Source organism: Chamaea fasciata, unplaced genomic scaffold (assembly GCF_029207755.1).
Source record: "Chamaea fasciata isolate MVZ Bird 193981 ecotype frontalis unplaced genomic scaffold, bChaFas1.0.hap1 SCAF_16, whole genome shotgun sequence".
Taxonomy (NCBI): domain Eukaryota; kingdom Metazoa; phylum Chordata; class Aves; order Passeriformes; family Sylviidae; genus Chamaea; species Chamaea fasciata.
The window spans coordinates 15832414-15902255 of record NW_027094101.1 but is presented as its reverse complement, the minus strand read 5'-3'; the positions used below and the strand labels follow the sequence as shown (position 1 = coordinate 15902255).

General features: G+C 55.1%; 1 protein-coding gene and 1 long non-coding RNA gene across 5 annotated transcripts; both read right to left on the bottom strand.

Annotated features, from left to right (window-relative positions):
• Window positions 1-1769: 1769 nt before the first annotated feature.
• LOC136298064 (uncharacterized) lies at window positions 1770-5250 on the bottom strand. The gene is made up of 3 exons (XR_010723260.1): window positions 5168-5250; window positions 4473-4615; window positions 1770-2592 (listed from the first exon to the last, which is right to left on the bottom strand). It is a non-coding gene; the product is annotated as an uncharacterized lncRNA (long non-coding RNA).
• A 12565-nt stretch (window positions 5251-17815) lies between these two features.
• NTN3 (netrin 3) lies at window positions 17816-51316 on the bottom strand. 4 transcript variants are annotated; one of them, XM_066198253.1, is made up of 8 exons: window positions 51239-51316; window positions 50315-50426; window positions 40456-41451; window positions 33970-34158; window positions 27518-27667; window positions 26527-26580; window positions 19655-19729; window positions 17816-19393 (listed from the first exon to the last, which is right to left on the bottom strand). In XM_066198253.1, the coding sequence occupies exons 3-8, from the start codon at window positions 41420-41422 to the stop codon at window positions 19065-19067; spliced, it is 1764 nt and encodes a 587-aa protein (XP_066054350.1). In that variant the 5' UTR covers window positions 41423-41451; window positions 50315-50426; window positions 51239-51316; the 3' UTR covers window positions 17816-19064. The 4 variants fall into 4 exon arrangements, with proteins under 4 accessions (XP_066054350.1, XP_066054351.1, XP_066054348.1 ...); XM_066198254.1 differs by lacking the exon at window positions 51239-51316 and adding an exon at window positions 51063-51084; XM_066198251.1 differs by lacking the exon at window positions 51239-51316 and adding an exon at window positions 50842-51002.
• Window positions 51317-69842: the final 18526 nt, after the last annotated feature.

The following is a 69842-nucleotide window of genomic DNA, read 5'->3' as shown; positions in this document are numbered from 1 at the left end:
TAGTGAAAACAGGGCTGAGGATGCTGCATCTCCCACCCTTCCTAGAGAATGCATGGGGATGGAGTAACACTGAACTCTCCATCCCTCCACTGACTCCAGCTGAAATTGGTGGCTTCAACAGTTATAGAGCTGGACACAGAGACATGCACACATACCACGAGTGCAGAAACTTTGAGTGCTTTAGAAACCACTGCCAAAAAGAAAGGAAAAAATGAAAAAGAAAAGGATGAAGCAGAGTGGGATCAAGCCATTCATGTGCAGTGGGAGCAGTTTGGACGAAAAGCCCAGCACAGGTTTAATGAGATCATTTCACACCTCTCATTAAATAGGTGCAACTCTCTGCAAGGAGGAGGCTTTGGGCCCTGGGGTACCCCAGGGGTTAGCAGGATGGAGAAGTCAGGGATGGAGGAGAGAGGCTATTTTTCATGGATGCATTTGCTGGCTCTGGCTCTGGGGAACGGAGCCATCACTGAGTGCATGGAAGTAACCCCAGAGGGGTTGTTTGTGTGTGGAGAACTGTCACATCCTATTGCGATGCTGGCATGCCACAGGGATGGACATCCCCAGATCCCCAAGGGGATGCTGGTGGCACCCTGCTGAGGCTGGACTGGGACAGGTTCCCCCCTGCCAAGCCTCAGTTTCCCCAGCTGTGATGTGCAGGCAGGACACTTGAGATGCACTGCGAGGAGCTGAAATCCAACTGTGTGGGGGATCTGGCTCTTCTCACAACCTGTCCCTCCCTGCCCCCCCAGCTGGGACATGGCTTTCCCTGGGGTCCCTAAAGGTTCTGCTTCCCCACCTCACAAGTGGTAATTTGGTGCCATCCCACTGACAGCTGCAGCAGCGATGGATGTGTCCTGTGGTTACCGCACCCAGCCCAGAGCCCAGGATGGGCACTGGGATCTCATCCCTAGGGGTGATGTCCTGCACCAGGGCCCAGCCCCAGCCTGTGCCCACCCCTTGCAGGGTTGGATGTGAATGAGGACACAGCTGGATCTTGAGGCAGCAGCATGCTGGGGGGTGCCTGTGTTTGGGAAGGCTCCTGGAGCCTCCAGCAACCCTCCCTCTGTCTCCAGAGCAGAGGGGCTTTGGTGCAGCTCCTGAGCCTGCAGCTGCTGCAGGTGGATGCATCCACTGCTCTGCTCTGGCCCTGCTCGCAGCACAGGGGGAAGGCAGAGTCCTCTGGGGATAGGCGTGGGAGGGGAAGAATGGGATCAAGGACAGCTAAGCCTTAAGCTTCACACGCCTGATTGTACAACTTTTGGCTTCACCTCGCCTCCCCTCCCTGCCTGGCAGCTGGGATCTGCATGGACCAATGCCAGCAAAAACCAAATGCCCTTCCAGCCCCTCATGGGGGGCAGTGAGGCATGAGGGTGGGGAGCAAGGCTTGGGGGCTGTGCTGGAGAGGAGCAGCCCTCACTATGGAACAGGAGAGGACTCCCCTCTGCCTCCTGAAGCAGATCTCTGGGTCATGAGGGAGCTAAAGCCCCCCCTTCCCACTCACTGCACCCTAATGACGTGCACACTGGGCCCCTCTTCCTCCATCCTCCTTTTACAGGAGCAGGAGTGGCAGGAAGTGGTGATCTGCCTTGGCAGCAGCATTGTGATGGCATTGCAGAGTGGCATCGCATGGTTCCATCCATGCTGTAGTCCAATGGGAACTGTGGCAGAGCTGGGGTGGAGCTCTGCAGCAAGGGACAACCAGCACAGACCCTGCCACAGAGCTGTGCTGTGCTGTCCACTTCCACTTCAGGACCCAGTGAGGGGACAAGCAGCCTCATAATCCCCCATCCCACTCCTGGAGGGGAATGTCCAGGCTGTGTAAGGCAACCTGGGTTGGTGCCACTTCCAGACACTCTCTGTGCTCTTCAGATGTCCAAAACAGAGCTTGCAAGGACTGTCCCCAAGCATGAAGGATCTGTGCCAGAGAGCTGCAGGCAGCTGGACATCTGCCTTTATCGCCTCCCGCCAGGCAAGGTCTGGGGTGTGCTTCCAGCCTGGAAGTTATTTTAGTACCCAAGTCTCTTTCTGAGGCTGTGCAGCTCCTGGTTTTTCAGTACATCCTTCCTGGCCAGGGGCCTGGCATGTTCCTAACCCCTGCCCCTTGTCCCCACAGTGGGAAGAGAGCCAGTTCCCTGTCCCCTGCCAGCTCTCCCCTGGGACAACACACTGCAGCTGTCCTGTGCCAGGAGTGACACAATCCCTCTACAGCCCCCACCTGGCATGGGCAAACACATAGAAATATGTCTCCAAAGCCAATGTGCCAGCTCCATCCTGGAAACACCCGCTCAGATCCTGTGAGCGTGGCACATGTATGAGCCGGCCCCTCCAGACCCCTCATGACCTGGCTGGCAGCTTCTGGCAGGCAGACTCTGTGGCAAAGCTGACACTGCCCTTCCTAAAGCTGTCCCTTTCTCTCCCTCTGCCTCCAGTGATAAAGGAAAGTCTCTGGGAGAGGCTGTGGAGCCTAGCAGCTGCTGGAGCAGTTTGAAGCTGAGTTCAAAGTTTGGCTGATTTTCCACTGAGATGGTTCTTTAGCAGCTCATGTGTCCCTGCTCCGCAGCGAGGCCCTTTGGCTCAGCACGATGGAGTCTGGAGTGAAAACAACAGATTTGGTTAAAACATCCCTCCTCTGAAACCTCAGCACTGCTAACAGCTTGGCATAGCCCCTCGTGGTGCCACTGGTTGCTCTGCATGGCTTCTGCCCAGCTCCCATGTGACGAGCTGTGCCCTTCCCTAAGGTTATTGCTTTGGGATGCTGCACTCAGCCCTGCTCCAACGACCTCATTGCTGGCCACCATGGGCTTCCTCCACACCATCCTGCTCCTGTTGCTGCCTGCATCCTGCCTGGACCCTGCCTGTGGCCTGGCACAATGTTCTTCCTCTCAGTCCCCTCTGATGATGCTGCGCTGGCACAGCCTCACTGCCTGGCACAGCATGGGGAGGTGCTCCTGGCTGGACATGCAGCTCCATGATGTCCTCTGCTTTTCCAGAAGAGCTGTGAGAAGCTTGAGCCCAGAGGAGAACTCAGGAGTGGGGGGAACAGGAGAAGGGGAGGAGGGAGAGTTTTCCTTCCTAATTTCAATAAACTAAATAAAAGGGGTGGAAAATTGGTATTTCATGCAAAACCTGTTGAGGGTTAAACCACTTCCAGATGCTGTCTCAGAAGGTTTTGCTCCAACCTGATCTGTTGCAGATAAAGCTGTAGACGCCCCTGCCAGATATTGTATTACACGCTAGTGGAGTTTCCAAGCAGTGCCATGATCCAGGTGGTATTTTGTGCCATGCTGTCCCTTAAAGGGAACAGAGACCACTCAGACGTGTCCCTCTCAAGGACTGCACTGAGCAGCCCTTGGTGTGGACAAGGTGGGACAGGTAGCTAGGGGGGTGGCACCCCTGTGGGGGACCAGGAAGTGGCAGACGCCAACATGAGGGACCCCTTGCCCCTAGACACGACTCTGGCTTTACCCTCTTGCATAATCCCTTTTCAGCAGAACCATCCCTGGCTTTTCCCTCTGCTCCTAGTCTGACCTGCTTCAACCCCTGTGGGCTCTGCTCACATTGATGGCATCCAGTGTGCAGGTGGAGAAGATATGGGAGGGTGAAGAGTGGCGACAGAGGACTTTCCATCCCAGAACATGTGAAGAGCAGGAGCTCCCTTGGGCATGGCCCTGAGTGAGGTCCAGGGCTGGTAGAGCAAAGCCCTGAAATCCTCAACCCCACAGACACTTTGTGCCCATCCCAGCAACCCCGGGATGGGTCTTTCCACTGCCTGTGACTGATGCACAGGGTGATTTTAAGGTTGGGGAAGCTGAGGCATAGCCAGGCCAAGAATAGAAGATGAGCTGACTGCACCTCTGGGGTTGCTGCTCTGGTCCACGCCTGCCCATGCAGAAGAGATGAAGGTCCCACGGCCAAACTGCAGCTTTGGCTTGGCCAGCAGCAGGTCTAGCAGCAGGTCCAGCCGTGGCTGCAGCACACCTGCCCAGAGCGGGAGCATAGCCAGCATTCCTGCCCCCGGAGCCCCCTTCCTGCCCCCCCGCCAGCTCTGCACCCCCGCTGCCTTTCGGCCTCCGCTTGTTTTCTTAGCAGGCGGGTCCCGAGCTCTCTGAGCCCAACAATTTCCTGCCCAGGCGAACGCATTCCTCTATTCCCCCATCACAGGTCCCTCCTGCCACCTCCCCACCTTGCTGCTGGATGCTGCTGCTCTCCATTGCTCACACCACATTACCCCTCTCCCCTCCGACCCCCTTGCCTCAGTTTCCTCAGCTAGGACCCCCACACTCCTCCTGGGAAGCAGAGCAAAGCCTGGGGATGCAGGATGCTGAAGTTGGCATCCTTCCGCAGTTTTGGAGCTCTAAAGGAGCTGATGTTTTCCCCCGTTTGCCATGTTGGGGGGCTGGCCAAGCACCAGTGGGGAGGTGGTGATTTGGAGTGCAATCGGAGGGGACCCATTCCAACGCCAGCCTTACCATCAGCTCCAAAACACTGCTGGCAGTGCTGAGGGCAGTGGGAATGTCCCCAGGCTCATCGATGACAGCTGATCCTGGAGACCTCCTTGCCCCCCAGGAGCAGGATGTGAAGAGCAAGGTGATCCAGAGCCACTCTGCTGTTCCTGGGGGAAGATCACACAGGTGGATTTCCCTCCTCTGCAAGCCAAGAAAACCAAAAAGGCAGCAGAGAGGTGGTGGGACAGTGATCTGGGATAGGCAGTGACTGCCAGGGATACCCAGCGTGACTCTGGGTGGATGGGAACATAACCTCGGACTGCAGAGTCCAGGACTGATGGAGCTGCTGGGGGTAACAGGGGGGTGAAGCACTGGGCAGAACTGGGCAGGAGCCGTCATGTCCATTTTGGAGACCAACTCTGCATCACCTGGGGGACCACCGAGTACAAGGTGGTGGTCTGAGCCAGAAGGACCCTGTTGCTGGGGTTTGTGCTGCTGGCAGAGGGTCCTGGAGGTGGGTGGGCAGGGGCAGCGAGCCCAGCGCCAGATGTACCCTTCCCAGCTGCCCCCAGCGCCCTGCCAGCACTCCAACGCACCCGTGGCCCAAAAAGAAAGAAAAAACCCCGTCCCGCCCGTCAGGAAACCTCAAATCAGGGCCAATGTTTTTGAAAGGTTTTTTTCTCCTCGCTCCTTTAACACATCTGCCAATATAATCTGACCTTTTCCATATAAATAAAGCCCGCGCGTTCGGGCTTTGATCCCGCGCTCCAAATTTTCTATTTACTTAATTGGCCCATCCAAGGGCTGAGCGACTCGCGGGCCGGCAGCCGCCGCCGCCGCCGCATTCCTGGGGGCTTATCGCCGCCCGCTCACCTGGTTGTCATTACCACGGTCCCGGCCCCACGCCCCCGCTGCGGCCACCTGAGCCCGGCTGCCCGGGCACTGCCCTCCCCTCCCGCCCGCTACCCGGCCCCGCTGCCGTGGGGTGGGGGCACGGGAGTGGGGACACCCCGTGGGGGTTTCACGGGGGATCTTGCTTGTCTGGTTCTCTGTCACCCCGCTCCACACCGCCTTCACCTTTGGAGGGCAGCTTGCTCCAAGGGAGAGGGAACCCCACGTAGCACGGGGCTGGACCCTCTAATCCCATCCTTGTGGAGGGATGGAGGGTCAGAGGCTTTCCCAGGCAGGCTGGGATCCTCCAGAAAGGGGACCAGGGCTTGATTTACTCCTCGGAGTTGCTTCTGTTTCCATACAGATCATATCCTGGTCACCCTTCCATGGATTAAGGACCATAATATTCTCCCCACACAGCAGGAGGGAGCACAAAACTTTGTTGTCACTTGGGGCTGAAGGCTCTGGGCACCTAGAGAAGGTGACCCCTGACCAGCTGCCTTCTGTTCTCCCCCAGACTTTCCCTACTGGTGCACTAGGCCATGTCAAGGACCAAGCCCTCCTGCTGCAGGCCTGTACTGATCAGCTGGGAGATCATCTCCTCAGCATATCCCCACTGTCCTGGCCATGGGGAGCCCAGCCTGGGACCTGCAGGGCTGGAACCAGAAGAGATGAGAGGACTGGGTGTCTTTCTGCAATGCTGCCTGTGCAGAGTAGTGGGGGTTATGGGCCATGAGGAGATGGACAGGTCCCAAGAGTGGATTGTGATTGTGCTCTTGGCCTTCCAGCTATTACTTTTTGGTCCACGAAAAGGAAGCATGTGCAGGGAAGGCTGTAGACAGACCCGGACATGTGCCTTGTTCTGCTGGCTAAGGTGGTACCTTTCCCTACTCTGAAGAGGTGGAAGACGCTCCTTCTACCTGTGGTTATTTAGTTTCTTCAAGTATTAATAAGGGCCTGAGTGGGCTTTGGGACCCTCCAGCTAACAGGAAGTTAGGGAGAGCAGCACCTAAAGTGACCCCTCTCCAAGCAGGAGTGTTTGCGTGCCCATGGGCACTGCCGGTGTGACTCGGAGCCTCTTGTGGGCAGATCCCAACCATCACTGTGCAATGCCTGCTGAGGTGACACATGCAGGCAGAGTTTGGTGATGAGAGGGTTGGATCAGCTGTCCTTTACTTCTCCACCCTCCTTTTCCCTCTCTCCCTGGAAGGGGAGGCAGATCTCTTTTTGACCTGGTTCAGCTCAGGAGGAAGACATTGGTGGTCATCCTGCACCAAGCGTAATCTCTGATGTGTGGGAAGCCCTCCCTGAGCCCTGGAGGGCTCCTCCTGGTACCTGGACAGTGCTGAGCCATGAGGATAGATTCCAGCTTGCAAAACCTCCGTACAATTGGCCATAAACCCTGGGTTCCTGATACCCACTGTAATTAGATGTGGGAGCAGAAAGCCAACTACAAGACCCTAGACAGCACCAGGGTTGGACTGACAGCAGAGTCATAGAATCATAGAATGGTTTAGGTTGAAGTAGTTCATGTAGTTCCACCCCCTGCCATGGGCAGGGACCCCTTTTACTAGATCAGTTTGCTCAGAGCCCCATGCAGCCTGGGCTGAACACTTCCAGGAATGGGGCAGCCACATCTTCTCTTTCCTTATTAATTCTCATGATGGTATGAATGAGGGAGGAGGGTGGTCCTTTGGTCTCGACATGGTGACTGCCCTGGACCAGCAGAGCCCTGGGTTGCAGGATGCTGAAGAGCAGCAGGTTAGAGGAGGCCATGGGTTGGCCCTGAAGTAACAGCACTGGGAGCTGAGGCCAGAGGCTGGGTCAGGCACGGGTGGATGGACCTCAGCCTCTGCAGAACACCCAGCATGGAGAAGGAACTGGCCCAGCATGGCAGGTGCCACCCAGCACTGCTCTTGTCCTGGGGTGAGTGTCCTCCTTCTGAGCAGCCAATGAGGATTTTCCTCTGATCAACTCCCCCTTTTGCTTTTCCACATTGTGGCTCATAATTTACACACCAGTGGCGGGCAGAAGACATATTTAACTCCCAAGTACCCCTGTGTGGTGCTGCTGGATGTGCCAGCTCAAGTGATGGATGGGAACCACAGGGTGGGATTGATGGACTACATCCAGGGTGCTGCAGAGGGGCACCCCCAGGAGCTGAGTGCTCTGGCAGCTGTGCCGGGTCCAGCCAGGAGAGGTGACAGTTCCAGCTATTGCTGTGGTACATGGAGCATGTCTGGCTCAGGATGGATGTCACCCCCTCAGCTACACCACCTCTTGCTGACCCACTTTCCCTGCTCCCCCAGCCAGCCCTGATGCTGGGATAAATCCCCATAATCGTTTGCACTGACGCTGGTGAGTCAGAATGACCAGTGTGTCCGGGATCTTCCCTTTTTTCATGGAAGCAGCTCCATGGCCTCCAGTGTGCCAGTGCCCTCCCTGCCTCGATAGCAGCTCTCTGCTCAGCTGTGCTCACCAAAGGATTGAAAGTCTTTCTTTGCCTCTCTGAGAAAGCTTTGCTGCCAGAGATCCCAGATGTCTTTGCCTGCTGAAGCCCTGTTCTCAGTTCCTTGGAACCCTTCCTCCTCCATTGCCTGACTCTGCCTCATCCAGCGCAAGCAGCACCACTGTAAGATCACCCAGCCTCTCCACAGCCCTCTGCTTGGTGAACCAGTGATTTTCAAGTGACAAGTTGTGTGTGCCTCACGATGTGCCTCACAATGACACCCATCAAGGTCCCAGACAAACTACCCCTTCCTCTGGGTGCCATCCCAGCCGGATGATGTGGGCAGCACAAGGAGAGCAGGACAAGGAAGAGGGAAGGAAGGTAAGGAAGCGGGTGTCGGGTGGGATTTCAACATCTGACACGTTGATGTTTCCCAAGTAGAAGCCAGTCATTCAACATCTGGCCAAGAATATTGCATCTTGCCTAAGAGCAACTCCAGATGTTCCCAAGACCTTTTTTTCATTATTTTATTTCTTTCATTCTTTTCTTCTCTCCGCTTCCTCCTAGGCACTCTTGACTCACTAAATCAAGGAAGACAGGCTTTTAACTCTGTGGAAAGAAACAAATGGCTTAATGGTGATCTGAAACAAATTCTCTGGAGCTATGTGAGCAGATATGTGTAGGGGGAAGGGAAAGGGGGGAGCAAGGTGAGGGAGATCAAGAGAAAGAGAGGGGCATGTCTACATGGGCATCTCTTCATCATGAGGTGCCCCAGCTGGATGCACAGCATGATGGCCAGGGGGACGTGCAGCCTTCACTACACATGTCGGACTGACGAGGACAGGATTTGTGACTGGAGGAAAAAAGGGAAATGGACCAGTTCCTGCTTCTATGGGTTGACTGGTTATCTCCTCTCCAGTGTAATTGGGTCCAGTTCTTACCTCCTGGAAGTGACTCAGAGCCGAGGAGGTCAGAAGGAGGATGAGTCTGGTATGTTGATGACGCTCATCTGTAGAGGTGATTTATCATCCCTGACAGGAGTGGGAGAATGAGCAGCCAAACAGCAAGAAACTTGGGAAAAGAGAAAGTTTGGCAGGAGGAGGGGTGAGGTCAAAGGCGAGAGAGATGAATGAAAGAAAGATGGAGGAGGGTGGTGAGAATGTTAAAGGATGACCCAGATATATGGAAATGTGGTTTCTCTATCAAGTTCCTTGACTCCTGCTAATGTGCTGGTCAGGCCTGTAGCCTCAGTGCCCACTGTGTGCCACACAAGGAAGGGCTTCACGGGCCTCTGCTGGCCTAGAGCTGCCACCTCTGCAATCTCTTGAGATAGAATTGCTAGTGCTGTGCTTATCTCCCATTATCCACACTACCCCCTCCTGAGCCATCACCTCCAGCTCCATCCTTTGGTCAGAGCTGCTTTGTCTGGGTTTGAATGCTCCCAGCCTCTTGCAATCCCACCCTTCCTGTGGTAGAAGGGTGGTTTGTAGACTCTTTAGGTAAAGCCACAGAACTGAAACCATTTGCTTTCTCCTCTTCCTGCATCTCTAATGGCACCAGAAGAAATACGTCACAGGGGTGGCCAAAAAAGTTCATTTTGCTGCTTTCTTTTTCCCCTTCGAGTTAAAGAGCCAATATATCGGATGACCACTGCAGTCAGCCAAGAGAAGAATCTGATCACAACCTGTGCATGGCCACAACAGGCCTGAAAGAGCTCATCTCAGAGAAATGTGCCATTAAGAGGCAGTGAGGACAGTAGAAGGCAGTTCTACATCATTTGACCCACTTGAGAGTCCTGCCACTGGCTCCAGAGCACCTGAGGAGCTGGACACCTCTGCCAGCACTCAGCACAAAGCCCTTTGCGGGACACATGCCGTTATTAGCAGAAGGCCAAAAATTCAACAGGTGAGGTTGATGCTTTCGTCTGGTGAGGTTCAAGCTCCCCAGCCTGGGAAGTGGTTCCAGGTGCCTCCCTTGTGGTGAGATGGAAAGGCTGCCAGCTTTCAGAGATCTGATGCTCAACATCCTCTGATATCTGGGTCTCTGAGAGGTCTGGGCGCTGGGGTGCACACACACCACCTTGCTGACCAGTTTTCGCTGTGCTGTACACACTTGAAGCTCACGAGAAACCCTCAGAGACCTTCTGTCTGGCAGTAAGAGCCCTTCAGAACATGATAGAGGACATCTCGAGAAACCACAAGTACTGTCCCGCTAATGGCTGCTCACATGCTTCTGCAGAGCAGTTCAGCTCATTCAGGAGCAGGAATTCAGTCTGGAGCTTTGGAGCAGGAAAAGATCCCATAGGATGACAGCCCAGGGGCTGCCAAGGAGCAGTAGCCTGGTTTCCACACCAACAGGAAGCATACACCAGTCCCGTGTCTCAGCCATGTTCAGCACCTTGCTTGGTTCTCAAGACCTGGTTAGGAAATCCCCAGTCCAGCTGGTTTTACCCTTTGAAAAAGCCAGTTTGCCTGGGCTGAACCAGCTGATTGTCCCTCTCCTCAGCATCTAGCCCAGTCCCCTGAAGCTGAATCCCTGCATTTGGAAAGCCCTGGGGAGGCTCCAGGTGGGCTCCCAGTCCTGGCTGGGCTGCAGGTGGCCCGCAGCACCTTTGGGCTCCAGCCTGAGCTGTGGCTATGAGAGCATCCAGGCTTCCTGCCCTGGAGCAGCGTCTTGGCTTTTGGTTCCTGGCTCTGCAGAGCAAGGCTGAGAGACTGTGCTGGCTCTCGGGAGGACCTGCACTTCAAAATTTTCCAAACAAATCACTTAGATTATTTATAACTGACATTTTTTTGGAGGGGTTTTCCTCCCGCCGGAAGGGAAGGACCTGATTTATTAATTTTTCAAAAATTTTTCATCCAAACTTTCTGAATGCTCAAATGGCAATGGAGAGAGGGACAATGAGTTTGGGCAGACCAGATGCACCAGCCCTGCCTGAAGCTGGCAGGCACCAGGGACTCTGTGCTGAGGCTCCTGGCTCCTTCTTGCTGTCCTCAGCCTGCAGATGAGTTCCTTCCCTAGGACCCTTCTGAGTGCCCACAGCCACCCCAGTGCCCTGCAGCACCCTGGTACGCTTGGGCTTGGTGATCAGGCTACCATCAGCCCTATGCCCACAACCCACCAGTGGCACTGGCTAGGATGGAGCCACCAGTTCCTCTATGAGTAAAATTCAAATTTTTATCCTTTCGTGTCTCTTACCTTTCCCTTTTTTGCCTTTCCCTTTGACTGGGGGAACTCAGGGGGATTTCCAGGCCATGGGGTTATTGGCCTTGGACAGGGCCCACAACTATGTCCCTGCCCTAAACATGGCACACCACATTCCTCTGCCAAAGTGCAGACTGGTCTGTGCCAGCGCATCACCCAGCTGGGTCAGTACCAAGGAGCAGCAGGCAAAGAGTGGCATGTCTGCAGCCCCTTAGCAACCCCCACCTCCCCAAAATTCCCAACACTGGTAAGAACGATGGGGGTCTGAGCAGTGTGCGAAGAAGGGAAAGATCAGGACCTTGCTGGGAGGAATTGGACTGCTGGAGTCAAAAACTTCCCAGCCTTGCTGTGCCCATTTACCTCCCTGTCCTGGGATGGGTGGCAGAGGAGTGCTTGCACTGGTGATGGGGACAGCTTGGGTGGTCCCTACACATCCCCTACTCTCCCATCATCCTCTCATGGCCTGGTTGTGGAGCGGTTCCCACCGCTTTTCCTGATACTGCCATCACTGCAGGGAAGTGGAGGCACCTGAAAGGCTTCCCCACAGCATTCTTTTGGGGACCTGATGGTGACACCACTTCCATTGACTGCTCTCTCCTGTACCAGCTCCTGCCTATGCCCATGCCAGCAACCCCTGGAGCTCCAGCTACTCTTCCCAGCAGTGGAGAGCAGTGTTTGAGGCTCATTGTCCTCTCCTCCTCCAGGGAACCATAAAATGGTTTGAGTTGGAAGAGACCTTAAAGAACGTCCCTTTCCAACCCCCTGCCATGGACAGGAACACTTTCCACTAGACCAGGTTGGTTGGAGACTGATCCACTCTGGCCTTGGACAGTGGCTATGGGCAGCAGGTCTTCATCCCCACCCCACATCATGGAGTCTCCGAGGTCCTCACCCCCACCATCGAGGTGATGCAGTGGGAGAGGTGGTGGCACTGTGCATCCCAGGGACAGGAGCCATCTGGGCTGGGGGACAATGGAAACAAAGCCCTGAGACACCTGCATCCCTAGGTTAGGTTACAGGGAACAGAGCAGATCTCTCCTCTCCAGAGAGGCTCCAAAATTCAGATGGAAAAAGTATATATTTTCCAACCATTATATTTTGTGAAAGGAGCTGTTCACCCACTTAAAATATAGGTGACAAGTACAAAAGGTATTTGTCATTCTAGTTCAGGCCAAATCTTCAGGAGATCCGAGATATATGGTATGCACCCATGGCCCAGCTTCAATCTGCTCTTACATTGTAAATTCCAATTACATCATGCTGCCTTGTTTAAATACCGTGAAACCTGGCTCATGCCCTAAGTATGTTTTATATATTGCCACATCCATTTGAAATAGATGGGCAATGTGTTTTACGGCACATGTGCAAATATCTCCATATTTTTCCATCTGGGGGTTTATGGGATCTTTCAGAAAATTAATAATGGGGCTCAGAGGAAATGTTCGACTTGGAGGCAGTAGCAGAGATTTATGGCCATCCCACTGGATGCCAGGGAAAAGTCTGAAAGCACCCAGAGCAGACGAAGGCCCCATGACTTCACCAGGTGTTCCCTGAGAGCTAATATTGCATAACAGTCAGGACCAGGAATTTCCCCCTGCAGCCATCAGGCTGACAGGAAGGGATTGCTCAGGAAGTGAGGAGCAAGGGATAGGGATGGGGATGGAGGTGGAGGTGGGGACTAACATCCTGGGGGCTGCTGCCAGTGGTTCAGATTTGGGCTGGGCATAGGAATGACTGAGCCTTGCTGGTGCACAGGCAGCACTGCCCGGCCACTCCAAGGGCCCCCTTTGGCCACCCTGCCTCTCTCCCAGCTCCAGGTACCATCTGGATTTGCTGGAAAAGGAACAGTCTGTATGTGTGTGCTGGCCAAAGCCACCTCATTTCTGCCTCAAGATGCCAGCTAGAGCCTGTTGGGGTCTGCTGGGTTTCCTGATAGATGTGCAAACCCCAGCTGCCCCAGCATGGGGAGCACCGAAGGCTCCCAGGACACTGCCCTGAGCAGCACCAACCCTGTCCTGGGGCCACAGGGATCACAGCATGGGTGGCCAGCAGGGCTGGGAAGGGACACTCAAGAGTCACCACATACCAAAAGCCGCAGACGGCCCTGAGGTCGGGTTAGTGACCCATAGCATAGTGACAGTCCTGGAGCTTTGAGCATTGGAGACGGTTTGCTCCCACTGTCATCTGTCTGGCAGGACACAGGCAGGGGATAGGAGGGGACAGGCAGGATGCAGCACCTGGCTTTAACCACTGCTGCTGCAGAGGTCTCTGTGGGGATGTCAGTGCCAGGGAGAGACCCAACCCAAGCACCTCCAGACTCCTCGAATTGCTGAGCTGGGTTTGCTCTGCCCATCTTCATATCCTCACTCCCTCTGCTGTGAGCAGGACCATGATCCCCACTGTGGCCAACCCGGGGTCAGCTGGTGACTGTGTGTGCCTGGGCTGGCCACTGCCTGATCTCAGACAGGGAATACTCCAGGACCAGCCATCTTCTGGAAGTGCCACCTCTCCCTGCTCCTGCACAGCAATTGTTTCCCATCATGCGGGTGTGCAGGGGAGAAGCAGTGTGTGGTATTTGACAGTGGAGAGGCTGGTTCTCCAAGATTTTGGAATAGAGCAGCTTGTCCAAGATGAAAACATTGTCTGTTTATTGAGTCTCACTGTGGCTGTGTAAATAGAGGACCAGCTTCAATGGATGCTGAGGGTCTGATCCTGCCCCATGCAGAGAAATCATTGATTTCTGCATAAGGATGCTGAGCCCAAGACATGGGGGTACTGGCATGGCTCTGATGGGGCAGCAGCACCCCTGGGCGGGATGTTCTCTTTGTGCCATGACTTCTGTGCCACTGACAAAGCTCCTGGCACACCACCACAGCGATGCCTTGGAGCCAGCCCGGGGCATGTGCAGGTCTGGGGCTGTGGCAGGATCCCCCATCCCCAGGGTGCTGGTGGGGGCCACTCTTCCCTCTTGCCTCATCCTCTCCATTGCCACTGAGGTGGGAAAAACCCAGCAGGAGGGAGCTGACGGGTTTCTCCAGATGGTGCCCCGCTGACCCCAGCTGTTCCCCATCTTCGGCTCTTCCTTAGGAAAACACGGCACTGGCCAGCCCATCGATTAATGGTTTCCTCATGTTCCCCCTGCACAGCCGACCTGGAAAGCTGTCTCCCTGTTCCCCAGGCCCTGCTGAACTGAGGCCCCGGCCTCCCTATGCCCCCAGACCCCACACAGGTGCTGCATATTCCGTGCACAGAGGAAGCATGTGGTTAAACCAGATAATTGTGCCCTTGTAATGATGAGCAAGGAGATAGGTTGGATGAAGGACTACAAGAACAAATAAACAAATGACAGGTGATTAACGCTGATGTAATAAGTGCCCCCAAGGCTGGTAAAAAGACACTAGGTATATTGAGGAACAGCACATTTCTTACAGCTTTGTGAGGACAAGAGGGGCTTGGAGCAACTAAATTCCCCAAACACTTGTTTGACATGATCATGAGTGGGAAAAGTTGCTCTGCTCTGGTCCTACAGCCCTCTGGAAGGAGTCTGAGTGGGTGAAATAGTGCTGGTTGGGTTGGGAGGACAGGAGGAGGGCTGGGAATTCCAGAGCCTGTGCTTTACTTTGGAAGCAAAATTTAGCATGTTAACGAGACTTGTGAGGGTTGTAAAGTGCCGGGTAAAACACCATGCTTGGGTAAGGGGTGATGGACAGAGTGCTGCAGTATGGAGCATGGGACAGGGACGAGAGTATGGGACACAGGGAATGGCACAGGTTGGATGGACAGGATGTGTTTAGTTGGACAGGTGACCACACCTGAGAAGTGGCAGCAGGCCACAGTTGCCTAGTACGATGTCCACAGGTGGCAAAATATGACTTGTCCGTGTTATTAACCACAGAAGACTGGAGAGTATGGGCAGGCAGAGCCACCATCACTGCTCTCTGACAGCTGAAGCTACTACTAAGATCCACTTGGATCTGCATGGTAGCATGGACAGAAGTTGCTCTGTGTACCAAAGAGCTTCAGGAGAGCAAGGAAAGTAAGACCAGGTCAGACTATGACAGGGGTCACTCTAAGTAGGTCTTGCCCCTTAGAGGCTCAGCTCCTCGCCAGGAGGAATATTCCCACATCCCAGCACTGAGCTGTTCCCTGCTGGCCAAGCAAAATGCTCTTTGCTTGATCCTGTTTCACCTAAGGAGCGCGTTTTCCTGTGTGATGCAGTCAATTTTTATTTATGTGGACTTTGGTTACCAAGAGCAAAATGATGGAAAATACTTGACACATAGATCCATTTGTCTGTCCACTCAGGCTGGGGTTCAGCTGTCCAAATTCCCATGATCTCTTGTGAGTGGAGCTGGCTGGACGACACAGAAAAAGAGCATTGAGTTTTCTGTAGTATTCTCATATTTTGTGTCTTTCCTTGGCCAAATTCCGAGTTTTCATGAAAAATGTCCACTGGCGTTTTGAAATGAGAAAAATTTCAACCAGCTGCAAAATTCAGTCCCAAAGCAGGGGGGAAATTGCAAACTTGGCCTCTCTTTCCGCTGCCTTTACGTCTCAAATACTTAGCTCCAGCTGAATACTGGGAAAAGACCTGTTAAATAAAAAACATGGATGGAAATGTGGCGGTGGTTTTGGCCCTTCCCACGTGGGCCGGCATCCACCACCTGCAGCAGCCAGTCCCAGCACAGTGCTTCTCGGCACACTGAGCTCAGCCAGCTGCTGCAGAGGGCGGGGGATCCGTGCTCGAGGAATGGGGAGTGCACCAGAGCACACCAAGGCTTTTCAGATGCTTTTCTGATTTAATACTTTTTTCCTTGAAGAGCTATTTTGGAAAACATATCACTTTGTAGTGCCAAGCAGTTTGCACTGCAGTCTCTCTCTCTTGCCCTTGCAAAGCCCATAGCTGTTGGCTGCAGCCACCAGGACTGTGTGACACACCCTGCTGCCACCTAAGCCCCCTGCCCTGTGTCACCCATGGGCTCTGGCAGCTCTCAGTGGTGTAAAGCACTCCCCACCACCGAAGGGGTGGACAGGGCTGGCTGGGTGCTGGTGGATGTGGACCTGCCCCTGGATTTGCAGCCCTCCACCAAAGGATGCCTGTCCTGGTGTGTGCTCCAAGCCCTGCCCAGTCTATAGGGCAGGAGGAGCAGCACCTCTGAGCAAATCCGTGGTGCCTCCTCCACTGCCCTTGGTGTCCTGGCACCAGCTCAGGGTGACCCAGCTACAGCATCCCAGGTACAGCCAAGCCCATGTACAGTCCCCAGTTCCCAGCTCACCATGCCAGGCAGAGGGAGAGGAATAAGAAAGGTGAATTCTTGCTTTGGACATGGAGGTGACATAAGCAAGGGAAGTCAGGAAAAGTCCTTCAGAGATCAGACTCAGTGAAGGTGCAGAGTGGCTTCCTCCAGTCCTTCAGCCAGGATTTTAGGCCATTCCAAAGGGAATGAGGGAGAGAGGGAGAGAACTCCTCTCCTCAGCACAGACTATGGGGTGGTGGTTCTGCTCTGGCCTCTCTGATCTGCCCCAGCAGAGCACTGAGATGCCAGCTGGGAGCCATCCTTCCTTAACAGTCCCAGATGGCAGAGGTGAAAGAAGAGGGAAGAGCTGCCTGGGAGGATAAATGGAGAACTCCAGTCACCAAATTCCTCAAAGAGTTTTAGGTGCCCCACTTCAGTGGAGGAGAAATCCGGTGCCAAAGGAAACCCTGGAGTTCCCTGCCTGAGAAGGCTGTGCCCAGTGTTTTTGCGGGACACAGACACATTGTGCCTCTCCTTGCTTGGAGAAACCACACGCTGCTGAAGCTCTGCCCTGAGAAGTATCCATGCCCACTGAACAGTGGTGCTGCCCTGCTCCTTCTGGGCTGTGGCTGCTGAGAAGAGAGGTGAAAGGACCCCCACACCCCATGGGGTGATGCTGAGCAGTGTCTGGGACAGAAGGGATGATCCTGATGAAAGTCCTGTCCATGCACACCCAAAACGTGTTCCATCACTGACTTCTATGTGAGGAAACCTGCATTTGTCCAGAGAAGCTGTGGCTGCCCCATCCCTGGAAGTGTCCAAGGCCAGGTTGGATGTGGCTTGGAACAATCTGGTCTAGTGGAAGGTGTCCCTGCCCATGGCAGGACTTGGAAGAAGGTGATCTTTGAGGTCCTTTTCAACCCAAACTATTCTGTGACTGTTGAGTGCATGGGGTTGGAGTGAGCCTGAGCCAAGGGCAAGTTTGGTGAAAGCAGACACGGGAGGAAGAGAAGAACTGGGTGGTCCAACTACATCAAGCACCATCTCATGGCAGAGACCAATACTCTATGACAATCTAAACAAGAGGAGCCAGGGATTGGAGGGTTCCCTCAGTTCAGACATCAGCTTAGGCCCAAGTGGTCCCACATACCCATTACCCCTCAGCTTCTGGCCTCCCCACACCTCTGCCCATGCCATTTGTAGGCACTCAAGTACCCACAGAACCTGAACATTCTAGGCACTGCAGGCCCTCCACAGCTTTGAAAGGTCACTTCCAGCATCTCCAGCAGCTTCACCAATGCACCTGCATGTCCACACAGACATCCCAGGGCCTAGATCCTCACTCCCCAAATTCCCTTGTCCTGAAACCCAACAGTGCTCCACTAGTCTCTTCAGCTGGAAGCTCCAGCACCACCCTGGGATGCTGAAACCTGGAAGCAGCACCATGGAATGGGGAGTCCACACAAGCTTTACTCTTTCCAGTGGGCTGGAAAAAGTTTCATCCTAATGGACTGGAAGACTGTGATGTAGGCTACAACCCCTCACTGAGCAACCCCTCAATAAGCAAGGCAATGTTTTTGTGGAAAGGAATATCTATTGTCAAAGCACCTATTATTTCCATTTGTATTTATTAAGTCAAGACCACTACAATCTCAACATGGGAAGATACTGGTGTCTGTTTAACCAGAGACTAATACATGGTGAAGAAGATATAAAAGACTAGAGGTGGATCAATGAAAACTCTTCTCTCTTCCTGTCACCTCTGCCTTGTGCATTTCCTTGGACAACCTTTGCCGCAGCAATTTTACCCAGGAGAGCACAGAGTCTGGCCAGCTCTGGAAGATGCACACCAAGGCAGGTGGTCACTTGGTGTCATCTCAACAGAAACAGGTGGAATTATGTCAGTTGGTACCAGGTGAGAATACAGGCACGTAAACCTGGGGGGATGGATGCTGATACACGATGGCTCCGGTCAGCCTGTCCAGTCCAGCTCAGGTACAGACAGAGCAGGTGGACATGGGAGGGGAAAATGGTGTATCCGGGTCTTTCTCACTGGGTTGTCTGGACCAGGCACCAGGACAGCAGCAACCAGGGGTTGCCAGGTCTGTCCCTTTGTCCCCGGTGGCCACCTGCACAGTGCCAGGGCCTGGCTCCTCCCTATGGCACTGCACAGGTCCTGCCCCAGCCAGCAGTGCTGGCCCATGTGAGCCCAAGGTCACCGGAGAATCAGGCCTTGTAAAAGTTAATTTGTCCTTCCTGGTGGAGCTCCTGGGGCTGGACGCTCTGCAGCACTGGACAGTTTCCACTCAGCCTGCCTGCACATCGGAATGAAGGAGAGAAAACTCTGACCTCCTGTTCCTCCTGGGCAAGGTCTGGCAGCAAGAGAGAGGTCTGGCAGCAGCACATTTTCAGAGTGAGGAAGAATCACACCCTGGATGCTGGAGAAGGGAGAGCTGTCAACTGATATGTCAGCACTGAGCAGAAGAAAGCTGTGTTAAAGGGAATATAAAAGCCTTGAAACTGAGCCCCGGAATGCCCAGAGCAGGACACCAATCCCCTTTCAAGCTCCTTCAGGTGACAGGCACCCACAGGACCTTGCTCCACTTTGCTCCTCATTAAAGGTTTGTCATTACTGCATTATTTTTAATATACACGTAAAGGACTGACACGCACACCCACCTGTGACACGCGCACAACAGGAAACCATTGCCAAAATATACACTATAGACAAAGAGTCCGTTCACACTATATATATGTACAGAGTCTGTGGGCGCAGTCTGGCAGCGCCCAGCTGGCCTGGGGCTGGGCATGGGGGACGGGGTGGGTGTAAACCCCTCAGGGCTTCACACACTTGCCCTTCTTCTCCCGCCGCTGCAGTTTCCGAAGGCGGCGTGTCCAGGCGTCCCGCCACTGGATGACCAGGCTGTTCTTGTCGGCCATCAGTCCAGGCCGGTCAGTGGAGTTTTCGCTGATCCCCATGACCAAATACTTCTTGCTGATCTGGATCTTGGGGCACTTGCAGGACAGGTCTTTCAGGTGGATCCACAAAAAGTTGTCACCGCGCTTGACCCGCTCGTCACGGCATTTGTAGACAGAGAGGATGTTGATGGTGAACTTGGCCCAGTTGGCCACTGTCTCCATCTCAAGGATGTTCACCTGGACCACTGAGGGAAAAAAGCGGGAGGCATAGTGATGTGGGATGCTTTGCCTTGCTCCCCAAAGGAAGCCTGGGGATGGGAACTGCCCTTCCCCAGCAGCCCCACCTGCCTCATCCACTGAAACTTTGGGAGGGCTGATTTGGGGACCCCTCTCTATATGGAGTGTCCCCCAACCCCTGGATGCCTTAATCTGCCCCACCCACAGCCAGCCCTCATCTGCCTCTGGGGCAAAACCCAGGGTGGCTCAGGGAACTCAGAGGTCCTTACCATAGTCCTTCTTGCAGTACTTCTTCATGTTAATCTTGTAGTTGCCCTTGGCTGGTTTGCAGTAGGAGTCACAGTCTGCGGCAGAAGAACAGTGGGTTGAGCACTGAGGGGCTTGAGGCACTTGAGGACTCTCCCACCACAGGACAAGAGGGAGTGGGGTGGAGGACACAGCAGCAAGACCCAGCCTGACAGAAGGTGGGTACTTGACTCCTTCTGAGCCAGGGCCTGAGCACTGCTGGGGATGGGGGTCTCTCGAGTCCAGCTGCTCCCCTGGCACCTTACAGGGGCTGGGGGCTCAAAGACCAGTACAAAGGGCTGATACCACATCAGCTGGGAAGAGCTGGGAGAGGCCTCGGGTGCACTGAGCAGACTGCCACTTGTGGTGTTCTGCAGGATAAGTCAGCACAGGGATCATGGAGGAAGCCTGGGGACTCCTTCCAGACACAGAAAGAGATGGATAGGAGGAATGCAGGTGAGGTGACAGTGGCCTCCACGGAGGGCTGGCAGGGGCCATGGCCAGGGAGAGTCAACAGAACAGCTGTGATCCTGCAGGCCTGGGTGATGTGGGAAAAGAGGATTTGGCACCAGTCTCACAGTCAGCCCCACGGGGCAGATCCAAAGGCAGGTCTGACACCAGACCAGGGGGGTTGTGATGCCCAGAGTGATTCAGCTCTCAGAGGCCAGAGTGGTGGGCAGCACCCCCAGGGGACAGCCCTTCCAGGGACCCGTGCCTCGTGGGTTCCCATAACTGGGGAAGGGGACTCAGACTGTGGGGAAGGAGGCAGGTGAGGGAAGTGGCTCTGCTCTACCACGTCACTCCTGCTGCCCAGGCATCCCCTGCTCAGGCTGCACCAGAGGGGCTGGGGAGGCCACCAGGCTGCCCTCCACCACCCTGCTGTCCCCAAGGCTCCTGTCCTCCAGGAAACTTTTTTCTGTGCATTTCTAAAGCCCCCAGATTTGCATCTCAAGCAGAGGGAGGGCAGGGAATGCCTCTTTCCTTCTCCCCAAAGCCTTTGATCCCAACAATTGCCCGAAGCAGCCCTGTTCTCCTCCTTTCTTTCCCCTGCCATCTTCCTTTGAACATCTCAATTTGTCTCTTTCCAAATGGCATGCTTTTTTCTGAGCCCATCTTTCTTCTTTTCTCTGCCTTTTGCAGGTTCTCCCTCTTGCTTGGCCCCGCATCCCAGGACAGAGCCAGCAGCCTCTAAAGTTGTCTTTGTTTGTGGGTTGCCACAGTGATCACTGGGGATGGAGGCGAAGCTCTGGTGGAAGACGGGGAATAACAGAACCCTGTGCCAAGGGGAGGAGGAGAAACAAGGAAAGAAAGAAGCCCAGGAGCACAAACTCACTCTGGGCTCTGCTGCTCTCGTCTCTGCCCTACTCCTTTTTATCTCTGACTTCATGCCACCTGTTCCAAATTTGTCAGTGATAGAAGCAGTGCAGTGTGAAGCTAATTCTTGGCAGAGGGGATGAGCTCTGATTCTCAGTTCAGCCCCCCCATGGTGCCACACTGCCCCTCTGCCTGGGCTGGCAGAGCTGCCTTGGCCCTGCTGCCTCTCCTGAAACAGCTGTGGTGGCTACAGAGGGGGCTCAGAGCCTCTCCATATGGGTGGGGGTTGTTGCTGAGTGTGCTGGAGTGCTCAGTGGTGGCACTGAAGGTGCCCTCACTCACTGCATCCCTGGGGTGTGCTACAGTCCCAGCCTCAGCCTGCTGTGTCCCATCCCAGACCCCACCGCACCCCCTGAGACAGACCACAGGCCCATCCTGACAGCACTCCATCCTTTCCTGCTCCACTAAAGGGACTCTAGAGAGACCTTCCACATTATTTTGGGGAGCACGCATCAGGACAGGAGACCTTTTCCTCCCCAGGCAAAGGGGCACAGAAGCCATCCTGCACCTGGCATCAGTTGCCACAGGCCTACCCACGGACACTGGGCACTGTGGGGGAGAAGGGTGGCATGGCCTGGGTGCTTGGCTGGAGTGTGGCCTGGGCTGGGGGGGTGGAGTGTGGGGTGATGTGGGGTGGAAGCAGGCTGTGGGACAGCCTTAGCCCACTTGCCACCCCCTTCCCTTGGCAATGGGCATGAAAGAAAAGCAGAAAAAAATCCTGTGATTGCCCTGGGGTCCTGCTCATGATTAACAACATAACACTGTGATTCAAAGGAGCCAGAAAATGGTGTTGGAAATTAACAATTTAGGATTAGTTTAGGGATTTTTTTAACCACAGCTTTGTGCTGAGGAACATTCCTAAAATGTAAAATCAATTCCTGCTCCAATTATCTAAGAAACTTGGGAAGAAAAAAAAAGTCCAAATAACTGGAAGCATTTCCATTTCTTGGCCTTGAGCACGTGGCCTCCTCCATCACTGGGTGTGGGTCAGACATGGGTTCTGTGGCTGGAAAGTGGCAAGGGATGTCAGGGCAGATGGATCCTGCCTGCACCTCCCCTAACTGCCTCTCCCTGAGCATCCTGTCCTGTTCCTGCAGGGTTTTTCCATGGGAGGGCTCTGCTCGGGGTCTCAGCCCCCCAGTCCTGATCACAACACAGCTATGGACCATGGTTCCATCCTCCCAAGCGCACTGGGATGCTGTGTGCCTGATGGAGGCTGCTCCCACAGACAGGCCCTGAGAACCCATGGCTTTGCACATTCTGCAGGGCAGTGGGGAGAAGAGCAGGTTTAGCCGCCCTTCTGCTGTGTCCGTGCAGCTGGATGTGGCAGCCAGCCCCACCGATGGGCTGGAGGTCAGCAGAGACCTGACACAGCCCATGGCATGAAAATGCACCCACAAACCCTGAAATGCTTCTGCATCTCTGCAAATGCTACAGCTCCATCCCTGACACTGATGCATGTCTGGGACAAGTTACAGGGCAATGTCTGAGACCGAGACATCACTGGTATGTGTTACAGCCTCATCCCTGACACTGCTGCATCCCTGGGATTCACTGCAGTCCCATCTCAGGCACAAATGTATCCTTGAGACATGCTACAGCCCCAGCTCTTACACTGCTACAATCCTGGGAGATGCTACAGGTGCGGAGTGGGAGGAGACAGCTGATAACCAGAGCCACTGGCCTGGTGTGGGCATTCCCCATCCCTGCGGGGGAGAGTGTGTGGGAGAGGTGGCAGGTTTGCACATCTGGTTTACTTCTCTTCTCCTTGAAAAAAAAAGGAATATTTTGTTTTTAGAGAGATGTAACTTAATTAAGTGCTATGCCTGCAAATCTTCTACTGCTTACTTTGAATTCCCTTTAAGTCCTGTTTTGCACTCCACAAGTTTTGTTAATTCTGTTAATGGGGAACGTGGATTTTATTTTTTTCCACTAAGTGGAAAATATTTTAAGATAATAATCATAAAAATTATGAGAAGTGGACCCAGGACATTTCATCACCAAGCCAGGCAGTTGCTCAGGCACAGACATCAAAGCTGGGCCTCAAAGGCTTTGGAACATTGGAAAGGCAGGAGAAAGCTGGGAAAAGCGATGCAGAAGATCGCAATGTCAGTGAAAAGCCTGGACACACCCAGGGCCTGAACCCCAGCACGGAGGAGGATGGGGAGAGGGTGGGAAGCCCAGCACCTGAGCATGGCAGCCCTGAACAATGTCCCCCTGTTCCTGCCACCAGCACCTGCTGCCGAGGCAGGGCGGGAGGTGGGGAAATGCGGGGAGAAGGGGCTTGGAGACTGCCTGAGGTGCTGAGGGCCCCTTGGGGAGTGCCCTGCTCAGGGACAGCGGGGGGCTAATGGGGCAGAGGGGCATCAGGGAGCGGGCAGGGTGTGGGCAGGAAGCACCACTGTTGGCAGCCCTGCTTGCAGGACAAGCACACCAGGTGCAGGTAACCCTGGCAGCACCAGCCAGGGCAGCATCACTCTCCATCTCAGATCCCCCCAGTGAGGGGAGCAGCACAAGCCCCACCAGGTCCCCTGGTCCTCCAGTGACACAGATTCTGGGCAGAGACAGCTACTTTGCATTAAGGATATTTGAGCTAGAAGCCAGAAGTCTTAAACCAACAAACCCACAGATAAACTGGAGGCAGTTTGAGGCAGACCTGCTCTGCTAAAACAGAGCAAACAACCCAACTCTCCGCCAGTGCTGTTTATTTTTTTGCAGCTGAACAGCTCAGACATCGTTGTGAGACTGTTCCTATTTATAAAGCACTGGAAGGGAGTCACCTTGATTAACTCTGCTCCATGTGACACTCTCTTTTGGCAATAAAACTGGCCAAATCTCTCATTCTGTCCCCCCATTTTTTTTCCTTCTCCCAAAGCCTGATGTTCCCAGCTCCCTTCTCACAGCAGGCAGGGCTGGCAGGACAGGCAGGAGCAGAGGTGGTGGTGGTTTGCCCTGTCCCATGCAGCTCCCCCCAGCAGTGGCACCATCACTTCAGCTCAGCATCTTCCCATCAGGCAGGATGTGCACTCTCTCCCGCTCTGCCACAGTGAGGAGTGAAACCTCAGCCAGATCCAGGCAAGGGTGCTCCTCACCATCGTGAAAACACTCCTCTCTTCCAGAGCTTCTAGGGCCAGGGCTGTGAGGGCTCAAAAGTGCCCATAGGTGCTGGGTGTGGTGCCAGGCTGCGCAGAGGTCCTAGGCTCTGCACTACTCCTTGGGGTCCACCTGGGCTAAGCCAGCACCGCTCTGCATGGAGTTACCAGTTCCTCCTGTGCACCTCCCCTCTCTATCCCCATCCACACACTTTACTCCTGTCAGAGGAACACAATCATTAAGGTTGGAAAAGGCCTCCAAGATCAATTTGGCCTTCAACCAAATACCACCATGCCCACCAAACCACGTTGCAAAGTGCCACATCTACTTGCTTTTTGAATACTTTCAGGGATCGTGACTCCACCACTGCCCTAGGTAGCCTGGTTCACTGCCTGACAACCCTTGCAGGGAAGAAATTTTCCCTGATGTCCAACCTGAACCTCTCCTGGCACAACTTGAGGCTGTTTCCTCTTGTTCTATGCCTTGTTCCCTGGAGCAGAGCCCAACCCCCCTGGCTGCACCCTCCTGTCAGGGAGTTGTAGAGAGAGAAGTCCCCTCTGACCCTCCTTTTTTTCAGCTGGAGCCCCCACAGCTCCTTCAGCTATTCCTCATCAGACTTGTACTTCAGACCCTTCCCCAGTTCCTTTCCCTTCTCTAGACATGCTCCAGCCCCTCAGTGTCTGCCTTGTTGTGAGCAGCCAAAAATTCCATCTCTTCAACACACCTCGTCCCTGGCTCTCTCCTGCTGACAGCCAGTTCATGCACAGGGTTGCAGTGGCCATCCTGAAAAATGTTCCCAGAGGGCTGGAGAGCACATCCCAGGCACACACCAGCCTGGAAAGAGGCTGTTGGCATTTTCCACTGCCAAGGCAAGGTGGCCATGGTAAGGGAAGCTGGGGAGATGGATACAAACAGAGCAACGGCTCTCCAAGAAGGGTGTAGGGTTCCTTGGGACAGATGTACCCCAAACAGGGCACAGAGAAGCTGCTCATTAAATATGGGTGCGGAGAGCTGGAGGGGCCCCTGTTGTCTTCACAGGTGCACGTGCCATTGGATGGAGTGGAGGATTGTTCAGGATGTCTATTCCACCACACTGGAATGCAGGGGAAGACTGGGTTCTTGGGGACAGCAGGAAGAGGGGTGGCCCAAGGAGGGAAGGGGCTGCTTCTTTCCCAGCTCCTCCCTCTCCACCTGGCTTGGAATCCCTACACGGGAGTAGACCTGGGATGGCTAGGAACAGCCATACTGCAGTGCTGAGGGGACTGCAGAAGGAAGAAGAAGCAGGGAGGAAAGCCCTGCTACAGCCCTCTTTACCCTGCTGGGTGCATGCTGCAGCACTGGAGGGCTGAGCATGGTGGCACTGGATCCAGGGGCTGGCATAACACTGCTTGCTGCTGCTGGGATGTGACATGACACGGTGGGAGCTCAGGGCACTTGCGCGGGCCCTTGGTCCCTGGCCAGGCTGGATGAAGAACCCTAATCCACCAGTGCAGGGAGCATCCATTCACCCCCTCAGAGGTGCCCAGCCTCAGCCAAGCCTCTGCAGGAGCACAAGTGAACCTGCAGCTTGGACTGAGATGCCAAATTTTCTACTCCGGTCTGGGCAACCAGGGCAACTCTTGAGAAAGCTCTGAGGACCATGGCAGCAATGCCTCCCTTGCCTGTGCAAGGCCTGCAGTCTCTCAATGAAGCTGACACCTCTCTGTAGGTGACCACAGCAGTGACACTGGTCCCTCCATGGTCCCATCATGCATGGTCCCATTGCGCATGGTCCCATCACCCTGTGCAGCCAGGACAAGCAGCTCATACCCAGACTTTTCACTCCTTCAGACCTGGATGAGGTGAGCACCATGTCACCCACATACCAGGGGAGACCTGGCAGCCTGTGCCCCAGCACAGGGGCCCCAGAGCCTGCCTGAGACCTGCCAGATCCTCACTGCCTTGGCACCTCCCAGAGAGCTGGGGTCTTGCAGAGGCCAAGGACACTGAGCAGAAACCTCTTGTACTGGTGCTCATAAAAGGCGGTTAAACAAAGCCAGCTCCCGAGCACCCACTGGTGCCATATGCCACAATCCCTGCCTTATCTTGCCAAGGGAAGGCAAGGCCCCAGTGGGCTGCATAACTGCTCTCCTCCTTGGAGGTTTGGAGAAAGCCTTTCCTGAAAAAGTCCACCAATCTTAAGTCAGTTCCTTTCCAGAAATACACAAGATTTTAAATCTCAGTCACATCTTTCACTAAAATTTTTTTACCATTAATTTTTTGCCAAATGGTTTGGTAGAGCTCAGCCCTCCCCGATGCTGTGCCAGGGAGAAAGGGAAGGTGGGATCTGCCCCCAGGTCTCTGGGCAGGACTGGGGCCATGGACTTGGTCAGGGACATGGAGCACTTACCTGCGGGTGCCTCTGTGCTGGTGACCAGGGAGGTGGGGTTGATGGCAGGAATTTCTGGAAAAGAACGGGAGAGGTATCTTAAGGATGAGATCCCCAGATCAGGGGGTGACAACTGGGAAAAAGCCCTCTGAAAATAGGCCACAAGGAGATTTTGTTGGTCACAAATGAGAGATGATGGGATGAATCTGACCCGACCATTGCAGACCATTGAATAGACCTGGAGATGCAGACTGAGTTCAGTAAATTGGGGCAGGCTGCAATTCTGCAATCCCCAAGAGCCCTAAGTGTGAGGATGTGTGCCCCAGGGATTGATGTTCCCCGGGTGCTCAGCTCATCTGAACTCAGTTTGGACATCAGATGACTGCTTGGCTGACCTCAGCATGCTTCAGGCTGCCCAGCACAAGAATAAATGTGGGAAAAGATAACACTTTCTCAGGACTCTTGGCAGCAAAACCTGGAGGAATTTCTTTCCTAAACTCAAATTTGGGGAAGAACAGAGAGCAAGGAGCCAGCTCCATCAGTCACCTGCACTGCCACTGCTCCAGCAGCCCAGCAAAATATTGCAGGGTGGGAAGTTGTTCCTCTGCCACTTGGGTCAAATTCAAACCCACTGTGACAATAAACACAGTTTTATGCTGACAACAGGTTCTGGCCTTGCCCCAAAAGTGACCGCGCTCAGGGCTCAGCTGGGTGAGGAGGGCACTGCTGTACCAAGGATGGGACCCAGCAGAGCTGTTTCAGCCAGCTGCAAGCACTGACCCAAGGGGTCATCCAGAGCCTCCTGCACTGGGGCAGGTGAAGCCCAGGTCACCCCAGAAAGCGATCAGAGAGTCCTACTTGACCACTTCCTGGAGAATATCCCTAAGGACAGACAGCCTCTTGTCTGAGCCTCCCACCCACCACAAACCATCCAAGGTGACTGGGGGACCAGGGGGCATCCCCTAGTGCCTGTGGGAGTCCCTGAGTGCAGGGCAAGGCGTGGGGCACTCACTGATGCAGGGGGCCACTGGTGAGCGGCTCTGCTGGTAGCCCTTGGCACAGCGGTTGCAGGTGAGGCCAGTCACGCCATCCTTGCACGGGCACTGCCCCGTGGTCTGGTTGCAGGTCTTGCCGGCCGCACCAACTGGGTGGCAGTCGCAAGCTGGGTGGGAGAGAGAGAAATGGTTATGTGAGAGGGGAGGCAGAACACAAACCCCAAACTGGACCGAAGGTGCAGTCCCAGAGAGGTGAAGAGGAGGGGGACCCTTTCAGAGCACCACCAGAAATCAGCTTCTGGGGCTGGCAGAGCACAGACCCAGCTGGACCCATGGGTCTGGACCAACCATGGCCCCACATGCACTGTGAGCAGCACCGGCAGGAGGGCGAGTGGACAAAGGGGTTGTCCAGGGTATGGCCTTGCTGACAGGGATGCTCAGGATGAGCACCTTGAGCCTCTGCAATCCCCACGGGTGCCTGCAGCCACCAGCTCTCATTTAAGATCTTCCCCTACCTCAACTCTAGGGAGATGTTCCTGTTGCAGCAGTAAAAACCATTTTCTTTACTTGCTCCCCTACCTCTGAGCTTTTCAGTCCATGGAGCTGAACCAACACTGGGTTTTTACACAAACTTTGACCTTGTCTTGGTTTAAGAATGAAGTAGGTTTTCTCAATGTTTCCCAAGCTCATAAGCCTCGATGCCCCTCCTGACTCCTGGAGACCCTGGGCAAAGGATGACCCCACACCCTTCCATCACTAGTCTCTCTAGGGACAAGGCACACCTGAGGTGGGTGAAAGTTGTCTTTGCTCTCAGAAGAATGCTCCATCATGTCACACTGGATGATGGACCCACTGAGGATTGTCTACACGGAGGGATGTGGGAAGGAGATGCTTGTTCATGAGAGGACCTTCCCATCTGCTTGCCTGGAGCTGGGCTGGCTATGAGCTGGAGGAGGTTATCTTGGCCTCCATCAGTGTAAGAGTTGAACGTGATTTCAAAGCAAAACAAAAACATCTCCCCCACCCGCCCCCGCAGCCCCCTGATGTTACTGTTTCCCTAATTTTCACCAGATGGGACTGGTGGGAGCACCATGGCACTCGAGCCCCCCTCCTGCACAGCCAGAAACCAGAGCGAGCAGCCTCTAATGGGGACCAGATGCTCCATCCTTATCAGATCTTGGCTAAGACTGGAAGCGGACATCTTTCTGACAGGGATATTTTGGGGGCTCAGCTGTGATAACAAATGGCAGTGAGCAAGGGAGTCTTGGCATGACGGAGGGCTGTTGGAAACACAGGGCCTTTCTTGGGCCCCAGCGGTCCACTCCTGGTGTAAAGTATATGAACAGACATAAATCTCAGGCCAATCAGGATCCAGTTCATCTAAGCTGATCCCTCTCCATGCGGTGGAAGGTGGATTTCAGTGGCTCTGGATGTTTTACCCAGACCAGTAATTAAGGCAACTTTGCTCATCTTAAGTGCACAACTGATCAGTGTCATTAGGGTAGGAGCTTGGTCCCTGCCAGAGCAACCTCTGCTCACTTGCCCTGCCACAGTGGGATTTCCCGCAGTCCCACAAAAATACACTGTTCCTTCCCCCTCCCATGGGAAGAGCACCCCATGCAAGAGTGCTTACCCTGACAGTCCTGCACTGCAGCACGGTCCACCCCACCACTGCAGCTTGTAGCATCTCTGTCCTTCCTCACCCTGACATAACCTGTGGAGGGGGCTGGCTCAGGGAGCCTATCCCAGCCCCAGGGAAGGCAGGGCTGGGGGCACGGTGCAGCTCTGCACCACTGCCCACACACCAAGCCCTGCTGTTCCCAGCCTCTGGCTGCCAGGATCTGGCCCATGGAGCTTGAATGGTGGATTAAGTCACTAGCTTGGAGCTTAACTCATCAAGCTGTGCTTGCCAGAAAGCATGTCTTGCACCTCATATTGAGGGTATTTTTGCATCTTGAGGCTTAGCTGCTACTGCTTCACCAGTTTTCACTGGAAAAAGCTCACGGTCTACAGCTTTGTTTAAATTACTGGGATTAATGCACAGCCATCCTTTATTTGACTTTTCAATTACCACCATTGAATTAATCCTGTAGGTTGCTCTGCCTTTTCCATCTTCCCAGCTTTTCCGTCCCGCAGGGTCCAGCAGTGATGCTGGCAGTGGGAGGGAAGCACTCTCCGCTCACTGGCCAGTGGCCAAGGGAGGGGTCTGCTCAGTTAGACACAACCTGCAGCCAGTATTTTTGTGCCTATTTCAAGGATACTGCATCCCAGCAGAGGCAAACCATGGTTAAAGAGTTATTTACTAACACGTGCTGGGGTTTGTTTAAATAAGATGTAGTAGTTCCTGGCCTCTGAGTTAGTGATTTGCCTCCTGAGTATTAACTGAGCCATCTGCAGCCTGGTCTGGTGGAAAGTGTCCCTGCCCATGGCAAAGAATTGGAACCAGATGATCTTCAAGGTCCCTTCCAACCCAAACCAGTCTGTGATTCTATGAGCAACTGCCTTCATTGCGATGCTCAGCCTCTGCTCTGGGCCAGTGCTGTGATAGGTGGAAAAGCTTTTGTTCAAATTCACAGCACACTCTTCCCATCCACCTGCTCCATGCCTGCTCTAAACATCCACTGCCAGGATCCTTGCATTGCCTTTTTCTTGCAGGAGTGTAGATACCTGAGCTGCAGCTATGGAACACATCTGTAATAAAAACAAGTCCAAGTTGTCTTGTCACATCTCTGTGTATTTATATGCCTTTCTGGGCACACCAGCTCTCCATTGCCTGCACCTGGGACCTTGCTCTTCCTCTAAGGAGCTCCCAGTCCCTAGATAAGGGAGGGGTGGAGATGCTTTCTGCTTTATTGAAGGAGGAGCAGAAGCATCAGGGATTTTATTATTAACTCTGTTCCCCAAGGGAGAGCCAGGAACTGGCTCCCCAGATCCAGGGTACCACCTTTTCTGCCAGATCCTCCTCAACATATGCACCGTGGCAGGGGTCGGCCCTGTGCACATGTTCATCTGGCTCAGCTGAGCTTTGCAGCACTTCCAAACCACAGGGAAACCCTGCCAACCCTCCGGAAGCAGCATCCCCCACCCAGACTGGCAGAGCCCTGCCTGTGGCTTGGCACAGGGACAGAGGTTTGTCTGCGAGGGGGGAACTGTCCCACTCCTCTGCTTCTCCGCAGCCCAGGCATTGCTGGCTGCCATTTCTCCTGTGCTGCAGCATCTGTGCTCACCCCACCCCATTGACTCCTGGGCATCCTGGCATGCTTTGCCCACCCTGTCGCCTCCAGAGGACCCGCCTTGGATCAGAGATACTTTCCATCACTGTAATGCTACACAATTACTGCCCTGTGAGGGCAGCAGAGCAAGACTAGCACTGACAAATGGTGGGCACAGGCGGATGGGAGCAGCCAGGCCCCCTCTGCCTCCCCCATCCTTCGGCCTGCAAGGAGAGAGACTTGAGCCACAGCCGGATAGGAAACACTGCAACCTGCAGCATCCCTGCTCCCACAAACCTATGCTGTATTCAGTAATCCTCCCTGGTCCCAGCCAACTCCAGCTTGCCTTATTGGCTTTTGGCATTTTTTCTATTATTGCTCTTTGGTAAGTGCTCTCTTTCCCATCTGGAGCAGAAACTAAGCCCTCCAACGCCCAGGGAAGTGGTGCTGGGGACTCTGAGGCCCCTGGGGAGGTGAATGCCTTCGTGGTGTCCATTTTGCTTGGCATTGTATCAGTTTTGAAGCATAAGTGGAAGGAGCTAGTCATAGAATTACAGAAGATCCCAAACTGGAAGGAACAAAATATGATTATTGAATCGAACTCCTGGTCCTCCACAGACACCCCAACAATCCCACCCTGGGCCTGAGAGCACTGTCCAAACACTCCTGGAGCTCTGGCAGCCTCAGGGCCGTGCCTTTCTCTGGGGAGCCTGGGCAGTGCCCAGCACCCTCTGGGCGAAGAAACTTTCCCTGAGATCCAACCTAAACCTCCTAATCCAAAGAAAAGCAGAAACTGTCCTTTGGGGAGGGCTGGGAGGTGAGGCGGTGCCTGCAGGAGATGAAGGGTGAGGTGGAGGCAGCACAGCCACCCCAGTGCCTCTCAGGGGTTGGGGGAAAGCCAGAGTGGCCTGCCAGCCCTCAGCACTTGACAGAATCCTCATGGAAAAGAGAATTTTGTTGCAGTTGCCCAGTTTGGTGGTGCTGCAGCAGGAACTGGAGGCTGCTGCCACCCATCCCTGACTTCAGCAGAGCCAGGATCCCTCCCGGGAATGGGACACAATCTGGGATGCTGTGCCATAGACCATCAGCATGCATGTCTTGTCCTGCCTCCTCTTCCTCTCTCCCAGTGTCTCCCAGTATCACCCCAAGGATGCTGGGACCTAGCTGCCACCTGACACAAACTCCATCAATGGTGTGGTTCCAGGGGCTGCCATGCCCACAGCCATAGCTGTGGCATGGCTTGTCCAAGGCCACAAGGTGGAAACAGCTTGTGGTCCCTGGGAATACGGGCGGTGAGGGGGACGTGTCATCAGCTGCTTGGGTGTGAAGGGCCAGGGGCCTGCCACCAGGAGGGGCAGCCTGCCACCAGCCCTGGAGGGGCAGAGGCCAATGGGGAGAGACACCCCTTTAGGTTAGAGTGAGAAAAGGCCTCCCTCCCATGGGCCTTTGCAGTCATATGTTAAAGTGTTCTAAGTTCTGTTCATTCATTGATTCACTAAGTTGATGCCACCCCAGTTCAATCCCTGTTGACCATCTGTGTACCCTTTCCAGAATGCTCTTCCCTCGCTCAATCCCCATTGGCTCTGTTTTGCCACAGTGCTCCGCCCCTGTTGCCCTATTGGTTCTCCTGACCCTTAACCACACCCTTGCACCACTTTTCTTTATCCCTATTGGCCCTTGACCTTCTGACCCGCCCCTTTTACCGCTTACTTAACCCCAAGCCCTCAGATCTGTTCCTGTTCTCGTCCCTGGATTCTGTTTGTGGTTATATAAGCTGCCAATAAAGCAGCTTTTGGACTATCAAACGAGCACCCACCCCTGTGCCTGAGCCATCAGCACTTTTACTGTGGTGGGCCTGGACTCAGAGGTGCTGGGGGCTCTCTGAGATGCTGTTGTGGCTTCAGCCACAACGCTTGGGTTGTTAAAAATTATTAGCTCAGTTTGCTAACGAGCTGGCTGCAGGTAGGGCTCCTCCTGCCTGCTCAGCCCTGCTCCCGCTGTGACACTGTGCAAACATGGGAAGTTTCTCCCTTCACTCCATCCTCTCAAGCATTCCTGGCAGTAGCAAGGATGAGAAGAAGCCACTGGCGCAGCACAGGCAATGGAGGGATTTCCTTTATTATATCCCTACCTGAATGAGCCAGACCTCCAACAGCACTAATGCACCTGGCAGGGGAACCAAAAGTCAAATCCTTCAATTTGGGTTCATGGCCACAATGTTAGTGGTCCAAGACCTGCTCCAGCAATTCCTGTAGGCTCTACAAAAACACTTGAGCATGGTGTTCTTGCAGCAATGAAGGGGCCCAGTACCCATGTGGCTGCAAAATGCGTTGGAAAGAGATCTGAGAGGGACACTGTGCTTCCTTCCAGGTGGGACTCACAATCAAAGACAGAAAAGCAGGGATCAGGGATGAATTCTCAGCCTCTAAACAGCCACGGCTGACTTCCTGACCATTTGATTTTCCAAAAGTCAGATCCAAAAGGATCTCAAAAGTCCTTGGGGACAGGCAGGGTATTTTCTTATCTCAAATTATTTGGTGAAACTGTTGTTTAGAAAAGGCTTCACAGACAAGCTGAGCAGGGAGAGGGAAGAGGAACCAGACAAGCTTGGCCAGGAGTTAAGAAGAGGGAGAGGTTCGGGTTCCATGATCTTTGGCACAGGCTAGAGACCTTGAGGGGTCAAGCTGCAGTTTGATGGCTTGGAGCCACTGTGGCTCTTGGCCAGCTCAAGGCCAGTTACCAGCAGCCACAGTGCTCAGCACCTCCTCAAAAAAAGGTCCCAAGAGCCATCCCATAGCTGAAAAACACAATGTGGGGTCTTGGCCCCACAGCCCACCTGGGAGATGTGACTTTCACCAACATCTCCAGCCCTCCAGAGCAGGGAACCCATGCTTCAAGCATGTCTATATCCCAGACAACATCCAGCACTTTTAGTCACTTCAGCACCTCCCCAGCACCTCTCCAAACGCTGACCAATGGAGATGGTGCAAACACACCAGAACCCTCCCAAGCTTCTGGCAGTCTGCAAGGGAGAGACCCTTCCTGTAATCCTCCTCCACCTCGAGCTGATGCTGGGCTCAAATTACCATCCCTGCCTGGTGCCCTAGGGATGATAGAGGTGATCAGGGTGGTGGTGGCTGGAGCTGACCTGCAGCTGCCAAAGCAGGTAGAAGGATATCCCAAGGATGGGAAGGGAGAGCAAGGAGACCGAGAGAGATCTTGTCACTCATCTGCTCCCATGGAGACCCCCAGCTTACCTTTGCAGGCTTTGCGGTCGGTGATGGCCTTGCTGAGGTCACGGTAGAAGCCCTCCTTGCAGTAGTGGCAGTGCCTGCCCGCCGTGTTGTGCCGGCAGTTGAGGCAGACTCCGCCGCTCTTGCGCCCTGACAGCTTGAACAGCTCCATGTTGAAGCGGCAGCGCCGTGCATGCAGGTTGCAGTTGCAGGCTGTGGGGGAAGGGGAGAGGATGAGGGCTGAAGATGAAATTCAGGACCCTCCTGGTGGGCTGAAACTGCCCTGGTGCCCCCCACTGCAGTGGGGGGTTGTGCTGGGATTGGGATAGGCACAGCACAGCACATGTCGTCCCAATGTGCCATCCAGATGTGTAGCATCCATCACCCTGTGAGGCCGGTGCCATGAGGTTGGGACAGAGGAGAAAGGACACGTGTAGGGACTGGCACCACTCGGCTGAAGGCAGGCAAGTGTGGGATGTAGGGCTGCAGCTGGGGGGTTTGGCAGTGCCAGCTGGGAACTTGCAGCCCCACTGTCCCCCCTGCCCCTTCCCTGGCAGCTGGCTCTGGTGACAGAGCCCACCCAGTCTTCCAGCAGGACCACCCACCTCATGCCAGGCTGTGGGACAGCCCTCCCCTGCAACTGAGCCCCCAACTCTTTATATTTATGGCTCTATCTTGTGTGCATGAGCCACACACACAGAGAAATCCACACAGCAGCCCCTGTGTGCTCACATCCCTGTGTGTGCACGCAGAAACATGCACAAACACACAGGCACACAAACATACATGTGAACGTGTGTGCACACAGACATGCACCAAAATACCCCGAGCCGTTCATGTGCCCACAGGCAGGCACACAGATGTGCACAGAAACATCTGCACACCCTTACATGTGCACACACAAATTAGCCCCGGGAAGCACACAGCGCTCCTGGCTGATTCCACGTGTGCGAGATAAAAAGGCAAAGCACTGCCCATTCCAGCTTAACACTCTTGCAAAAAGATAATGGGAACAAGATTTCCTTTGGCAAAATGTGGCGGCCTGCTCCCCCAGCCCTGGCCTCCTCCCTGTGCTGGTAAATTGAGGTTGGGTGAGAGCTTTTCCAGGCATACTGTGAAATTCATTAACGTGTCGGCCCAGGTTTAACTGCCTGGGCCTGGCCTGGCGGCTGTGTGAAGTTGCCTCCCCGCAGCCAGCAGTGCCAGTGGGAGCTTCACCCCGCGCAGATCAAACACTGCCTCGCCTGCTCCGGCCATGGGCACGCTGCGGGGAGAAAGAGCAAACCCCGACCGTAAAAAAGAGTTTTTTGGAGGCTTGAGTTGAGCAGAAGGTTAGTGCCAGCACACTCAAACCTCAGCTGCCCGCAGAGCTCCCCCGTGTTATGAGATTAGTGAGAAATCACATGGCAGGCATCAAAATAACACCCAGTGTGGCCGTAGGTACCTTCAGGGGCTTGTTCCTTTTGAGCTATTTTCTTTTTCCCTGGTGACGGTGGGAAACAGGGATTTTTAAGGCAAACTGTGGTGTGTGGAAGGAAAGTAGCAAATACTGCCCAAGGCCCCGGGTAGCACAAGATACTGTTGAACTGAGGATGTTAACATTCAAATAGGCTTTGCCAGGGCTGGAAGAGACACAGTGAAGTATCCTGACAGCCAGGGTGCTCTTGCACTCTCCACATAATGGTACAGGGACAAGACAAGGTAGCTTTTGCTACAGAACTGTGGCAAAAGTGCAGTTCTTGGGAGGAGAGGGGCCTTGTTTTCCCCTTGCAGCACTGAAAGGCAAGTGGGGTCATCCCAAAAGGCAGTTCTGTGTCCCTCTTGGAACACCACCAGCATGGTCTGGGGAAGAAGAGGGGCTGGCAGACCAGAGGGGAGGCGATGGGCAGCGGAGGAGAACTGTTGGGTAAATGATTCGCTGCCCTCGGTGCACGTCCCTCTCTGCCTCCAGTTTAATTGGTGAGAGAGTAACTGGCAGGGCCTTTTCCCTGGCATCACTGACCCTGGCATGTCCTGATCTACCCCAGGGCCACCTTTCCCTTGGTACATGCTGCAGACCCTCTGATCCTCCCAGGAGCTGGGTTTGGGGAAGAAACCTCCCCTGGCAGCCCAGCATCATCGCCTCTCCTTCAGGCAGTGGTGCTGCTCGCTCTGGGCTGGTGTCCATAACTGCCAAGCCAGGATTCCAGAGCCAAAGGGGGGACCTGGCTGGGCTTGGCCACCCTGGGTTGGGTGGCTGTCCCCACTCAGGGACAGGGTCACACCAGCACGTATGGCAATCCCCTCATCCCCTGGCACAGCCATCCGGAGCTAATCGGGGCAGACAAGTCCCCCTCTTACTCAGCTAAATACTCTCACTGTTCCTTAGTACTGAGGCAGTTGTAAGCTCTGTCTGTCTCCCGTTAATCACTAATTAAAGGCTTGAATGTTCCCTGCTGTTTGGGGTATTAATAAGAATTTAATTGCACAGTTTGGGGCTAATTACCTGGTAGCTCACTTCCGCCCTTGTACAGTATGCCCAATTAAACAATCATATCATCAATTAAACAATCACAAGATCAAATAATTTGCAATAATAGACTAATTAAACGTTGACACCTTGCAATGGAGCAATCTTTTGTCTCCCTTTTGATGGTGTTTGAACCCCTTCCCAGGCCCTGGCCACCCCAAAACCTCTCTTCCTCCAGACTGCTGCAGATGTAGCAGCCTGGAATGACAGCACGAGGGGCTTTGGGACAGGCAGCGCCATGCACCGAGGCACACGTGGGGCAGGCAGTGGAGCCCGCAGGGCAGGAACGAGGCTCACCGCCCGTACAAGTTCCCTGGGAATAATTAGGGAAGGCAGCCGGATCAGCGAAACCCTAGACCGGCTGCTGCTGCCAACCCGCAGCAGATTTGAGCTACGCCCCTGCTTTGGCTGGAGGAGAACCTGGCTGGGATACAGGGCAGGATGAGGCTGCACCTCTCGGTTCCATGGCAGCTGAGACCAGAACAGCCCCTTTCATCCACACTGTCCCTCCATCCTGGGAAAGTTGTTGGGAGGGAAGGGTTCACTCTGCTGCTGCCAAGCAGGAGGAGAAGCAGGAGAGAGCCCTCCCCGAGGGGCTGGGAGGGACAAGGCTGAGGCACTCCATCCCCATCCTGGGAAGAGCAGGACTCAGGATGGTCAGACAAGTGTAAATCTCCTCTGCCGGGGTGGCTGCCTTCCCCTGCACTCGGCGAGGGTGGGCAGCGAGGGTTGCCCAGGCAGGGGTGTCGGGGCCGTGCTGTCTGCTTGTCCACCTCCCAGAGCCATCGCCTTCCCCCTGCTCTCCGCAGGAAAGGACCATGGCCGGTGCTGCCGGCAACTCACTGGTTTCCACCACATCTACTGGGGAGCAGGTGCAGAGAACCCTGTCAGGGGAACTCCCAAGGGAAAGGAAAAATGTACGGGAAGGGGCACAGGGCACAAGAGAATTACATGTGATCCTCCAAATCCCACCACCCCTCCGGGGATTGGTGTTTTCAGGCAGCCCGGTTGGATCACCACATCCCCCCCGAGCAGCCTGCGAGGTTTTCCCAGGAGAGCACCGCCCCTTCCCCGCCGAGGCCCCGGATCAAAGCAAGCCCCGTGCATTATCCTGGTGCTCCGGAGAGTGCTCCTGCCGCGGCGGCCACAAAGGGAACAAGGGCTCCCGCATCCCCAGCGAGTGCATCAATTACTTCCAGTGGCTGCCTCGTGCTAATCCGCTTCCCCTCCTTCCCCGGGCCGGGTGTTTGGGGGGCCGGGCTGCCGAGGAGGCGACCGGGCTGCCCCCGCAGCTCGTGGGTGCAGGCTGAAACTGGCAGCAAGTGGTGGGGACGAGGAGGTGTAAGTCTGCAGTGATAAAGATGGGGGGTCCCCAGGATTCTGGCAGTCCTGCTCCTGCCAGCACCTCTGCTGGGATTATCCTCCACACAGCCTATCCTAGGCTAGAAGCTGGGAGGACACATCCCTCTTCCCTGCCCTGGACACACCAGAGGACATACAGAGCATCCGAATACTGGCAGGGCAAGCTCCCTATGGGAGACGTGCAGCCCCTATGGTGTGTCAGGAGAGCCTCCCGAGCCTGTGGACCGATGGCCTCCAACCACCAGGCACGGGGCCACGCACTCTGCGGCACAAAGCTGGCACCGTGCCCTCTTGCCAAGCCAGCAGCTTGGCAAATCCACTGTCACTGTCCTGGCTGCGACAGTCCCAAACCTCCCTGCTTGCCAAACTCACGCTGACCCCCTCAACACTGCAGCACAGTGATGTCCCCACGAACACCACAGTCACCCTACGGCAGCCGTGGTGGGGTTGTGCCCTGTGCCAGTGCTCCGACTTCAGGAAGTACTTGGCTGTTTCACCTGGGCATTTCCCAGAGGCAAAAATTCTGGTGAAACAACAAATGTTTGTCCTCACCTCCAGCTGCATGGATGGATGTCCCAGCATCGTGCCATGCTGTAGGACATCAGTTTGTCCCCGTGCTGGAGCAGGCAGAGACTCCCATGCGCTGGACTGAGACAAACCCCCATGCAGAGTGCTGGGGAGCACAGAGCCAAGAGCTGACACATCCCAACATGACCTGAAGCTGTACCAGCCCCACGGATCCATTCTCACCCCCCTTTCAGGGCGCTGCGATCCCCCACCCTGCCGCTGCGCTGTCACTGAGCTGCCAAGCTCCTGCATCCACCCACTCTCCACCTCTTCCATCCCACTCCCCAGCCACGCCTGACATCCGCCACCACGAGCCAGCATCACCGCTGTCTGACCACGGGACTGAGTCCGAAACTCTGCAGCCCCCAGGGCTGAGCAAAGGGAACTTCCCGGGCAAGCCTCTCCTTTTAATTGGTGCTAATTGCTGCGTCTGTTCGTGCTGGCTGGGGAGATGTCATTGTTGAAAGGCACAGAGGGGAAGGCTCGGGGAGCTAATCCAGCTTTCAACCGCTAAGCCCTTCGAAGTCGGGTAATGGAGAAGTTCTTTCAGGTCCCTTCAGAGAAGGCACAAAGCCCCAGAGGGGAAAGGGAGAAAGAAGGGGAGCGAATCAACAGGAAAAAACTACTTTCACACGCAGCTCGGGGAAGGGTCTTTGTGTGCGGGGCTGTCGGGGGGGGTGGGCTTGAAGGGATGGCGCTGCGGCCCCGCCTCTTCTTCCCTCCCTCGTTTATCTTTTCAGCTCCATCTGCCAAAAGGGTGACGCAGCTGGGGGCAGGATGCTCAGCGCAAGGGACCCGCCCTGGACGAGATGGACAGAAAACCTGCAGATGCTACTCAAAAATGAGCCTCCTCTGGTTTAACCCCTTTTGTGCCACCAGAGCTACCTCCACTGCTATGGTGCTGCTTTACTGGAGGACGTGGCAATGAGGCAGGTGCAGAGTGGGGGGCACAAGGTGGCAGCCAGTGGGGTGAGGTCCTCCTTGTGTCTTGGGGGATTCCATGGGCTCAAACACCTGCTGGAGGCCTCCCCTGCCTGACCTGCAGCAGCCCTGGGAGGTTGGAAAGCGGAGGTTTTTTTCTGAGCTCCAAAACTCATCTTTCTGAAACAAGTGGAAAAACACAAGGGCTGGCACATTCCCACAGGGCATGAGGAGGCTTCAAGCATCAGCTCCAGCACTTGCTTTGAATCCACTGCCCTTTTAGCCATTCTTAGAAGAAATCTGCTGTAACATGTATATATTGAAGCAGACAGCTGGGTTCTCAACAAGACATCGATCACAAATACTAACAAGTCCTTCTGACCTCTGGCACATCCACTGAGCCTTTCAGAGGCTGATTAATGGTACAGCTTTCCCTTGTCTCCATCCTCCCGCCACCCCCTGAGACCTGGGCTCCTGTCCAGGAGGAGCGAATGTCTGTTCCTCCCTCTCCCAGACCTTCACAGGGCTCTGGCATCCCCCAGCCCCATCCCAAACCAGAACAAAAAGCAAAAGTCTCCACCAAAATCCCATTAAGATTCACAAGCTAATAGCAGTTTGATGTTTTGGAAATATTTCGTTTTGGTGACAATATTTTTAACTTAGGGAAACCTTTGCAAGGACAGACAAACTAAAACCACCGCACAGAATGAATACGAACGATGAAATTTCGAATTGGGAACGTCAACCTCTGCCAGGTTTTTCTGTCTGCTCCCTGACCCCAAGCACATCTCACAGTGAACTGCTGCGATTGCCCCTCCAGCCTATGGACAGCTGGTCTGCTGCCCAAGGGAAACAATCCCAGATGGGCATCCCGCACTGAGGCCTGCTGACTGGCTGGAAGACACCAGTGATTTTTGGGAGGGTTTTGGTGCTTTGGTTCATGGTGGAACCACTGCATCTTTGGAGGACACCTATAGCTAAGACAGGGTAGATGGTTGAGCCTTTCCCAATCCTCCAGCACAGGAGATGCTCCCCAGCATCTCTGGACAAGCACACTCCATTGTTTTGATTCAGTACCCATCACTTCCTACCCTCATGACCTGTTTTAGCGTTTCAGCCCCAGAAACCAAAAATGTTTAGAAATGTCTTACCCAGACACTCATTGGCCTCACGGGCGCTAGCCCGCTGCCAGGGCCGGTCGTAGTGGAAAGGCTTGCAGCGGTCGCACTCGGGTCCCTCTGTGTTGTGCTTGCAGTCACACACCAGCTTCTGCTCCTTGTCCTTCACGCAGCGCGCCGCGTGCCCGTTGCACTTGCAGCGCCCGCCGACCTGCAGCTCTCCCACCGCATAGTAGTAGGGGGTGGAGCCCGTGCCCCCCTCCTCCTCGCCGGCGTCCCGGCTGCCCAGGTCACGGAAGAGATGTGGGCGGCTGAAGACCACGCGGATGTCGGTGGCCGTCACCCAGTCCTGGAGCACGGGGCTGCTGTCGAAGTCCTGGGCCGAGGGTCGCCCGTCGAGGGTGCTGAAGGCAATGAGCCCCCCGGTGAGCGGGTAGAGGTCGGTGAGGCCGTCGGTGCACAGGGCCTCCTGCTCGTTCTGCTTGGTGACCGTGGCTTTGCTGGGCTTGCCGTAGATCTTACGGCACTGGGAGGAGTAGTACTGGTAGGGCACCCAGGTCTTGCCGTAGTCCATGGACTTGAGGATGGCGGTGGACTCAGGCCGGGGCGAGCAGAACTGGAGGCTGACGTAGACCACCTCAAACTTTTTGCCAAGGGAGAGGGTAAGGGTGACGTTCTGGGGTGAGTGGTGGAGGGTTTCCGAGCGCCAGCAGGTCATGTTGGAGGCGGTATTGAGGTCAGTCAGGTAGGCAGGTGGGTGGGCTCGGCGGGGGTCCGAGGCATTGCAGTGCCGTGTCGGGGGCTTCCCGCACGTGCTGGAGGCTTGGACCTCCTTCCCAAAAGCAGCGTTGACAAATTCAGGGATGCAGCGTCGAGGAGCACCGCTGTCATCATAGCAAGGGTCTGGGGGGGTCTGCTGGGCTACGAAGGGGTTCACTGTCTGGGACAGGCCCAACATGGCAGTGGTGAGGAGCAGGCGCAGGAGCTGCAGGACCTCCATCCTTCTGGGGAGAGGGAAGTGGCTCCTCCCTGGAAGAAGAACAACAAGAGTGAGTGGCACCAGCAGTGTCATGGCCACAGCACCACCTGTGTTGGGAGGGCTGGTGAGGGATGGGAAACTCCCCCATGTCTGGTCCATCACCTGTACCCATCTTCCCACCCTATATCCACTGGTGCACTATCCTGGGAGGCAATTACTTTGTGTTGCCTCATCCACACCAATCCCTCACTGCTCATCAGCAGGACTGAAATAGACAGAAATGGGAAAAGGGCCTGAGCTTTTGATGGAAGAGGTTGAAATCAGGGTACAGCCCTTTCCTGGCCTCTTGCAAACTGTCCTGTGGTGACAGGAACATTTCTGCCTGCCAGCAGTCCTGGCTGTCACACACAGTTCATAGACCTTGTCGCTGCATGGCTGACAAGGGCTGGTGATGGGGAAGACTTAGGGGAAATCTTTCAGATGCAACAGGAGCTGCAAACCCCAAATTATCCACCTGTGGCACAAAATAGCTCCTGATAGAGCAGGAGAAACAGCAGCAAAACCATAGGCCCATTGTGCAAGAGGCAGGAGCTTGTTGAGATGAAGACCTGGAGCTCCTGAAGACACCGCTACTTTCTTTGCTGTCTATGGGTACAGTGGCTTCTCCAAGCCAGGGGCTGGATCCCCTCCAAATTCCTCTGCCACACTACCCAGCAGCAAAGGAAGTTATTCTGGCCTCACCCCCGAGAAATCCAGGTCTGGGTCTGGTGTGTTTGTTGACTGGGGGAAAGTCCAGGACCAAATGCAGGACCTGGCTGGGCTCCTCTCCCAGCAGCTGCAGCACAGGGTCAGGGAGCTTATTGTCTCCCAGGAGATGTGGCCCATCTCCTGAGTTACTGACTTGAAGAGTGGAACAGGTCTGGAGGTCACATTCCCTCCTGCTAGCTCTGAATACATGAAGGACCTCTCACACAACGCAGATTGGCCACGTCCCATTCTTGCCATAGCAAGAGCCTCCTGGATGGGTAGGTGGCATCAGCCCTGCCATCACATGGGTTGTGCGGAGTCAAAGCCAAGTTGTCCAGCCTCAACCATCCCAATGCCATGACCAGGCAGGAGGAGGGGACCCCCTGATCGTCCCCTCTCCCACTAGTAAATCTTTACAGGATGACTTGTGTTTCTCTCTGAGGGACAAAGCTCTGCATGACCCAGCCCAGTATCCCCAGCTCCAGCCCCCATCTACAGCCCCAGTGCCACTCCTGCCTGTCCAGCTGCCCACACTGGCCAAAGGAGGCTCCAAGGAACAGCCAATTTCAATGATTTGGGACTTTTTTTTGTTTGTTTGTTATTCCATTTTGCAAAGAAAAACGAGTCATGACTGTGGAAGAAAACTGCCTCCCTAGGCTGCCAAACCACTAATGAGGAGAAGCTCCTCTCTGCCCAGCCATGGTCAGCCCAACAGCTACAGTCTGTGCCTACCAAGGGATGAACAGGGGTCTCAACCCATCCTGGGACATCTCCCCCAAGGCAAAACGTGCCCCTGCCACTTCCGTGCTGTTTCCTCACTGCTTAATCCTCTGCTGATGGAAAAAGAGATGTGAAAAACCGGCAGCTCCCTTGGTGGTCCCTGCATCTCCCCAGCAGCACAGTTCCAGCTTTACCACAATGCTGCAGAGCCTTTTGGGGACATGACAGCCCATGGCTTGGGTGACTTGGCTGCCAGCAAGACAAAGGATACTGTTCCTGGAGTGCCCAGAGCAATGAAACCCCACTACTTGAGGAGTGTGGCTGCAAGATTAGAGACTGCAGGGATGTAGCAGTCACCACAGCAGAGGAGATGCCATGCCATGAGCACCAGGCAGTGAAAGGCATCCCCCACTGCCGGAAGCCTACAGAGCCCCGTTGGGACTCCTGGCTCCACTGCAGGCAGCTGTCTTCTGAGCAGGAGATGAAGCTATGTCTGCTGCTATATTCCTGCATGTGCTTGTTGAGCAAAGCCTGTGCCTGGTTAATCCCCCAACACAATCCTGACAAGGATGATACCAAGCCCCTGCCTGGTGCTGAGCAGCGCACAGTGGGCACGAGCCCCTGCCAGCCCACTGGCAGAGCCCTGCTCCTGTATTCTCACCCAGCAAAGGGGCTGCAAGGTGCTGATGGACTCCCCCTCAACACCCACTAAGATCAGGTGATGCATGTACTTGCAGAAGCCAGCACAGCACCTCTGGCCCTGTGGTGCTGCCAGCCTTCTTCCCCCACACTGTCCCCCTCCAACTGCACATCCCACAGAGGGCATGCCGTCAGGGACTGCAGCCATCACCTTCCATCCGAGCACCCACATGGCAGCACTAGTAGGGAGACAGCCCTCTAGGGAAAACCTCTGCACCAGGAGGAGAGAGGAGAAACCCCCGGGGGTCCTCAGTAGCTGCATCCATCCACTCCAGGGAGAATCAGGATGTATGGAACAAGGCATCTACTAAACACTGCCAACAAAGAGTCTCCTCCACCCCCTCTCTGCTATGTGGCAGCAAGGTACCAGGAGTAGGGACATGCTCAAGCAAAGGCCTTTTAATTTCCTCTCTGGGAAGACACAAAGGTGTGGGGAAATCCTTGCCCAGGGGAAAGCGACGGCAGCAGCATCTCTGGTAGCCAGGGGAGGGGCCACAGGTGAAGCTGTTATGAGCACTGGAGCAGCAGGTCTAGGACCCAGGACCAGGTTACTGCTGGTTTAGGCATGCACATGAGCATCTCTTGCTCATCCTCCCTGCCCTAGTGGGAAGCATTGTCCCTCCTGCCATTCTTACCAAGGCACAAGTCCCTGAGGTTCAGTGCCAAAGTTTTGGTGGCTCTGCTGCCGGGGAGCAGCCATCGGGGAGCCAACACTTGCTCAGCAGCGCATCAGCACTGCGGAGGCAGGGCATGAGTGGAAATCATTATCATCCGCAGGACCACACACAGGCACGCACGCTCCGTGCTCAGCTCACCCCATTATCCCACTGAAAGAGAGCTGGGGCCAGTGGTCTCCATGGGCCTCACCTCCGTATTGGAGAGGAGGGCAAGCTGCAATCTGCTCCCTTTTATGCATATTCAGCATGACCCTGGGACTGCCGGCAAGCTGCCAGAGAGGCCTGGGAGTGAGTATTTCTCTCCCTGGTCCCCATCTGCCCCCCCTTTTCACTTCCCATCTTTGCTGCCCCTGGTTCAGATCAAATAGAGGCACTGCTGACTAAGCAGAGAGAATTGGGATGACCCTTGGGTGCCGATTCCAGCCCAGCACGTTCCTGGATCCTGCATGAGGAGGGACATGAGCAACAGAGCCCCTTTCCCAGGGACAGCATCCCAAAAGTGTCCCTGGCGAGGCTCTGGGGTGGCTGCCAGCTCCCCGCCACCAGCAGCAGCCGTGGCCCGGGGGAATGCGGCGGTGGGGCTCACCCTTCCCGAGGAAGCGGCCGCCCTCTCAGCTCCTCCCCAGGAGCGGCTGCATTTTTGAGGTGGGCGATTTCCTCGCTCCTCCACTCACTCCGGGAATGCCAACAGCCGTGCGGCTTGGAAGGAAGTCATGCTGCTGGAGCACTTCAGAAGTGCTTTAAAAAAAAATTAGCTTCCACATCCAACACCTCCACACCCCTTCTCTCTACAACTACACACTTCCCAGAGCGACCAGCAGTGTTTCCCTGCCTTGTGGGAGACTTGTCAGGGTGATGCGCCAGCCCACTGTGGGCTCCTTTTCCATTGTCTTTCCAGGAGGCAGTGCTACCGAGGGCGATGCTGGGTGCAGATGCATGCCTGGTGTCCCAATGCTGAGCCATTGGCTAGGTGCTTGCTCCCCAAAATAGAATGGATGAGGCAAATGCAGCAGGTGAGGCAGGGCAAGGAGAGCAAACTTCCCACAAAGTGGATGCTGGTGCCTACAGTAGGCCCAGGATCACCACCTGGCACACTGGGGCCACAGCAACTTTGCTGAAGTAATTATAGGATTAGGTGGAACAACACAGGGCAGGGAGGGAAGCAGGTTATTAACCAGATTTGATCCCAGGACCTTTGCAGCACAGGAACAGCCTTCTATAATTAAAGTGGAAGGGAAGGCACAAGTGGTGTTCTGCTGTTGGAAAAATGTGGGCTTAGAGGGCAGCTGATGGCTGAAGCTGAGCAGCCAACACTGCCCTGGAAGGGGATGGGAGAACCCCAAGGAATGACAGGGCAAAGGTGCTGCACTCCTGCCAGGGATCTGGTTGATGCTGGTGCTGTCCCCCAGGTTGATACTCCCGCACCAATGCTGCTGCCACGCTGCAGCCGACTGCATTTCTCCTCCAGGCCATGACAGCAGGGTGTGGGGGGATTTGCATCACTTGAGTAGAAGACATGGCCTTACTTGGAACTCGTTGAGATGGGAATGACTGATCCCCATGAGGTGCTGCATCTCCCTGTGCACAGAGATAAGGCCCTGGGTGCCAGCGTTGGGGCAGGGATGGAGCCACCCACCCGCATGGGGCACAAATTTGCACAGCAAAAGCCATGGCTCAGGAGGCAGAGATTCCTGGGCAAGGACCAAAGGACCTGAGGACTTGAGGGGGTCCAACAACTAAGACTCTTGGGTAAGACTGATCTAGGAGGACTGCTTGTTCCTGAGCTGTGTCATCCCCAGTAAAGTCCACCAGCACCTCAGATGCCTCTGAGAAGGAAGTCACTGGGAGGATGGGACAGGACCCAAAGCAGAAGAGGAATGATGTGCTCAGAGAAGCTAAAACCAGGCACAAATGACCAGAGCATGTCCCTTAACCAGGGGGCACCTGCTACTACAACCTGCACATTTCCACCTTGTTACAGGCCCTTTGTATGAGGGGGCCTTGCCTCATGTGCTGTGGGAGCAACCCCCTGCAGCTCTGCCCCAGCCCATGAACAAGATCCATCCTGGGGGCCTGCCAGGGTCCCTGGATACCCAGGTCCCTCTCCTGCCATGCCGATACCAGCTTGGGGAAACTTAATTCCTCCACCCAACACACAGAATCAGGCCCAAACTCTGCTTCACCCATGGATAGATCATCCCATGTGTTTCTGGAATATAAAACCACAATGGAGAAGTATTTAAAGTGAAAGGAAAAACTCCATGGAGTCAAGGTACTGGTCCAGCTCAGCTTTCCAGAGGGAGGGAGTGTGTGCTGGGAGAGGCTGGGAGGATGCAGAGTGTCTGGGAGTGCTAATCGCCTTCCCAGCTGCTAATGGAGCAACTGGTGCCCACTTGGGACATGGCTAATGGCACAAAGGAGATGCCTCACTTTCCTTTACAAGCTCCCTCATCTCTCCTGATATTTAAGTATCAGGAGCTTCTGAGTGCTGGCGGCCCCACATCCGCAGGACTGCCCACTCCACGCAGCCCCTCGGGCTCTCAGCCCCCTGCACACACAGCTCAGGGGAGCAATTACGCAGCAGCATCTTCCTACAGCAGGCACTGCAGGTGATGGATATTGCAATGCACTCTTGGCAGGTCGGAGCCAGAATTACACAAGCCATACGATACCCCAGTGGTGCCAGGAGACGCGTACAAATTACACTGCACACAGGAAAGGATGGACCAGATTCTGACCTCACTGCTTTGGCACTAGCCCGAAGTAAATCCATTCACATCAGGCCAAACCAAGATATAAGCAACTCCATTCAAATTTACACTGGCATACCTGTGGTCAGGATCTGGCCTGGCTTGAATTAGTTGCAGCCTGATGTTACAAAAGGCAACAACGGCGTCCAGATTTCCAAGGTTATCGAAAACAACCAAAAAATAAAAGAAAAAAATAAATCCACCATAAAACAAACAGTCCCCAGGCTACTCAGCTATGTGCATGGAGCTGTCAAATGCAGGATGCTCAGACACATCCCTGCTCACCAGTTGCAGTAACTCATAGGCCATGCCGACCACAGGAAGGAGGGACCAACACCCAGCATGGGTGTCCTGCCGGGTCCCCCATGCCCACTCTGCTCACCACTGGTCCTGGGCAGAGGTGGTCCCACTCTGGGGAGAGGAGACATCAGCATCGCATCACATACGATGAAGACCTGAATACATTTTGCTGCAACGCTCTTGCATCCCCCAGCTAGTGCAAGCTGGAGATCTCCTCCTGAAGTTCCCAATGCAACAGCAACTCAAAAAGACATTTGGAGCCCTTGACCTTGCAGGACAAGCAACGACTCCCTGGATGCATTTGGACTTGATGATCCTTGTGGGTCCCTTCCACATAGAGTGTTCTATGATTTTTTTCTACCCCATTTATTAACCACTAATACATATTGACCAGTTAGTTATTTTACCCAACTCTAACCCCACCTCAGTCTCCTGAACCTTTTTGCACATTCCTACCACACTGCTTGACTCTACTGAGTGGTCTCAGCAGCATCCCTCAAGGTGCAGAGGATTTTTCTCCCACTACTCCCAGTGGATGCAAGGGACGCAGAGTTCCAGTCCAGAACGCCTCATTGCTTCCATGCCTTTCCACTCCATATGAGAATAAAGTGATCTGGTTTCCATAACATTTCTCATTGCATTTTCGCAACATGCTGGGCACAGATGTTGAAAATAGTCTGGATGAATATTTAAAATGGTATTCAGAAATGACAACATTTGGCCGGCTTTGAAAGATCTCTCACATCGAGCAGAGGATGGCTCACAACAACGGACTGGAAACACACTGCACTTTGACATCTCTTTTTTTTTTACCCCCTCTCTGGCTATTGGTGCGATATTTCATGCCCCTGGTGTCCCACAGTCTGTTATTGCTTGAGTGCCAGCCAAGCCTGCAGCATTAGGAAGAAGCTGTCACGTACGTTTTTAAACATCACGGGGCAAAGCGGAATATGGAAAATCTGTCGCGTTTCCATACCGAGCGCAAGTGTCCTGCGCAGGCTCAGGGAGGGGCTCAAAGGGGCACAAATTAATTGCTTCCTTATGGAGCAGGGCCTGACTAACCAGGGTGGCGGAACAGGACGCAGAGGTGCAGCCTTGACGTGATGGGCTGCTTCCCTGCTGGAGACATCTCTGGACACCCCTCAAGGCGTACACTGATGCTCATCTCCTTCTTCAGGACTGGGGAAACCCCCTCTGAGCCACACCTCTGCCAGCAGCCAGCCGAGGTGGGACCTCCATTCTGTCCAACCCAGACTGAAGACACCATTGTTCTGGTGCTCAGAGAGCAGTGGAAATGCTCCTCAGCCTTGACACTTAGCAGCTCTCATTTCTGGTGAGCATCTTGTGCTCAGCTGCATCCCTAGGCTAGGCTTCTCTCTTGCACGGCATGCAGACACACATCAGCTCCTTCCCAGTCTGTCATTACACTTGCCTTCTTCCAGGGACCTACCTTCCTTCCACACACAGGTAGAGGAGGAAGGGGTTTTGGGACCCTTGCAGCCCATCCTGCTCTCAGACTGTTGGATCTCCTGTCCCCTCATCAGCCTCCTCCAAACAGGTGTCAGAGCAGCACAGCAGCTCCCTCTGTTTTGCAAATGGGATATTGCAGAAAAAGAAAAAAAAGTTGCCCCCCATCCATGCAAACACCTTGGAGGATGTTTCCAGCACACGGCCAAAGCCACATCCCTCTCCGCCAGTTACGGAGAGCTCTAGCCTCTCCTGGCTCTGAGAGACAGGCAACAGAAAACTTTGCTGGGGAAGAAGGATCTGTGGCGTTTCCAGGCAGGCAGGGTGTGCACATCCAGATCTGCACTCAGTATTGTCTTAGCCTGGCTACTGGTCCAACACAAATGGGACGGATGGAGGTGGGGATGCTCAGCCTGGCTTACATCCCATACATTCATGGAATGAGCTCCCTGAGAGAGGAGTATCCATGCCCAAGTCCTGCCTAGATGAGCATCAAGCCAGCAGGACCACTGCACTGCCAGAGGAGCTCGTATTCCTATCCACGGGGCCTTCCTCACCCACCCTGCTTGGCAACTCAGCAGACTGCCAAGCACCACGTCCCCACCACATCAGTTAGTCCTCATCCCAAGAAAGGTATTTCCACCCACCCACTCTCCAGTGGGCCAGGGAATCTGTGGGTAGGATGGTGTTTTGAGGAAATGAGGTTTCAGCAGCTCCAAGAGAGGAAAGCAAAAGCAGACCCACCAAACGCAGCCCAGCTTCCCTTCTTCCCGTGAAGCCGCCTGCTCACACGTTCACTGGCCAGAGCTCTCACCCGAGCTGTGCCTCACAAGGGCCGGGCGCTCGGGGTGCCGAGGGTCTCGCCCAGCCCAGCTCCAGAACTGCAGTGGAGCAGAGCACATCCCACGGGAGCCGTTTCCAAAGGGAGACGACCCTCTGAGCCACCCCGCAGCGGAGTCTCTCGGGGCAGCCGTGTTGGGAAGGGACCAACGATGTACCCCAGCCTCGGATGGTGACAAGGGCGATGCCGCCCACCCAGGTGGCTTTGTGCCGGCGGAGCCCTCAGAGGCGGAGAAGGGCCTGCGGTGGGAGCGGAGGGCAGGGGACCACGTGCATGCCTCGTGCCCGGTCAGCCGGGGCTGGCACCGCAGGCTCGGCCTGGCAGGGCTCCCGCCGCTGCCCGCACCGCAGCCGCACTGATCGGGGCCGGGGCTCCGCCGGGCTGCGACACGGCGGGGCTCTGGACAGTGCCGAGAACCCCCGAGCCGGCTCTGCGGGGCGGCGGCAGCAAGCCGGGCCGGGCCGGGCCGGGCCGAGCCGGGCCAGAGTGCGGAGCGGCGGCGGCTGGAGCTCCCGGGGACGGGAGCGCGGCTCGGCGGCGGGCGGGCAGCCCCGCTGCGGGGAGGTCCCGTTCTCGGCGGTGAAAGGATGGAAAGGGAAATAAAGGAAGGGTGAGTGCGGGGGGAGAGGGAGGAATAAAAGGCAACGAGGGAGGGAGCGGTGGGGAGGAGAGCGGGAGCCCGGAGCGCCGGGAAGTTGGGAGCGCAGCTTACCGCGGCCGGGCAGGTAGCGGGGCCGGTCCGGGCGACAGGTCCGGGAGCGGTGACGAGAGGAGCCGGGGCCGCGGCGTGGCGGACGGCGGGCAGGGGTAGCTCCTTCCCGGTGCTGGCCGCAGCACGGAGAAAGGAAAAAAAGTGAAGAAAAGGGTGCGTGTGGGGGAAAAAAGCAATGATAACAAATTTCCAGGGAATCGTGCGCGGGGGACGAAATAAGGCGAAATAGTGGAAAGCGGGAGCGCTGCTCCCGGCGGTGCGGGCGGGTCCCAGCGCCGTGCCCGCAGCCGGCCGCGCTCCCGCCCGCTCCACCGTACCGCCCGCGGCTGCTTCAGCTGCGGGAGGGAGGGGGGGAGGCGGCAGGGGAGGGCGAAAAGGAGAGGAAAGGGAAAAGAAAAAACACCCCTTAAAAAAAAATAAAAACTAAAAGAAAAGCAAGAATAGGAGAAACTGATCCCCGACCGCCGCCTAGACGCGGAGTAAAAAGGCTTCAATAAATCCCGGGTTGAAAAGAAGGGAAAAGTCACCTCCCCGAGGAAATCAGAAGCAGATTTCGAGCCATTTAATCACATGCAGGGAGGTGTGTGCGTGTGCGCCGCCCGCCGCCGCTGCCAGTCCTGCCTCCGCCCTCCGCCCCGCCGGCAGGCCAGCGGGCAGGGCCGGAGCCGGGCGGGGAGCGGGGCCGCCCCGCCGGTGGGCAGCCCTCCCGCCGGTCAGCGCCGCGGGGGTCCCGGTGCCGCGGTCCCACCTGCCGCCCGGCCAGCCCCGCCGCACCGCGGGAGTTCTCTCGGCCCACAGCGGGTCCATCCCCGCAGAGTGCGGGTGGCTGCGGACCGCAGCCCACCACGCCGAGGGCTCAGCGGTGCCGCAGCCGAGGCAGCCGGTTATTCTCCCTCTGCTTCCCAAAGAAAATGAGGCATTTACCGCGCGGGAGCAGCTCCTCTTATGGAGGAAGCTGGAGTCTCCGCTCCATCCCGTGGTGCAGAGGCTTTTCACGCGCTGCACCAGTCGCCCTCGGTCTCTGATTTTTGGGCAGGGAGGGAGGGAAACGGGGCACTTCCGTACCCAGCACAGCTGCCTCCGGGCTGTCCCCGGAGGGCTGCTTAGCTATCCCCAGGCCACCTGCGAGCGGGGCACGAAAAAGGTGAAACTAATTTAATCAGTTTGTGCGAGGCGGTGGAGGAGAGCAGGAAACCCGGACCTGGACTCTCTCCCTCACTGGGGCCATGTTCACAGCCCTGGGGCCCCCACGTCTGCCAGTTCGGCCTGGGGAACATCCTCCTGTAATTGCCCTTGCAATGGATGTGAGGACTGAAGACAGCACCGGAGGCAGGAGGAAGGGCAGGGTGCCAGCACAGTGCCCACCTGTTACGTTCAAAGCCCCCAGCCACCATCACCCTGCTCCCGGGGGACCCCCGGTTACCCACATCCTGTTGCTCTGGGGCAGCAGGTTGCAGGAACAGCTCTCCCAGCCGGCTGGCAGATGCTCACTGAAGGAGCAGACCCCAGCTGGCCGTGAGCCCTAGGGGAATTGCTGTTTGCTGCTCTCTGCCTTGTTGCATTAAACACGTTTCTTCTCCTATTCCAGCACCAGGGACATGGATAAACAAGAGTGAAGCCACCAGGTGACAGGACAGAGGAGACTCGGGCCACGAGCAGGGCAACATCAAGGCTCTAAGTCCAATGCTACAGGTGCCTTGTAGCCCCCGTCTCTCTCAGGGACACTTGTGCATTTGGAGAGGTGGGCAGTCAAGCCAGAAGCCACAAAAGCAGCCCCAATGCAGATCCCAGATGAGATGCTCGTGCAGGACCAATGTTTGCTTTGTGTGGGATCAGATCAGACTGCAGGGCAGAGTAAGGCCCAGGGTTCTCAGAACAGTGTGGCACTAGGGACAGGCTGGGATGATGAAGGCAATAGGGTAAAATGAGGCATGGCTAGAAGATCCTGAAGTGACATGAAGCAGGAATTGTCCAAGTGATGGACCTGAAGGCATTTTCCCCACCAGGAAACACAAGGACAGCCATGACCATGAGCTGTGATACTGAGTCAGCCTGGCCTGGCTGCTCCAGGGTGGTGCTGAGCTGTGGGGGCTGCATCACCACAACCTCAGTGCTGCTGTTTTCACACCCATTGGACCCCCACCATCCTGTGACTCAAACATGATTGAGAAGCGCTGGCCACTATATGGGAAAATTTTGGAACTGCTGTCCACAGGCTTCACATCAGTAAAAGCCCAGCTGAGATGGGCAGAAGCTGTTTCCTGAATCCCGGTTTCCCCTGTTGCCTCTTTGTAGGATGGAGAGCCTGAGAGAAAGATGTAAATCTGGGTTTGGCAAATAGGGAGTGCTACAGACATCAGCAGGGATGGAACACCCACTGAGGTAGGAATCAGACTGTGAGACCCTGTTGGTGCTCCTCAGCATGCTGACATCACCCAGTATTCACTGCCTTCCTGGGCAGATCTGGCGGGACTGGCAGGATGAGAGGGCAAGCATGCTGTGTTGTTTGTCACCCTGCGGTCTGCAGGAAGCTCTGCCCATCACAAGTTCCCATTCTGCATCCATTCCTGCTCCTTGTGCCTCACGAAGGCACGGCATTTGGTGCCAGCCAGGCCTCCCAGTCAACAAAGGATTGCTGAAAGGACACAGACATCCACAAGATGTTAGAGCAAAAGCACTGGCACCAAGTCAGCTGGGGCAGATACAGAATTGTTGAATGGGTTGGAGGGACATTTAAAGATCATCCAGTCCAATTGCACAGCAGGGATATCTTTCACTCGACCAAATTGCTCATTCAAACCTATCCTTGAGCACTTTCAGGCATGGGGCAGCCACAGCTTCTCTGGGCACCCTGTGCTAGGCCCTCACCACCCTCACAGAGAAGTTTCTTCCCAATATCCCATCTAACCCTGCCCTCTGGCAGTGGGAAGATATTCCCCTTGTCCTATCACTGCAAAGTCCCTCTCCAGCTCTGTTGGAGCCGCTTTAGGAATTGGAAGGGGCTCTGAAGTCCCCCTGGAGCCATCTGTCCCCCAGGCTGATGCCCTCTTCTGCCCTCCGTACCTTGCACCCCCCTCCCCCCTATCCCTGCGGCACACGCTCAAAGTCAGCCCTGCCCTGCAGATGACTCCGCTGGCCATTGCCTTATGCCCACAGAGCGGCTCGGACCCGACACGGGACACGGGAGGGACACCGGGCACCGGACACGGGACACGGGAGGGACACGGGACACGGGCACTGGGGCCCCGCGCCTCCCGCGGTCGGTGCGCGGCGCTCGCGCGCCCCCTGCCGGCCCCGCCGCGCAGAGGGCGGAGCGGCGGCAGCGCAGGGCTCGCCCCGGGGTGCGCGGTGACACCGGGGTGCGCGGTGACACCGGGGTGCGCGGTGACACCGGGGTGCGCGGTGACACCGGGGCCCGACGCCCCGCGCCTGGCTCACTTGCCAGATGAGCCCAACTGTAATCCAGTCCCCAGCCCTGCCGAAGAAGGAGAACATGTCACAGCGGGAAGCCCCAGCCCCATTCCGGCGTGTCGGAACGGCTCCTTGAGGTGGAGGCTCATGTTTCCAGAAAAGCAGGGAAGAGACCCTACCCACTGCCTTGCCACAGCCTTCTTTAACCTCTTCAATGAAGAAGGAAGTGGTTTACTGCCAGGACTCTTTTGACTGGTCCCACAGGCCTCTCTCCCAGTGCTTTAAGAGAGGAGGATCCCATTTCAGCCACTGGGTCATCTTCAGGATGACTCCATAATCCTCATGTTTCCCTTCTTTCTGTGCTATTTACTCTTCCAAGGGCACCTTATCTACCTCCCTTTTGGGACTATCAGTCTTCTGACAGACACATCCGCCTTCCCACCCTGTGCTCAGAGTCTGTCCCCACACATGGTTTCTTCTGGAGTGCAGGTCGCAGCAGCTGTTGCCAGGAACTGAAATGTGACCTTGTAGGGAGGTACAGACACTCCTCATGGGGTGTGATTTGCCCAAGGCATGCTGCCATTCTCCATCACACCAGTGTTTTGGGGCTCGCCTGAGCCTCAGCAGCCCTTGGGAGCCTGTTTCCCTCCAACCTGACTCTCCTGCTGACCACCAGCCTTCCCGCAGGCCCAGTGCATCCATGGTGCATTTTGGGTCCATCCTCTTGCTCTGCAGAGCTGGGGAACAGAGATGTCCTAGGCTGCTTGCCCAGCCTGGGATCCAGGTGCTGGAGGAACCCAGAGTTTGAGCACTGTGGGGATATGGAGGCAGCCCAAATAGGCCTTCCCTGGGGACCAGTTGCCCTTCTTTGGGCCACAACAGCTGTTTTTTGCCACCCAGAAAGGTCTGTAGGGGCAGTTCACCCTGGTGGAGACAGGGTTTGTTTGTTGAAAGATGTGCAGTGAGTGTGGCTTAGGAAAAGTGACCCAGTGTGACATCACCATCAAACCCAGCATGTAACTCCATATACACATATAACCACTGCAGTGACATTACATGGACTTTGGCCTGCCCTGCCCCTGCTCACCCCAGCACAAACATTGCACAGGTCAGGCACAGTGCTGAAGCTTCAGTTTACGACCCCAGGCCAAGGTGGGGCAGCCCAAGGGACTGCAGTCTGCTAGCAAGGCTGGAGAGATGTCGAACCTGCAGCAGTGTGTGCTCAGGCCATGTTCTGGTGACATTGCTATTCCTGGTCTTGGACTGGGGGATGTTGTGGAAAGATGATGCAGAGGCTGGGGACAACGTGCAACACAGCCCTCAAACACGCTCCATGCCTCCAGGAAGTGGCAGTTCTGCAGGTACTCCAGGTCCTGCTCTTCTAGCACATCTTCAGCTCCATGTTATCTCCCTGTGTCTACTTTTAGCCTACGGCAAAGGGACTTGCATGGCCCTGCTCACAGTGAAAACATTCCTGGACGATGCTGAATGTGATGAGCACATCCCAGGTCCCCCTGTTCGGCAAGCAGCTGGGGTCAGGAATTGATTTTGTGCCTCCTTCCCTCTCATCAGCTTCCTGAGCTACAAGAACTAAGCCTGGCCCTTTCCTGAACACGCTTTGGTTCATCTTTAACTAATTCCACCCCTGCATCACTGCCACGGCTGTGCGTGCAGACCGCTCAAGAATGCCACACCCACACCTTACACTCCTGTCTGTGCCCCCCTGCTCTGCAGTCACCGCGGTGGCACCGACATGCTCCTTCCCCACGGCAGGCAAAGGGATCCCCGAGGGCGCGATCCAGCCGCGGGGGGAGCGGCGGGTGCGAGCCCGGCGCCGCTCGGCCCGGCGGCCGCGAGATGGAGCCGTTCCCCCGCGGCTGCGGCCGCAGACCTTCGCTCTGTGCCGGGGAGGGGCTCCGGCGGCGGGATAGGAACCGCGGGAGAAGCCGGTCCCACGGGGCACTGACAGTGCGTGTGTGTTCCCGCCGGCAGGAGGGTGCTGCGCCTGCCCTCTTGCCCTCAGGGGAAGGATGCTGTGCTTGTCACAAGTGGGAGGACGCTGTCCGTGTCTTGCTCACCTTGTGCCACTACAGGAGCCTCGGGATGCCCTCGGGGTAACAGGGGCCTCTCAAGGATGAGGCCAGCGGCATCTCTGCTGAGTGGATTATGTGGATGCAGAGTGAGGGTTTCTCCTGGGAAACACCTCACCTGAATTTTAAGAGCTGTTTTCCAGGGGCCTGAAGTCAGAAGCAAAGCTGAGCTTTAACCCAAGGAGCTCTTTTAATAAACCTCGTCAGCTACCTCAGCATCTTCATGTGCTGGAGACCCCGCTCCCGTCTGCCCTCGTTTCCCTGCTCCAAGCCTTGCGCAGGGATCGGAAGGAGTCGGGCGGTGCTCCCTCGCACCGGAGGAATGTGAGCCCTGCCGGCTGGCAGATAACACCTCGCCCGCCGCGTTGGAAGAGCAGGCGGCCACCGCAGAACGATGTTGCAATCGGAGCACAGCGTGTGCCTGGTGCTTCAGGGGTGTTCCCAGCGGGACACCGAGGGAGGAGGTCCACAAACCTGCCTGGCAGACGGAGGCTGTCCTGTGTGAGCAGGGAGCAGCTTGCTAGGCTGGCTCTGGCATGGTTGGGGTTGAGGTTTGCCTTGTAACTTGTTTGCTCCAAACCAATCCAGCGTTTGGGTAGATTTGGGTTTGGGTTCCAAAGAGCCTCAGAAGCTTGGCTGCCCAAGGGTTGGGAGCCCCAGCCTGCTGCTGGGACGATGAACTGCAGCACAGAGATGCCAGCCCAGGTCTCCAAGGCAGCAGGGCCTGTTGCTGCTCAAACCTGTCTCAAGCAGCTCCTGTGGCTCCAGAGCCTGCTCAGTTGCAAGCAGCAGCAGCTACTGTGATATAAACAAATCCCCATTTTTTGAAGTGGTGGTGGGATTGAAGTGCCTGCCTCCTTGTCCTCTTCGGGAGTGCTGGCCCATGAGCAGGCCCATAGGGATGGAGGCAATTCACAGCCCCAAACTTGCCAGAGCTCCAGAAGTGTTTGGACAATGCTCTCAGCCACATGGTGGGAATGTTGGGGTGTCCTGCGCAAGGAGTTGGGCTCGATGTTTCGGGGCCACTTCCAGCTCATGAGATTCTGTGATTCTGTGAATTCTTGTGAGGCAGCAGAAGTGTGAGCATATGGTCAAATGCATGTAGCCACACTTTTCCAGCCCTCCAGACTGTCTGGGGAGGTCATCCCTCCACTGCCTCTGCTGATGATCGGGGGCTGAGCTCCCAGTGAGGGAGGAGCCCAGGGGGTCCCTTGGTGTAGCTATGTCAGACCGAGCAGGTGGCATGGGCCTTGCTGAATCAACTAAAGACCTTTGTCTGAAGCTGTCCTGAAAATGAGTCTTTCTGAAAGGTGGTGGTGGTACATGGCTGGCAGCCAGATGGTTGGGGGAAGAAGTGATATTGAGAGAAAGGGCTGGGAAGGAGGGACCAGGGTGAACAGTGAGAGAAGGAAGGCAGGAGAGGAGAGATGGGAAGGTGGGGAGGGAAAGAGGCTCGTAGGAAAACATGGTGTGAAGAGGCAAAGAAGAAAGATGGTTTGGGGGGGAAGAGAAACACACAGAGAGTTTTGTAACAACTTAAATTCATTCCAGACAATGTCCAAGGAGCCCTGGCAGCACGGGTTGAAACTAACCCTGCCTTTGATTTTATGAGTTCATTATATGTTGTTTGGGACAGTGATTCATGCATTTTGGCTGCTTCACATTTTCCCTTGTGTCACAAATGAAGAGGGGACCACGAGATGGATTCTCTGGATGGAAATTATTCCCTCAATTGTTAGGTAGATGTCTCTGTGGCATGCAGAGATCCCAGGAGAGTGGTCTCCTGAGCTGCCCCAGCTCCCTGCACAGCACACACAACCTCTGTGCCTTGTGTCTTGCTCCCTCTTAAAGGGAAAGCACCGGGAATGGCTGGGCAGAAGGATGCCCAGTGGTGGCCACGCATATCCTGTGCCTGCCCGTTGCTGCAAAGCCCAGGATGGGCCAGAGAATGGACAACTGGGAGAGCTCAGACTTGTGGGGGGAGCATATCCACCCACCAAGGATGGTCCTATGACCAGTGTCCCAGAGCCCATCTCTGCAGATGGTGAGGGAAACTGACAACAAGGTCACAGTTCCAGCTTGGGGACCATGCTGAGATCATACTGCAGCACTGCTCCGGGTGCTCCTCACCTCCATCCCCACCTCAAGGGCATCACTGCATCTTACAGGTTGTCACTGCTCAAAGGTGCGCGGTGCTGGATGAACTACAGGAAAAAACATTCAAGAACAGGTTGGTGGCTTCCAGACCATTTTGGTTGGGAATATTTACTACCCTAATAATGGGCCCTGGTCAGAAAAGTAACAAAACCTGCCCAAGACAGCATCAAAGTTTGCATTGGAGCTTAGTGAAAAACACCAATGACTTGGTTGGCTATTGTTACTATTTTCAGCTTTCTGTGTCATTTCAGGCTTTCCAGTGAAAGGAAGAAAAAAGTCTCACAGATTTTTAAAACACACTGGTAGAGAAAATACAGGCCTCCAAAACCGGACACCAAAAGCTCTTTGCCTGGCATTTTCTGGTTTCGATTTAAAATTTCTCTTTTAAATAAGACAAAGTTCAGCAAACTGTTATATTTTGACCAGAAAGGCAATTTTCAGTGTGGTTGGTCCTAGCCTGAGCCCTATGAATGACAGTGCTTCTACACTGGTGAGCTGTGACCAGCCTGCAGAACTTCCCATGCTGCTGTACCTTACACTGACCAGTGGGAAAGTGCCTTGAAGATCCACACTTATTGGGGCATGGAAACCTCTGCAGAGGCCTGAAGTAGCTTGAAAGGAGAGCTGAGACTTCTTACAAGCTTGCACTAGTGCCAGATGAGCTTCATGTGGACTCGCAGGTAGAACCACCATGCAGAAACCTGTCTGGAGATGGGCTGTGGTGAAGAGGACAAGAAGCACTGAAGTGGGGGGGCTGAAAGCTGGAGGTCTGGCGGGGGGGGACCAACAGTGCAGCCCTGCAAGCCCCAATCTGCCCTGCTCCAACTGAGTTCCAGAGACCCAGGTAGCCCACACTCCCTCCTTCCTTCAGGCCTGGGCTCAGGCGCTGCTGTTCCTGTGGGGAGACTCTTCTGAGGATACGGGACACTCCTTACTCTGCTGGGATTGCAGGCCAGCGTCTTTCCCCAGCACAAGCTTCACTTCAGGAAAATGAGGGGGTTTTTTTTGTTTGAATGTTGTTGTTTTTAAAGAGAATTCTTAGGAAAAACACTTGCTGAGATGGATCAGCTCATTTTCGAAGTTATCCTGAGGCAACAGGCAGAGGGTGTGGGCTGTGATACACACCCACATCTGTACAATGAGGAAGGCAACAGCGCAAAGCAAAAACAATTGCATGAAAAGCTTTCCAACAACAAAGTTTGCAAACCCACAGAGCCCAGGCTATTTCTTGTGGTCGGTGGGTAGGAGTTCCCAGATAATGGGGCCTGACAATGGAACAATGGGGGCCGAAACACGCGGTTCATGATTAGGAGTTATATAACAGTGGCTGGCATTTATTAATAACACTCATGCTTGGCTTCATTTTCTTAGTTAGCACTTTTCAGGTTCAGAGCACTTTACAACCCTGGCTATTCCATATTGGATGCATAGTATGAGGTGACCTGGAGCAGTAGGAGCAACCTTCATGCCTGCTTCTCTTGCAGACCTTAAAGGGGAGAAAGGAAAATGCCAAGCAATGGGCTTTCATTGGCTATTTGGGATCTCTCCTGTACTCCACAGTTGTGGGATGGTGTAAGATCACAAAGGAACATCATTTGGGAAAACAGAGTTTTCTGTGATGTGTTACTGAACCTTGATGTTTACAAAGTACTCCTTTTCCTGGAGAACAAGAAAAACTGGGACTTTCATTGGGACTCACAAATAAGTTTGGACGTGATCCCAAATGGGAACCAGCCCTGGAGGAACAGTCCCACAGCCAGCCTGCAGTAATGGCATCTGTCTTCTGGCACAGTTCTGGGAGCAGGAGTCAGACATCCCGCACAGACAACCCCAGTGGCTGCCTACCACATCCTGGGACATACTGGTTAGAGCAATAGGCACGGCTGGTCCTGGAGGATGCACTTGGGGCAGGCTGGGCCAGGCCGGTGGATCTCTGTGCCTGTGTCTCTCTCATGAGACCCTGACGCAGAGCAGCAGTCATCCCGCCGGCACGGGGGATGAGCGGTCCAGTCTGAACAGGTTGTCTCCTTCTGGTCTGGCTATTTATTGCTCCTCTGACTGTTGCTCATGGTATGTGCTGACCGCTCAGCCTGCTCGTGAAAAACAAGAGAATTCTCGTCCAAGCTCGGGTGCCAAGCAGGCAACGACGCTTTTCTTCTGAGCAGGCCTGAGAACCTCTCCTCAGCCCTGGGAGGCAGATGTCTCAAAAGCAGCTCAGACCTGGGAAATTTGTGGTCCAGGATCAGGCTTTGGCCTCAAACACCCAAACAACTCATCAGACAGTCCCCAGTCTGCTTCAGAGGCAGAACCAGTGCTGGCAGGAGAAAAACCTACCTATGTTCATGGAGGCGAAAGTAAAGGGCCTCGTGGCCCCACAGCTATACTCCTAACCAGGAGGCATGAAAGAGCTACAGATTCCCACAGGAGAACACTGCAAAGAGAAGGAGGCAGGGTTTGTACCTACAAGGGATAGGACCTTGTGCCATTTTCCACTGACTCTAGAAGTGCATGTGCTCTAGTGGGCAGTCCTGAGGCCTGGAAATTCACACTTCCAGCAGTTCCTCTTATAGGAAAGGTCTGGAGATGCTAAGCAAAGCCAAGGGCAAAGAGCCACCCCAGAGACAGGCCTATGATAAGCCCCAGGAGTCCTGGGGAGGTGCCTGTGCCTGACTGGAGGCATAGGGCTGTGATGCTGAAGTGATTCCCAGAGCCCACTGAGCAGCAGCCGAGCTGATGCATCCTGTAGGAGGAAATCCCTTTTTTTAGTAAGATTGAAATAATTCACATCTGTCCAGATGTGCCCACCTGCACAGGAGAAATCTTGAGATAACAGATACTGTGACCCTGCTTTTTTTTCACCTTGGTCTCTCAGAGACGCTGGCAGCACCAGGAGCAATTTTAGCACTTGCAAACCATGCTCTCACATGGGAAAAAACCTCCCACACCATCAGCTAATGCTGTCTGGTGGAGAGCAGATTGCATTCCAAATGCCAGAAGCATTGATGGTTCAGGGACTCTGCTCACTGGCAACCATCTGCCAGTCGACAGCTTATCAGCTCTTCCTCCTCAAAAGTGTTTGGGGGCTCGCCCTGCAGACTGGTCCCTGCACATCTTCCCTGCCTGCATGCCAAGTGGTGTGTGGGGCAGAGCCAGCACGATGTCAGTGGCTCAGCATCCTCTATGGTGCAGCCAAGTACAGGCAGGGCTGCTAACAGGGGTCGCTGGTGACACAGAGGTGGGGCTGGGTCACCCTCAGGACTTCGGCTGCAGGATGTATTGCTGGTGGTGTCAAGGGAAACCAGGGTGTTTCCTGGGGTTCACGTCTCCTCATGGGTCTGGATCAGGCTTGGGGTTTCTGCGACTTCTTCTGTGTGCCTTCCTGCACAGCTGGGGTGAATGACAGCCGGGCTGCACCAGGGGGACCCCTGATCATGGACCCACGACCATGGTCATGCTATGTTACATGGGTACTAAGAGAGGAATAGTGCCCCTCAAGACCCCAGCCCAGGACATCTGGTGGACTGCCCAGGACAGCCCAGCATATGGGATCCAGCTGTCTGTGCCTGAATCCAGGTGAGGCAGGATGAGGTGAGACCGGCTGGATGAGACAAGCAGCCAGGAGAGATGATGAGAGTAATTTCAGACCTTTTAAATCAAGACTTACACGTGCCCTTTGCTGCTCAGATTGAAATCAGGACCCTCCTAGCTTCAAAGACAGTGAGCAGAAAAGGTCAGATTTCTTTACTGTACATCCCAGGTGAGAGCTATAGCCAGAACTGTCTAACAGCACAGTGTTCCAGGCAGGAAAATCCTTTTGTTGTGTACCCTGAAGTACTGAACAGAAAAGGCTTAAATACAAATTAGTTTTTTACAGGGAGAAATACATACTGACCCAGGCAAGCTGAGGAGGATTAAAACATTCTCCTCACACTTACTGCGAAAGGATAACATTCACCATCTGGCCTGAAAGGAACTTCTGATTCTTTTTTGGCACCCTAATCTGAATGCATAGAGTCTATGGGTTCATACTGGGTCAAAAGGCTCTGGTGCTGTCTGGGGGAAACCTCTAAAATCCTCATCATGACATTTTCCCTACAATTTAATTTGTTGGGAAATTGCACAGGCAGGAAAATAATATAGTTTCAAGGTAAGTTTGGTCTAAAAAATTTTTCTGCCAATGCCAAATGCAGTTTCTAGGGCTGTTTCCTTCTGGCATTTGTCTCGGCACCCATCTTTCATGCCTTCCCACCTCCAGATGAGATGCATTTAAGAGTATGGCACTGGCTTAATGACAGATGATGCCAAAGCTGGTCTCTCTGGATCCTAGTGGCAACTACTCAGTGGCTCATCTTCGTGTGTTTCTCCATATGCTCTTGCCTTGTTTTAGGTTTTACCCTGTTGGAAGTTGGGGTTTTTATGGACTTGTCCTTCTGATCATGGCCTTCACCTCAGAGACTGAATTGAAGAGCTTTTAAGAGAGGAGAAGGAGCTCCATGTTCTCTGAATCCTTGCCCTGGGGATTTCCTGGCTGTGCTCCAACAGCTCTCAGGGCACAGCAAAGCCATCATCCCTCCTCGGAGCTCAGTGCCACAGAAGAGGAAAGAAAGAAGCAGGGCAGCCATGATTGGAGCTATAAGTCCGTGGGGTTCATCAGCAGGAATTAGTGCCTTCTTTACCAGCGCACTCCTCTGTGCCCAGGATTAAGTCTTCACCTCCCATGTTTCAGCAGGCTTGCCCAGAGGATGTGAACAAGAGCTCTTATTCTCCTGTCTGTGCTACACGGGGTGGGGGGAGGTTTGCAAATGGTCTTTCTTAGGCAGATGTGCCACACTGTCCTTGCCAGTACTTTTTGATGTAAAAATGGCATAAAAATATAAAATTTTGATGAAGAACAGAGGGAAAAATAACCTGACTGAATTTCCACAATCCCTTTCCTGATTCCTGTCTCACTGCAGTTGGTTGAATGTTTCTAAATTCAGCTATGCTTCAAAAATTTCTGACCAAAAAACATAAGGATGTTTTTAGAAAAATGTTTCTCAATTTTTCCCTTCTGGTTTGGCCATGTGTTTGACTCACTGAGAGGAGACTCCAGTTGGTTTTTCTGACTAGAACTGCACTTTAAAGAGAACAGCCATTCCCTTAATTGGGGCTGATAAATCTCATGGGCACAGATGAAGATAAATCAGATTTTGAACCCAGAGTAAAAATTCTCAGGGTTTAAACATTTGTGTGGTATTTGTTAAGCAATTTGAAGTCTTATTGAAGTAACTGAGCTGGACAACAGGGTTGGACTTGGCCCAGGACAACAACTGTGCACAGACACTAGGCCTGTATGGAGTAGGGATAGAGGAGCCTGGATGAATCCCACTTCACTTAGAACACTCATGGAGGATATGTCCTTTCTTCTATGCAGGATATCTTTGGTTGTGCTTCTTCCACTGCTCCCTTTGGGAGAACAGAGGGATGCTCTGTCAGCCCCTGTGGGCAGCCTTTATATTCCAGGCATGCTAAAACTCCTCATGAAGAACAAATTTGCTTCAGCCCAGAGGAGAGTCATGGAGGTCTTTGGACTTCTTGTGTCTGTCTGTTGCTGCTGTTGCAGCCTCCAGAGGAAAAAGAGGGTCCTGCCACCCTGGGGTGGCCCGAACAGGACCCCAGGGTCAGCAGCAGCTGCTGCGAAGCTGGAATTCCTGGAAAGCTGCTGCATGTCCAACACGTGCCATCCCACCGGGGCACAAAGCTTCGTCACTGCAGGCTGCGGGTGCTCCACAGGGCGGCATAGCTCCCTCGAAGGGACGAACTCCTCCCCGGCACTACCACACGGCACTACCACACTGCGACTGCCCCAGGGCACTTGGCAATCTCTCTTTCATGTCCCCCGGCAGCATGCTTGAGGTGGTGCATTCCCCTGCCTACTATGGAGCCACCTCGAGATGCTCCGAGCTCTGCTCCTGTGCCGAGACCCTCGGGGCTCCGAGCTCTGTTCCTGTGCCGGGACCCTCGGGGCTCCGAGCTCTGTTCCTGTGCCGGGACCCTCGTGGCTCCGAGCTCTGTTCCTGTGCCGAGGACTCTCGGGGCTCCGAGCTCTGTTCCTGTGCCGGGACCCTCGTGGCTCCGAGCTCTGTTCCTGTGCCGGGACCCTCGGGGCTCCGAGCTCTGTTCCTGTGCCGAGGACTCTCGGGGCTCCGAGCTCTGTTCCTGTGCCGGGACCCTCGGGGCTCCGAGCCCGGTGCCGGTGCCGGGACCCTCGGGGCTCCGAGCTCTGTTCCTGTGCCGGGGACTCTCGGGGCTCCGAGCTCTGTTCCTGTGCCGGGACCCTCGGGGCTCCGAGCTCTGTTCCTGTGCCGGGGACTCTCGGGGCTCCGAGCTCTGTTCCTGTGCCGGGACCCTCGTGGCTCCGAGCCCGGTGCCGGTGCCGGGATCCCGGCCGGGCCCAGCGGGTGCGGCCTGCCCCGCGCGGCCGCCAGGTGGCGCCGCCCTCCCGGGTCAGCGCGGGCCGGGGCCGGGGCCGGGGCCGGGGCCGGGGCCGGGGCCGGGGCCGGGGCCGGGGCCGGGGCCGGGGCCGGGGCCGGGGCCGGGGCCGGGGCCGGGGCCGTGCTCAAGGCAGGGCCAGGGCAGCATCCCCGCAGGGCTCCCTGAGGACGAAGGACACTGCCGTGCTGTGTGTGGCCAGTGGTCCCTTCGCCAGCCCGCGTTAGGACCCCCAGAACTGTGTTCGGGAGCAGGCAAAGCCCCCGTGCTCCCGCTGAGAAGCCACGTCCCAGCGCGGTCCAGCAGCCTGGGTAGAGGGCACCTCCCGGTACAATTCTCACCGCTCTGCTCTACAAATGTAGGCTCTTTCCTAAAATATGATTGAAGAGCAGAACACCAAGTGCAGCTCAGTGCTTAATCTTAGCTCCAACATGAAATATGGACTTTGTCCCAATAAAGTAGATCAACTGAGCCAAGGCTGGAGGCCCAGTCTTTTGTTAGTACCATCTCCTGGAGAGAAAGTGTCTGTTGGCAGCAAATGTGATGGAAACAGACTGGACAATGCTCGAGCCAGCCTCAGAGGGGATCTGATGGCTCTTACACAACCCTCCCAGAAGCTTATAGACTCAAACACCTGTACATGATCCAGCATCCATGGCAAGGAATTTTTTTCTCTGGTACTGTTGTTCCATTTCCCACCAGATTTAGAGCTGGCTCTCCAAAGGCTGTCCTGCCGTGGCATCCAGGGATGCAGCCTTTACTTCCCTTCTCGGCCTTCCTTTGCTCCACTCTGCCTCCCGCTACCTCCCCAAAGGCTGCCTCCAAAGCACCCAGTGCTGACAGAGGAGCTACAACGACCACTGGATATGCTGCTGCTCAGTGGGTGGAATCAGCATCCTGGGAACCCTGGGAACCCTGCTGTGGACCCCCAGCAACTCTGGCAGCACTGGCTCCAAAGCCTCAGCTTCTTTTAGTGGCATGCAAGATTCTCTCTGGGGAAAGGTCCAGATCTTACCTAAAATGGGGGGTGGTCATTGAGCTTGGCTGGGCACCTTGCTCTCATTCTCCAGCACAGGGAGATCACTGATTTCCATGGACCATATTCACAGGACAAAGCACAAGGCATGGCTGACCTAGTCAGGTTGTCTATGAGAAACCATGTCCCATATCTGGATACCCTTCACTCCCTGCTTCCAGATACAAGAAGGAGCCTTTCCTATCCCATGCTCTGTCATATTGCTGGGACCGTGGACTTCTCTGAGGACTTGTCTCCTTTTTTAGGATATCAGTGTGATGCTGGAGAGCAGGGTCTCCTACCATATCTCAGCAGTGGTCCATGGGCCCTTGGTGCTCTGTGCCCTGCTCCAGGATGCCCAATAGGAGGCCAAGGTCCTTTGGGCAGGTCACTGAAACTCCTTAGGAGGAATGGTGGGGCCTACAAAAAGATGGGCAGAATCAATCCACTGAAATTCACTGATGGGCTTGGACATGGCTGCAACAGTCACATCCCACACATCTGCTTCAGGGTCAGACTCATCCAGACGAAAAAAGTAAAAACGTGTAGACTGTTCTGGTGTTTGCAGACAGGCCCTGCTTTTTTTTTTTTTTTTTTTTTTTTTTTTTTTTTTTTTTTTTTTTTTTTTGTGAATGGATTCATTCACCGTCCTCCTGAAAGAGCCATTTTAGCCAATGGCCGGTTCGCAAGTGCTGCCTCCCAGCTCCTTGTGATTTGCTCTGCATGGCTCTGCCACTGTGATTGGGCTCCCGGTGCCACATGATGCTGTCCCTTCTCCTTGACGGGGTGTATGACACTTTTAGGCAGAATACCAAACAGCTAATGCTGAAGAGCATCCATGTCCCCGGGATGCTGCTGCTGTTAATGTTTGGTTTTAATCACTGAGGGGGAGGGGAAGCTCATGCACGGCGTTTGCAGATGAGCTAGCAGCCCATCTGACACCTCTGGAGTGTGAGTAAAGCCTTACACTCCCTCATGGAGAGGGGTCAGGGTCCTGCTCTGCCGAGCAGCAACTGGGCACTTGGTTGGGTTTGCTGTACATGGACACAGCAAAGGAGAGCTGCACAGGAGTGGAAAGGCATCCTGGGGCATGTCTTGCACAGAGAAAGCAGAACCCCCACCCTTGTACCCTGAGTAGATGGTGAGTAGCCCTGAGGAGATGGTGAGACGAGCCCACCTCTGCCCACCCTGCCCACCCTGGCACTATTAACCTCAGCAGTGTGGCTTGATTTTCATTGAGGTGATGAACGAGGAGCTGGGGGTGCTTGAGGAAGTGGATCCAGCTCAGCTGGAGCTCTTGACCAGCAGCGGTCAGCGGGATGAGCTCACCAGGGACCTGCAGGGTGTGCAGAGACTGGCTTTCCCTGATAGCTCCTGGTGGCCGTGACAGACTGTGAAGGTGATTGACAAGAAATGCTCTGGCTGGAGGAGGAGATAAACACGATTTTGCATGTTGAGAAAAAGTTTAGCCTGGGCTTTAAAGTTTGAGGAGGACAATTACTGCCTTTCTAGGAATGATGAGTGATGGGCTTAGGTCATCACCTGGGCCTGAGTCAGGTATCTCAAGAGCTGGCACTGAACATCTGCGAGCTCTGGCACTGCAAATTTGAGTTACCCTGGCAGAGCCAACATGCTGACAGAAACTGCATTCTTGGACACTGGGCTTAGTTGAGGGGACATGAGCTAAATGGGGAGAGGCAGGGCAAAAAATGGTGATGAAATACCCTTTGCCAACGAGACAAAAGAGTTAACCTGCTGCTGGTGTCAAAACCAAGCTGAGATGTGAAAGAGGAATGGAGTGGTGACTTCATCCCATGGAGTCAAATGTCAGGGGCCATCCTGAACTGATTCTATCTCCCAAGAGAAACCGGATAATCTAAATCTGGGGTTCATGCATGGGAAGGCAAGTCACCAAGTGATAGAAGGGCCTTGACATGAAGAAGGAAGAGATGGAGACCTCTGCAGACCTGAGAGAGGGGCTCTTTGCTTCAGTCGGGCTTTGTAGGGACTACAAGGAAGAGATCAGCTGTGATCCAGCCAAGGGAGCTGCCCCTGAACAGCATGTGGTGTTGGACCAGGTGAGCTCTGGCCAGTGCTGGCTGTGGAGAGGAAAGCTGCCTTTGCTTTCTCGTCATGCCAAGGGACACGTGTCTGCAGGACATGGAACATCCATTGGGTCTTGTGGAACTTCCTCCATCATGTGTGCTCTGCCCTGCCCAAAGGAAGACGTGGTTAAAGAGCTGATCCTCCAGATAACCACCTTCTGCTTAAGTGGGGAGAGTCAGTGGGGAGAAGGGACACTGCGAAGCGTGGGGCTCACTGCGGCTCCACAGGGCATGGGCATGGTTCCCCTGCCTGCACGGGCGAGTGGAGGAACAGCTGGGTGCCCAGGAGTGGGGGTGCACAGCTCTGTCAGTGAGTGCCCACGGCCATGCACAGATTTTGACAACGTAATGACAGGCAGGACCTGAGTTAGAGGATGGCACCCACCCTCAGTACTCCAGCCCTTTTCCCAGGCCAGGACCCCAGAACACACTGGGAAAAGCCCGTGAAAGGTGAGCTGGCACCCACCACATCTCGGGGTTCTGCCAGTGCTGCCTGTTCTGCCCCTTTCCCCCGGCACCTCATCCCTTAATCACAAGCAGCTTGGGGAGACAATGCAATAACTGCACCAAGGCACCAGGCTTGTTCCCCTTTGTCTTCCTCTCCTTTGAGGCTCGGTGGTTGAGGCGAGCCATCACCGCCCATGGCCCAGCCCTCAAACTTCCGGCTCACCACCTCCCGGGGCAGCCAAACTCCTCGGCACGAGGGCTCCGCACATCAGCACCAGGTGACCGTGGGCCAGTGCTGTGGCAGATTGGCAAGGCAGGGCCAGGCAGGCTGGCACACACACCACGGGGCTGCCCTCTGCTCCCCAGCCCTGGCCCTCACCGAGCACCTTGGCTCTCAGCTCTCATGCTTTCACCTCCAGACAAGCCATCATCTCAAGCGGGACCACTGAGTTCTCCCCAGAGACGGAGGCAGCCCCCCTCCTCCCTCCAGCACATGGCATGGAGGCTTTTAGGCTGGTTTTTGCTGAGTTCACACAAATCTCGCCTTCCCCTTTCCCAACCCCCCCTTCCCCGCGCAACTGAACTCAGCCATTGAGCCCAGCGAATGGTTTATTTCCCAGGTTAGCACAAAGCAGGGGTCTCTGTATGCCCCTGGAACCAGCAGAACAAAACGCACAAAGACGTTAGAGGGCCATTTGTAACCAAATCCCAACACACCAGATACTGTTGGGATTATGTCAGAAATATTTTCCCAGAATGCCTTCCCCCCATGCTCCCTCCTACAGATGTTCAGCCCCCACACCACAGATGTTGTTCCTCTTGCAAAATGAGCTTTCCCCTTTCTCTCTGAAATGCCCCTGATGTTTTGCACATTGTCTTCACTGAAGTCTCCTTTTCACCCTGCCCTCTGCATCCCCCCCTTCCCCAATCTCTCAGTAACAAATGTGTGGAAAGGCCAACCTGCCTCCTCACGTGGGGATGAGGAGATGGCTGCAGGACTCTGCAGGGATATGGGCTACTGGATGTCACTGTCCCTCTTGCCGTGTCCCCACCATGCCCATTTCAACAACTCTCTCCCTGTTTCAGCTTCAATCTGTGACCTCCAGGCTCTGCAGGCCTGTTTCACGGGACTTGCTGGACCTCAGTCCCCTCAGATGATGATGGAGGGACACAAACCAGACCCCTTGGAGGGTCCTAGTGCCTTCCCATGGGCTTGGTGTCATGCTGCTCTCCTGTGCTGTGTGCCAAGCTGGAGGGGGGCAGGGTCTCCTTGCTGCTCCACAGCCGCCTTGGGGGAGAACATCTCACTGGCCAGAGCCTTTGGCAGCAGTTTGTTCCTCAGGGATGCTGGGCACGTTTCAGACACCAGCGGGAATGGCCAGACCTTCCCCTCCAGCACCAGCAGAACTCGCAGGGGAATGGCCTGGCAGCCCGTCAGGGCCGTGCTCCAAGCCCTGTGACCGACCGACAGACAAGACATATCTCCGTCGGCAGTGGGCTCGCACTGCCGGTGCCTTCGCTCTCTGGTGCTGGGCTTGTCCCCAGCCCGGCTGTCGGAGCCTGCCCGTGTGGAGCCGTCCCGTTTCTGCCTTGCCCTGGCTCCACGAGCTCCGGGGGGAGCGCAGGGGTCGGCCTGGCCCCGGCACAGGAGCTGCGGGCACTCCACGCCATGGCAGGGGCTGCTGACCCCGCACACACCCAGCCACGCCGCGGGCAGGGATGCCGGACCCGGGGCTCCGTCGCAGCAGGAGGGCAGGGCGCAGGGCTCGTCTCCATCCTTCCCTCTTTTGCTAGTAGCGGCAGCCGAGAAAAAAAACATTTGTTCCGACACA

Coding starts and splice junctions, on each gene's coding strand:
- NTN3 (XM_066198253.1), bottom strand. CDS start 41,422: ATGGAGGTCCTGCAGCTCCTGCGCCTGCTCCTCACCACTGCCATGTTG. Junction 34,159..40,455: donor TGAGGCCAATGAGTGTCTGG/GTAAGACATTTC, acceptor CTTCCCCCACAG/CCTGCAACTGCAACCTGCAT. Junction 19,730..26,526: donor CAGCACAGAGGCACCCGCAG/GTAAGTGCTCCA, acceptor CTTCTGCCGCAG/ACTGTGACTCCTACTGCAAA.